Genomic DNA, 60,948 nt, shown 5'->3' with positions numbered 1-60,948 from the left:
CGTTGCTGTCTAGGCCCGACATCCACCTACAAGGCTGTCTCCTCCTTGCCCACTCCCGGGGGGAGGTCTCCGGTCTGACGCCGTCGGTGGAGGTGGGAAGCGCTGGGGCTGAGGGCTTCCCGGCGGAGGATGCACATCCAGGACAAGCCCCTGACCGCAGTGTCCATTGCACGGCCGCATCCTAGGCTGGGGTGACTCCTGACTTCCAGAGTAGTCGGGAAGGGCAGAGTGGTTGTCGTTCTTAGACGAGCCACGGGGAGGCAGCGCAGGACAGAGATTGAGGTCCTGGGCCAGCCAAGCCCCTAAGGCTGCCCCTGCTCCACCATTCGCGCCTGGGCCAAGGCGCCTCTAGGCCCCATTTGTTCTGTCTGGGACGATGGCACCCGTGCAGGTGCTGGTCGATTTTACGGGTCCATGTCTGGGCCGTGGACACAGCCGGTCAGGATGTGGCCGTGAGTGGATCAGAAGAGGGTCCAAGTAAAGCGGGTCACCCTCCCTGGTGCGGGTGGGCTGTGGCGTTGCATTGAACCCGAGAGAAAAACCCCGAGTGTCCTGAATAGGAGGGATTCTGCTTGCAGACAGCCTTTGGGGTGGGAATCTCCATACCCTTCCTGGGTCTCCAGCCTGCCTGTGGGCCTGCTCACCTCAGACTTGCCAGCCTCCTGAATCGGGTGTGACAGTTTCTGAAAATAATCTCTAACACACTTCTGTTTGTCTGGAGAACCCCCATTAATACAGGTAACGAGGTGTGATAGTGTGTGTCCCTCGCAGGGGGACAAGGAGGGTAGAGTAGGTGGCCGTGGCGATGATGGTGGGGTGGGGGTTGGGGGTGACATTGGGGGAGGGGTGATGACCAGGGTAGAACAGTGGGGGTGTGTGACGGCTGGGGAAGTATGTGATGGTAGGGGAGTGATGGCAGGTGTGCGTGTGTGTGGGATGGGAGGTATGTGTGTGTGTGATGGTGGACGGATGTGTGTGACAACTGGGGAGTGTGATGGCGGGTGGTGTGTGTGTGATGGCGGAGGGATGTGTAGGACACTTGGGGGTGTTACCACGGGGGGCGTGAAGGGGGGCTGATGGCAGTGCTATTCCCACAGGTCTGTTGGGTGGGATGCGCTCATCCAAATGGAAACCCTTTGGACAACGCGTGGCACACAATTGGCCCGTGATGATGGTCAGGGTGTCAATTACCACTGTTAATTACGGCTATTTCCTCCAACTGGTTATTTCCATTTTCATCACGGCCTAAATTAATCCTTAGAACCACCTGTGAGCTGAGTGCCATCATCTATTTTGAGTTAAAAAAACAAAACCCTGGAGTGAGCTCGGGACGTGGCATCGCCAGGCCCTCTGGTGACCCGTGGCGGAGGGGGGTTGGCGCCAGGCCCGCTGGTCACCCGTGGCGGGGCCTGACCTCCCTGCCTGCGGGACGCCCCCTTGGGTGCTGGCTGCTGGGGGTTGGGGGCCCAGAGCTGCCTCTGTAAAGCGCTGTTATCAGGGATTCAGATGCGAGCAGTTAAGAGTGAAATCTGAGTCGAGAAACGTCATGTGCGATCTTTAGCTGGAAAACATTTTCTAGCAAATGTTTTTCAAGTCTATTTGGCCACTTCAAAATAGTATCTTTTTTAAAAAAGTGTTTTCTGGGCTTATGACTTTTAGCCTCTGAAGACTCAAGTGGAACTTTTTTCTCTTTCGGTAAAATCATGCACAGGTGTCTGTCACCAGGAGCGAATCTTCTCTGGGCCTGAAAGGAGATACCGAGGAGGGAGCGTAACCGGGAACTCGGCCCGGTGCTCGCATGGAACCGGTCGGCCAGGTCTCGACCTCCCTCACCACGGGGCCACGCAATAGGCCTCCTCGATCGTTTACCGTTAACTTACCTGAAATACAGATTAAAATCTAGTTCTTTGCTCACACTGGCCACGTTTCAAGTGCTCACAGGCCCTCGGGGGCTGGTAGTTCCCACGCCAGGTGGTGCCCACGGAGAATGACTCCTTCACCGAGCCCTTCCCCTGGGTGGCGCTGTCCCACGCAGCTGTCTAAGCCCAAGGCCAAGCCTGACTTTTGTAGAGTCTTGGACACGGCCACCCCCGTTCTGCGGAATGGTCTCTAGCTGCCACCATCTGACTCGTAGCAGAGGCCAGGCGGCCTGCAAAGCCTCCAGGACCTTCTATCTGGCCCTTTACACAGAGTGTTTGCTGAGCTTGCCCTGGGGCTGGCCTGCTTGTGGTGGCCACACGTGGCTCTTGAACCCTGGCCCCTCCGGGGGTGCAGCCGGGTGGACAGGTCTGAGACGGGACATAGCAGGAGGACGGGGGAGTTTCTGGGCACAGCAGCTTAGGTCACAGGGTGTGCCGGGAAGGGGTGTGGGGACACACGGCCTCATCACACGTGCATCGTACGTGTGGTCTGTGTGCGCGTGAACGTGTGTGTTCCCTGTGGGGTGGACGTACAGCCAGTGAGCACTGCTTCCGTGGGCAGAGGCAGGGGGGACCGTGGGGCTGCCTGGGGCTGTTTCCTTCTCCAAGGCGGATGGAGGGCTAGGATCCCACAGGGCAGAAACCCCCTATTCACCAGGGAAAGGCCACCAGGTTACTTGCCAGTGACACTGTGCCCCGGGAATAACAGGCCTCTGCTTTATTGCTCATTGCACCAGGAGGCAGATTCGTCCCTGCAGGGTTGTTTCTAGAAAACGCGGTGGCATAAACTCCAGAGCAGGGGAGGCTCACGCTTGCAATCAAAGCGAGGATGCTGCCCAGGACTGATACAAAGTCCTTAGAACCAGACGCAGGTGCCGACCCGTTGAGCTGGGGTCGTGACCTGTTTGCTTCATCACCTGCGGGCTGGGCTCTGCCATCCAGAGAGGAGAGCTGCTAGGCTGGGGAGAGCTGGGGGACCGGTGCACCCAGCACATCTCCCCGTGGGAGAACCACAGCGCAGGGCACGCAGGGGCTCTTGGGGCACAACAGCAGCAGCTTTTACAACGTGGGTCTAACTGCAGAGCAGACGCTTGTGTGAGCAAATCGGGCTGTGCTGCTGGGGATCCAGCAAAAATGCTGGGAGAGAGACACTGTGTCTGAGCACAACGTCTGGGCGCTCCTTCCTTTCTCAGTGTCCCTCTACTTACCCTGAGTTTGAAGTCTCTCACTTATGCCCCTGCAGGGCAAGAGGACACTGCGGGTTCCTGGGTCTCTGAAGTGTGACTCATGGAAGACGCTGGATTGAAATCGGTTCATCTGAGCACAGCATTGGCCTGTGACGCTGACCTTCTGACTGAGGCACCTTCCCCCATGGAGGAGGGGGGGCGATCTTGGACACAGATACAAGCGTACGACTGTATTTCGTCTCTGTTGATGAGAGACAGCCCGAGGCAGCGGTCCCCTCTGCACAGGTGCTGAATCTCCCGGAGTGACAGAGCAGGCTGAGATCCGAGCGCTTTTGCTTCTGACAGGTTCCCCAGGGGTGGACGCTGCTCACCCAGGAACGTCACTTTGAGGAACCGGAGTCTGAGGCACAGAGCTGGCCTCCTGGCACCTGCAAGGAAGGCAGAGCGCCCAGAGATTCTGCACCTGGGGCGGGGCGTGGATGCAGTGGAGCGGCCCAAAGGGAAATGCGCTTGCAGAGTGTCCTGGTCACCTGTAGCTACGCCCCACCCCCCCTGCACAGCCGCAGGGGTCGCACCGCACGGGGCTGGACTCCACCAAGCACGAGCCAAAATAGCAAGAGCAGGGATCAGCCATATCCCGAACTGCATGTGGTTTAGGGTCGAGTGTTAATTTGTCGCAGACAGAGGGACTGGGCACTCTCTGGGTGCTGCACCCACACAGTCGGCGGTGAGGGCATCTGCTCCCAACAGCAAGTTGGGATGGAACAGCTAAAGGAGCAGGCTCAGGCCCCGGATGAGGCGGGTGTCCCCACGACCTCGGCAAGGCAAGCTCTGTAGAAAGAAACTGCTCGATACATTCGTGGTGAAGGAGTGTGTGCAAGAAAGAACTGCTGGCCGAGTACCCGGCTGGTGAGGAGGGATTATAACTGAGCGCTAGAATCACAAATAATTGTACCTTCACACGATCTGGAACTTCTCGTCCATGCTCACGGCTTAGGTCTCCTGTTAGTAAGCTACACGTTGTTCATTCTGTAGCTTGGGCTTCTCAATCAATTTCTTTTGGTCCTTATTTAGAATCTATTCCCACACTCTTCCGACTAGATACCCAAATAAGAGTAAAATTCCTCGATACTGCATTTTGATCGGATGTACCCGGGAAAGCACTTGTATTTGCACCAGGAGAGAAAGACTCCCCACCTGCTTCCTCGAGTTCCCCCATAGTTTGACGGGGATGCTGCTAGTTAACAACAAATGTCCTATGTGTCAAATTCAAATAGATTCTTGACTCTCCTCTTTGTTCCTCTATTTTCTTTAATTTTCTCCACATCTTTAGGTTGGCACACACAGTAGCAAAGGCAGATGCATCTAACTTGGCATCTGATACATACACAACTTGAAACCCTGGAGTCACGATGCCAAGTCGAGAGGGGGCGGTTCTTGGATGGACTGGTCTATGGGGGAGGGGGACAGTGTATGATTCAGGGGACCCCCTCCCCAACTCTGGGAAACAACTCAAAGTATTTCCTCATTACAGCCAGCGGCACTATTTTCAGGCCAGAAAGACCACAAGTTGCGAGAGAGAGAACTTCTTTGTGTTGTTTTCCTAAATATAAAAATTAACAAGTCTTATAAATCTTTACCTGTAATATTTTTTCTTTCATTTTCTATCCTCACTGCCCAGGACAGTCTCTGTTTCTCAGAGGTCCACTTCTGGAAGTGGTGGTTTGTTGGTAGTGGAGCTATTATCCCACTGGAGACACTGTTTCAAATCTGTGTACATTGGAAAGACACCAAGAACTTGGGGTCAAGACACCAGAGAGGACAATTCACTGATGTGAGCTTTGTATTCTAAACCCATCTTCCCTGTGAAGCATTTGCCAACTCTTACGTAATCATAGTTACAGAGTCTGACAAGCAGAGCAGAAATCAGGCACTAAGAGTCTCCCAGTAATCTCCCAGGGCCAGGGATAAAAAAAAATATGAGTTCAGGGCTTCTGAAGTAGCTAGGACTGGGGTGCCAGAGAGAAGGCATGTGAAGTGTAGTGAGTCTACACATCTGATCTCTTTGTCCCTCAAAGCATTCTTTAAGTTCCCAGCCATGTGTTCAGAAATGAGGTGAGCAGAAAGTCATAGCCAAGAGGCTGAACACCCAAGGAGAGCTTTTATGCAGCCTCATAGCATGAAATAAAAATAAAACTCAAGTTCCTATAAATTCTCTCAGATTTAAATCAAAACTCCTGTAGAAATGAAGAGTAAGAGAAACTGGAAATAGACCAGATATTACAAAGACTGAAACCTGGTGTTACAACAACTCAAGATGATCAGTTCTTATTCTAACTAGATGCCAGAGCTAGACGAAGGCCCTCCAGAGTCTCTGCAGTATTTCACAACACAACGTCCAGCATTCAGTCAGTAAGCACCAGTCATACCAAGAGTCGAGGCGACAGAAATAGACTCCTGGTAATAACTTCGATAGTGGAGTTGTTGAATACAGATAAAAAATCACTATGACTAATCTAATTCAACAAAAAAGATGGCAAGCTTCACAGAGAAGTAGAATCCATAAGATAGACTCATATGGAAATTCTAGGTTTAAAAACACATTGATGGACATTTGGTACAAAGTAGATGAGTAGCCACAGCAGAGAAAAGTAAGTTATCTGGAAATAGGTCAGTAGAAAACATTTGGATAAAAGCAAAACAAAACAAAGCATGGAAAATGAAAAGAATGATAAGAAACCTATGGGACGTAATAAGATCTAATATGTACAACTGGAGAAGGGGGAAGAGAGAAATCATTCAGAATTGATATTTGAAGAGACAGATTAGAATTTTTCAAAACTCACAAAAGAAATGACGCCATAGACTCAAACATCACTATAAGCTGGATCCGGGCACGATAAGTGCAGTGGACAACATCCAGGCACATTGCTGTAAATCTGCCGAGATCAACAGACAAGAGACAGTATTTAAAATGTCAGAGGAGGAAAGGAGCCTTAACCGTCAAAGGAGCAATGAGAACACAGAGGAAGACAGCAGACTTCTCAGTGGAAACTATGGAAGGCAGAAGACAATGGAGACACTGAAAGAAAATAACTTGCTAACTCAGAATTCTATGTATTTAGTAAAAATATTCCTCGAAAATGGAGATATGGATATTTTCAGACAAATACGAGCCTGATAACATACCCAGAAGAGCCACACTAAAATGCTACAAGGAATTCTTCAGTCATAGGAATGTATTGTCGGTTGGAAGCATTAAAAATGCACTACAGAATAAAGGGCAGAAGGAAGGGTACATATATGGGTAAACCTAAATGAATATTAACTGTATAAAACTAACTATAATGTTCTGTGGTGTTTAGGACATTTGTAAAAAATTCATGATGAATATAATATAAAAGATGGTTGTTAATGGGGTTAAATAGCCTCCTGTCCTTGCATTTCTCAGGAAGTAGTAAAAGCACTAATTTATTTTCAATTATAATAAGTCTAGGATGTAGGGGCACCTGGGGGGCTCAGGTGGTTGAGCGTCTGACTCTTGATTTCAGCTCAGGTCACGATCTCATGGTTCATGAGTTCGAGCCCCGAGTCGGGGTCTACATTGACAGTGTGGAGCCTGCTTGAGATTCTCTCTCTCTCTCTCTCTCTCTCTCTGCCCCTCCCCAGCTCACACAACTCTCTCACAAATGAATAAACACTAAAAAAAAGTCTAAGGTGCATATTGTAATTTCTAACAAGGCTGTTAAATATTAAAAGAATACATAATTAACAATATAATAAAGGGGGAAATGGAACAAAAAAATATTTGAGTGACTGAAATAAGGTAATGAGGGAGAAAACATAGGCAAGGGAGACAAAAGAAAACAAATAGTAAGACAGTAAATATAAACCCGGCTATATATATCACTAGATACATTCCATGTACGTGGATTAAGTAATTAAGAAGCAAAAAGAAGGAATTTCAAAAAATACATCCTTATATTTAGTGCCTAAAATATATACATGAAATACAATGCACAGAAAAGGTGAAGGTTGCCAGACGAAAGATGATATACTATGCGAACATTAGCCAAAAGAAAATTAGTGTTGTTATGTCTATTAATATCAAACAGAGTAGATTTTTTTTTTAAGCAAGCTCCATGCACATGCATGGAGCCCAGCACGGGGCTCGAATTCACGACCCTGAGATCAAGACCTGAGCTGAGATTGAGAGTCAGACACTTAACTGAATGAGCCACCCAGGCGCCCCCAGAGTAGATTCAAGGCAAGAAGAAACACACAGTTAAAGAGAAACGTGTCACACAACTAAGGCTTCAGTCCACCAGAAAAATATAATAATTCAGTCTTTATGAACTTGATAACACAGCTTTGAAATATATAAAGAAAAACTGACAGCCCCGTAAGAGGGTGAGTCCCTCACAATCATCGTGGGGGACTCAAATGCACGTCCCGTAGAAACAGACAGTTGATGAGTCTATAGGACCCTGCGCCCAGCACCTGCAGAATACCTATTCCTCCCGACTTCCAGGGGGAGCAGTCACCAGAACCGTCCATGTTTGGCCATGAAGCAGGCCTCGGTCAATTTCCGAAATGGAAATCATAGAGCAATTCAGTATTTTTAAGCTTTTTCCAACCCATAACACATCACAGGGGATCACTCTGTGCCCCAGGTGGCAGTGCCCATGCCCATGTGCTTCCTGCCTCCAGAGGGTCACGTCCACGTCTTCTCTGTGGAGCTCTCACCCAGCTCGACTCCGGACCCAGTGGGAGACTCCCTCCAGCTCAGACTTAGTGGATCACCTGATGTTTGTTAGTAATGCTAATGTTTGTGTTCTTGTCCATAAGTGTAGTTCTCAGATGCTCTCAGCAACCGTCTATCCCCTGCAGCACGCAGGGTCTGGACACGCGGGAGCCACCACCGAGAGGAGACGTTCTGATGTGCGCAGACAATTAACTCATTAAATTTTCAGCTTTGAAAATCACCGTACTCAGGGATCCCCTGAGAGTGAGGGAGGGGGTGGGGGGACCTGGTCGATGATGTTTTTACATTTTATCTTATCGAGGTCAGTCCTGCTCTGTCAAAGCACCCTGGGGATAAACACTGCAAGGTCCTGCTTGGGACCAAGGATGCTATCGGCATGCCTGGCAGGGAGAGCCCGCCGGGATTGGCTCCACCAGGGACCCTGTGATGGTGTGGCGATGAGAAGGCCACCTAATACCTCTGAGTGGAGACAAGTGGAGGTGACAAGACAGAAAAACTAGAACTGCATGCAAAAACAAACCCCAACCCCCTGAGATACCCGTTTACTGATGGAGGGGCCGAAGTAGGAAAGGGGTGTCTGCGTCCTGCTCTGCCACCGACTCACTTGGTGATGAGGGAGTCCCGTGTCCCCTCTCTGCCTGGGGTCCTCAGCTAGGATCACAGGATGGGCTGAAAGCTTCGATCCTCTGGTCCCAATGCCCCGGGCCTCCACACTACCACCGACTTGATGATGTTGGGGAAAGAGAAGAGAGGACTTTTGTTTCACTGGAGAAGTGTGGGCAGCCGGCAACCACCAATAAGAAGGGTGTGTGTTCTAGAACAAACACCAGTCCATTGCCAACACGGCCTCAAGGCAGAAGTTCTCTCTCCAGGGCTGTTTTAGGACCTGATTCATGAATGTCCACCAACTTGCCCATTTAGAAAAAGGAGGCAGCTACACCCTGTCCCGAGTAACATTTCCCAGCCTCACCCCATGGATCAAGCAGAGGCGTAACCTGTCCATAGAGTGGGTCTGGGTAAGAAAACCTGCTCAGAGAAATGTTCTGGTCAGCCCCGAACATGCTGTAGGTGGGTCAGACGCCCCCCGGAGCTCACACCGTCTGCACCACAGGGACCCAACCTGCGTGTTCCCGTGCTCAGTACACATTCCAATGCGGAGAAGTTCCGTGTGTGTTTTGTGTACACGTGTGTGCACCCTGCAGGGCGCTGCCACGGGAGGGGGGCAGCAGGTGACTCTGGTTCTTCATGGACACAACCCTCAGAAGCTAAGCGTCCTCAAGCCTTATCCTGTTAGAAAACAGGAGCCTCTCAAGACTTTCCTTTCTCAGACTCAGTAATTTCTGTTTATTAAAAAAAAACAAAAGGAAACCCACATACCCTCCACCTTAACATTTAAACAAATAAGCTCTACTTGGGACTCATGAATAAAACACACTTCCTCGCACAGCGTGGTCAACAGTATGTGCACATATATGCTCTTTATTCCTGAGGGTGGGGCTGTGGGGTCTCACGAAGTCTGGAGTTTCCTGCTAAGGGGGCTCCCTTGGGGTGGGTGGCCTTGCTGACCGTCCTCTGCGTCTCCTCGGAGCTTCACCCTCCTCTTCCACTTACTGGGAAGAGCTCCCTGTTTGGAGAGAGAGTTTCTTGAGAAATCCTAGGCGCCCTGCTCATCCTGTGGCTCGGACCCTCCTGGGCTGTCCCACTGGTGCAGGACTACAGGCGTGAAGCCAGCCTCCAGTGTCCCCAGTCTGTGGGCAGCAGTCACAGGTGCTGTGGGGCTGGAAGGAACCGCAGGAAGAGAGAGTCCTGGGTGGGGGGAAACGGGCTTGCAAGGGTGCAGAGGACGACAGGGGACAAGCCAAAGCCCCAAGAGGTCAGGGCAAACTCGGAGGCACTGTTTGCAGGAGGGAGAGGGGGAAGGTGTGGGTTTGGGTGAGGGTGGCAGTGGGCCAGGTGGGGAGAGCCCTGGCAGGATCTTGGGGAGCCCAGGCCGGGACGCAGAGAGGGGAGGAGCCACGGGGAGGTGGTCACAGAAGGAGGACCGAGTGGGGGCCAGGCTGCACCCTTTAATGCCTCACTGCCACGGCCTTCTGCCTCCAAACCAAGTGGGGGCCCCTCTGAACACTACTGGGCTGAGCTGGGGGTGCCCCCTCCCCTCGGGGGCACCCCCTGTGGACGCAGTCCTGTGATGTCAGGCTCTGGGAGGTCAAGGACCTTGGTCCCTCCCGTGTATGCACTGCTGGGCCCCCAGCCCTGGCACCAGAGGAGTGCCCGCCACCCATCCCCCAGACAGGCAGGCCCAGGACCAACGTGCAGGACGTGCAACGTGGAAAGGTCCTGCCTCAGACACTGGAGCCATAGGGACATTCCTGTTCTCACGACAGAACTCTCAGGACCTGGGGACTGGGGATTTGGCAAAGTCTCCCTGACATCTGACTAAAGCAGCAGAAAGTGGCTGGATGTCAGTACCGGTCGGTAAGTTTGTGGCAGGCGGGGCAACCACTCACCCCCCTTTCAACCCCCGACTGCACTGGGCTGTCCCACTGGGGGGAAGTGCAGACCGTGGGGGGCCTGCAATTTCAGGGCCCCAGGGCTGGCTCTGGCCCCGCAGAGTGGCTCCTGGCTGCTTGGTGACCAGTCACACAATGCGAGGTCTCTAGTGACCTGTCTGTGGCTCCAACCTGCTGGGCATTTAAACAAAGGACAAGATAGCAGGCTGGCCGAAAGACAATGACGGGGGGGCGGGGGGGGGGGGCGGGGAGGTTTGAAGGAGCGGCTGACCGGAAGACGCCGGACACAGAAGTGTCCCAGCAGGCTAGAGCGGAGGGCGATCTAACCTTCCCCTGGAATGTGGGTGCCTCGAGGGCAGGGGTCCGTGTCCACGGTGCTCAGTCCCCAGAACTGGGAAGGGTGTGGGCCCGTGGTAGGTGCCCAGTGAGCACTGATGGAGGTGAATGAAGGTGGCCAGGTGTAAGTGTTTGGTCCTGCACTTGGCTCTACGAGGACCCAACTAATGGGGCTGCACCGAGGCCTGTTTACAACCCCCCGGAAGTCTTCGCTAACACTAGCTTGAAACGTGGGCGTGATGCACCCCCAAACCCGGCGGTCTCAGGGTGCGTGGACCGGTGTGTGGTAGAAAGAACGCAGGAGGTGCTGATTCGAACCGTCTACGGGACTACAGAGTCTACCTGGGAGAGGCTGGGAGGCCAGGAGGAGGACTGGCCTGGAGAAGAGGCTCAGGAGTGTTCTGGAAAGTTCCAGGAAGAAGCATGGGGCCGGGGCAGAAGCCACCAGGGGAAATTCGTGGACCAACTTCAGCGATTAGGAAGTTGTCTGAAAGGGCAGGGATGGGAGGAGTGGGGAGGGCGGAGGGCGGGGGTGCTCAAAGGTGTGGGACTCCCCGGGTGGGAGGCTTGGGGACCTTGTGGGCCTGGTCCTGTGGTATGTGGTGGTGGGCCCACAGGTCCCAGGGACAGCTGAGAAGGGAGGGGACACCCATACGTGGTCCAGGACTCGTGGAATTTGGACTCAATGGGCCAGGAGTCCCGCACTGACAACACATGAAACCCGATCTGCCCAGGGACTCCCAGAGAGTCACCCGCCCCTCCAGAGAGCTGTCCCTTGGAGCAGACAGTTTACTTCTCTCCACGGCGGGGGTGGCATCCCAGCACAAGGACCCACTTATCTATTATTCCACTTACCTGAAGATTTTCCAGTGTTTTGAAGGATTTTGTCCAGAATTGATGTTTTTTTATATTGATCATTTTTTAAATTCCTTCCTGTGGGGAAAAAATAAGTTACAATGATCAGGATTTGGTCAAGGGTTAAGTCACGATTCCAAACACCTTTTCAGCCTCAGAACGACAGCTCTGGAGACACCAGTTCGCAGGTGAGGGCGGCCTGCCCCCGAGCCAGTGCTGCGGCCTATGCGGCCCCGGGCGGTCATGGACATGGCCCTGGGGCTTCCTCCTCATGCTGCCGCCCCAGCCTGCGTCCTTCAGGTGATGCTCCCGGTCCCTCGGACGCATATTTTATGACATCTCACGCCCCATCCCAGAACCGCCCTTACCCCAGAATCGCGGGGCCCATCTCACCTCTGCGGAGAGGGCAGAGTGTGCATTCACGGCGCGGGTTGGCGGGGAGAGGCCCACAGGCCCACGAGGCTCCCTTCCCCGGGGGTGTGGCCTTTGCCACCGCCCGGGGCGCTCTCCCCCTTCTCCTTCCTGGCTGCCCGGCTCTCCAAGCATAACAAAGACACTGTCATCCTGAAGGTTTCCCGAAACTCCACTTGAGCGCAGCAGGAAGATGCAAAGAAAACGTTCAAGCCAGCACATCTGTCCACCATGCGGGTCCTGCCTGGTGGCCGGCTGCTCTGTGGGGCTTATAAAAACGCAACCCCTCATTCTCCTGGAGCCTCCCAGCCTGTGCTCAGCAGGTATTCACCGAGCAAGAGGACGAATCTTTTGTTATAGCGAAGGCCAGCCTCGAATCACTGATTAGGGCATAAAATTATCCGTGTCCCGTGCGGCACGCAGGCTGGAACAGAGCCCGGAGTCCAGGCACATTCCAGAGGTCAGGAGTGGTGCTTTGGGTCGTGGGGCATTTTTGGACGTTCTGGATAACACACAGGGGGCTGGCTGTTCCAGCAACAAGAGAGAGAGGTTCTCGGCAGATCCTTCAAGGTGCTTCTGGCTTTTTTTTTTAATGTTTATTTTTGAGAGACAGAGAGAGAGTATGAGTGGGGGAAGGGCAGAGAGAGAGGGAGACACAGAATCAGAAGCAGGCTCCAGGCTCCGAGCTGTCAGCACAGAGCCCGACGCGGGGCTTGAACCCACGAACCGTGAGATCACGACCTGAGCTGAAGTAGGACGCTCAACCGACTGAGTCACGCAGGCGCCCCAGTGCTTCTGGCTTTTAAAACATTCCTCAAAGTTATTTTATGGTAACAAATTCGTATTTTTATAAGTATTATAAGCCCATGGTAGAATTTGAAAATCTGAAAAAAGTAAAAAAAAACTGTGGAAAGTAAGGCCATTTCCAATAGTTGGTGCCTCGTTTCCAGCTTCCTCCTGGAGGCCACAATTGCCATCCACCTCTGTTTCCTTCTGGTGACGGAGATTGTTGCCAACATCATGCTCTCGCTCAATATTTAAAACCACATTTATGTTTTTTAGAGGAAATTGCTTAGGAAATTTTGGTGGATAATTCAGACTGATGAATTTTAGGGAAACACATAATTCATTAATAAGTATAAAACATGTGCATCTCAAAATGCTCATTTCTGGACTATGATCTTTAGTTAGGACTCCACGTGCCATGGCGACATTTACACGGACTGTGTAGGTGTGGTTCCACCTGAAAAATCAATGCACTGATGAGGCTTGTGGGAAATGTTTACTTTCCAGTTGTGGATGAGACCCCAGGGACACAAAGCATTGAGGTCACTGGGGTGGCACGTGGTCCAGCTGGGAAAGCACCCGGGAGGCAGGGCCCCTGGCTTCTGCTCCTTCTAGGCCACCCTGAAGCTTTGACCAGAGTTGAAATGCAGGGCTTTTCCTATATGTGAGAGCCCGCTATTTGAACTTTCACACCTGGAAAAGATGGGAGTAACAAGGACCAGATTTGTCCTCCCAATTTAATAAAAAAAAACTAGAAAAATTATATGAAACAATGATTTCCCATTCATCAGACAATGGGCAACAAAGGACAGTGACCCCTGAGGAGGGACTGCCAAGGGGCTCCCATGAGCCTCTGGTTCCTGCCTGGAGTGTTTCTGGTCCTGTGTGATGAGGGAGGACGTAGGCAGAGCCCTGTGGTGTCACCAGGAGGGGACGGGGCTGGGGAGGCCAGAGCAGCAGAGGTGAGGGAACTCGGACACTGCAGAGGGTGGCCCTGTCTCCAGCTGAGTAGGGGTCAGTGAGAAGCCACAGGAAGCCTTAGCGTGGAACAAGAGCCACCCAAAAAGGTGGCAGAACAATCTCCAGAGCTCACACAGGCCAGAAAAAGTTGGCGTCTTCGCTGGTAAACGTAAAGAGCCTCATTATACACAGACATCGGGTAGAGTGCTCTGAGTTTTACTGCCTCGGTATCGGGGAATATTAGCCTTTGGGGTAAGGGCTGCTTGGTCTTAACAAAGCTTAAAAGTGAACCTCAAAGTTATTTAAGTGGGTTCAAGAGCAAGGCTTGCTAATATTTTTTAAAAATAGAATATCCAACATCCAACAATGTGAGATTCATACTTGGCATCCAAACAAGAATGAGCAGGTATGAGAATAACCAATGACATATGACCTATAATGACCAGAGTCAACCAATCAAAACTGGCCCAGAAATGACTCTATAGGTAGAATTAGAGGGCAAGAATATCAAAATTTATCGTAACACCATATCGAAAATGTTCAAGAAGCACAGAGTGTCAATTTACATAAAAACACAAGACCCAGCTATGCACTGTCTACAAAATCCCACCTTAAATATAAAGCACAAGGAGGTAAAAAATGAAATAAAAAGATCAGCCATGCGAACACTGATCAAAAGAAAGCTAGAGTGGCTATTTAAGTATTAGACACAAACAGAGAATATCGCCAGGAATAAAGAGGGTCATTTCTTACTGTTAAAGCAGTAATTCATCCAGAAGATAGAACAATTCCACATTTTTATGCCTACGGATGAAGTGCAATGAAAGAACTTCGAAGGGCGTGAAATGAACACTGGTAGAGCAAAAAGGCACGGTGAGCACATCCACGGTGATCATCTGAGACTTAAATTCTGCTCTCTTAATAGTCGAGTAAATGGGGAGACAGGAACTCAAGGGTGTAGGAGACCTGAACAAGGTAGTTCAGCTACGTGATCTAATTGACATTTATAATTGTTGTGACTCCACAAATCAACAACATGTACACGTTCTTTTCAGACATGGGAGTACTTGCTAAAGAACGCTGTATTCTGGGCCACATTTAAAGTTTTTAAAAATGCGTTAAAAAGATCCAAGTCATACACTGTGTGTTTCTGACCAAAACAGAAATAAATCATAAATCGCTAACACAATGGTGTTGGAAAAGTCTCCAAATATTTGAAAACGAAATGGCACATTTCTAAATGGCCCACGGGTCAAAGAACAGATTTAAAAGGTGAGTTATAAGGCATTTTGAACGGACAAAAATAAAAACACAGCATATTGAAATTTGTAGGGCGGGATTAAAGTAGAATTAAAAGGAATTAAACATTCACAATAAAAAAAGAGTTAGCCTCAAGTCTACGACCTGAGTATTCACATTAACAAGTCATTAAAAAAAGGAGAGAAAAAACCTCAAAATACGCAGTGAAAAAAAGAAAATTAAAAGAAAAAATCACTATGATAAAAAAATAGAAAAACAACATGGAAAAATGAAACCAAAAGCCTGGTTCTCTGGACAGATTAATAAGATTGATAAACTACTGATCAGACCACCAGGGATTTAAAAAAAGGCACAAATTACTGATATCAAGAGCAAGAGAGATGACAGCCCCATGGTTCCTGCAGACATTAAAAAGGGCGTTGAGAGACCGCTATTTAGATGAAATGGGAAAATTCATCTAAAGACACAAACCACCAAAGCTCACCAAAGAACATACAGATACACTAAACAGCCCTTTATCTACAGAAGAAATAAAGTGCGTACTTAAAAACCTTCCCACAAAGAAATTACAGGACCTAATGTCTTCATTGGTAAATCCTTTCGGACATTTTATGTAGAAGTAATATTTATTTCATACAGACAGATCTAGAAAACCGAAGGAAAGGGAGTACTTTCCAATTCATTCTGTGAGGCCATTAGTACCTTGAGACCAAAGCTAGACAAAAGCATCGAGTATAAAAAACTATAGGCCGACATCATTCATGAACATAAATGCGAAAATTCTTAACTAAATTTTGACAAATTGAATCCAAAGGATATAAAAAAGGAAACTGTATCACGGGTTTATCTCAGAAATACAGGCCTGGTTCAACACTCAAAAATCAAGACATGTAATTCGCCATATGAACAGAATAAAGAAAAACCAACTGATCATTTCAGTAGACGAGGGGTTGGTAAACATGGCTTACATGCCAAGTATGGATCAGCACCGGTTTTAGTAAATGAAGTTTTGTTGGAATATAGCCACACCTGTTCTTTTATGTGTGGTCTCTGGCTGCTTCTAGTTAAATAGTTGCAGCAGGGGCCATATTGCTCTTAGACTAAAATATTTGCTATCTGACTTTTTACCAAAAAAGTGCTCTATGCTTGCAATTAGATACACCTAATTTATGAAAGGGCACCCGTTCTGACCACTCGTATTTAACCTCCAACACTGTACTGGAACTAGCGGGGTAAGGCAAGAAAAATGAATAAAAGGTGTATGTATTGGAAAGGAAAAAAAAATCTATTCACAGATGATATGATTCAGTAAGCAGTAAATCCTAAATAATCTACAGGAAAGCTTCTGGAACACAAGAGTGAGCTGAGCAAGGGGGAAGGTTACAGAGTCTTGTACGCAACAATCACATTTCTATACACTGGAATTGACTAACCGGGCGTTGAAATTTAAAAAACAGTATCATTTAAGATCACATCAAGAATTATGAGATACTTATGCACAAATCTAATAAGACATATGCAAAGCCTTTATGCTGAACACTACAAAACTCTGGTGAGAGGAACCAAAGAGGACCTACATACACAGAGTCCTCCACAGAGGGCAAGACTGAATACGGTTAAGTAGTCGGTGCCTGACAAACTGATGTATAGACTCGTAGCAATTCCGGCCAAAGTTCCAACAGAATGGTCTGCGGAAATTAACAAGCCACTTTTAAAATGTATACGGGAAGGCAGAGAAACCAGAACAACCAAGTTGATTCTGAAAATCCGAACAAAGCGGGAGGACACTACCTGATCTCAAATCTTGGTATCAACGTACTGTAGCCAAGGCAATGTGACACCTGAAAAAGAGTAGATCTTAAGTCCGTGGAACAAAGTAAGAGGCCAGAAACAGGCTCACAAATGACTGGTTGATTGTCAACCATGTGCACAGGCAATTCAACAGAGAAAGAGGAGTTTTTGCAAAAAATGGTGTTGGCACCGGACATCAATATGCAAGAAATCAAACCAAAACGAAAGAATCCTTATCTTACACCATATACACAACTTCACTCAAAATGGATCACAGCCCTAAAGTAAAATCTACAATTTTAAAACGTCCGGAAGAGAACGTGGAAAATGTTTGTGACTTTAAATGAGGCAAAGATGTCTTATTTGACACTGAAAATGAAACTTGATAAATTGGATTTGACCAATGTTAAGAACTTCTGATCTCTGAAAGACACTGGTATGCAAATGCAAAGCAAGCCACAGACTGGCAGGCAATCTTTCCGATCACACGCGTGACAGAGGACTTGTATCCAGAATGTGTAAACACATCTCAAAACTCAACAGTAAGAAAACAGACTAAGGAAAATGGGCACTAGACCAAAGGAGATCTTCAGATGGCAAATAAAGACAGGAAAATACGCTCGGGATTACCAGTCACTAGGGAAGTGCAAACCCATGCCACAGTGAGACTCTTGTGCGTCTGCTAGAGCGGCCTGGAGACAGAAAATCTCTCTCAGGTGTTGAGGAGGACCCAGGGCCGCTCCAATTCTGCTAGCAGGGATGCAACTTCTGCTGACAGTTTCTTTCTTTCTTTCTTCTTTAAAATTTTTTAATGTTTTTACTTATATTTGAGAGAGAGAGAGAGAGACAGAGTGCAAGCGGGGGAGGGGCAGACAGAGAGAGAGAGAGACACAGAATCCGAAGCAGACTCCAGGCTCTGAGCTGTCAGCACAGAGCTTGACACGGGGCTCGAACCCACGAACCCTGAGATCATGACCTGAGCCGAAGTCAGACGCTCAACCCACTGAGCCACACAGGTGCCCCCCCCCCCCCCCCGTTGACAGTTTCTTATACAGTAAAACATAGCTGCCATACCTTTAGCTGTTTACCTAAACTAAAGGAACATTTTTATTCACCCAAAACCTTGTATGGGAATATCTCCAGTGGCTTTATTTGTAATTCCCAAGCTCATTCAGCTGGTGAGTGAGTAAGCCAGCAGGGGCTGCAGTGAGGGGAACCGAATAATTACGGGCAAACATGCATGCGTCTCAGATGCGTTGTGCTAGTTGAGGAAGCTACACTCAAAGGTCTACGTGGTCTTTGTAGTGTATGACATTCCGGAAGGGGGAAAATCATAGAAACAGGACACAGGTCAGTATATTAGGGCTCCATGGAAGGAGCGTGGAATTTTCGGGTAACGGACCTCTTCTGTATGTCATTTGTGGTGATGGTTACATGACTCTAGAAAGGATGAATTTCCCTGTATCGCACTGAATCTTACTAAAACACAGAAAGTCCAGTAATAACGCCTAACACTTCTTATGAATCAAGATCTGCCCCGAGTTCTTACCTTTTCAACCAATTTAATTGTCCCAATGACCCCACAGCTTAAGGCACTATGACTCCCAGCTTACAGATGATGAAACAGGTTCGAAGACGGCAGAGCCAGTGAGCGGTGGAGCCGGGGTCTGACAGGCTCTTCCTCTCTGCCCTGCACTCTTTCCCACGTCCCATGTCCCACAGACACTTGTCCGCTTCCAGGCCCGTTCCGCCGAGAAGGATGGCAGGAAGGTTAGCCGGACTTCCACTGGCAGATGACAAACACCACGGGGTTGAGATCAAGCAGAAAATGACCCATGCCCCCAGGGGACGGTCATATCACATGAGCAGTCCCACCTATCGCTTAGCGGGAGAGAAGGGCTCCAGCCCAGGAAGGAGAGCCCGTCAGTTTCCAAGAGGTGCCCTGCTGTGGCGGCCAGAATTTCACATTAGAGATTCATTCCTTGGAGCCTACTTTATTTTTTTTTTTTAATTAAAAAAAATTTTTTTTTTCAACGTTTATTTATTTTTGGGACAGAGAGAGACAGAGCATGAACGGGGAAGGGGCAGAGAGAGAGGGAGAAACAGAATCGGAAACAGGTCCTTGGAGCCTACTTTAAACCCTCTTTGCCGCGCTGTCCCCAGGTGTGGCGTAGGAGGACGACGTTGTGGTGTCTATACTTTTTTGTCTCTGGGGCAGTCGGTGGTGGAGCTCAGCGTAGCCCTGCGCAATGAGTCCTCAACACGTGGGGTTGCTTGACCGCCCCGCTGAGAGCCCTCCCATGTGCCCGCCGGGGCCGGGGGCTGGAGCTCCGGGAAATGCCTCGCCTGTGGCCACAGGCCCAGGATGCACACCTGCTCCCAGAGGGCCTGCATGTTGCGTGGGCTCGGAGAGAAGGGACGCCTGGGGGTGCCCAGCTACGCTGAGCCGCAGGGGCCCCAAAATGTTCCCGGGAGCGGGTATCGGACTGTCTTTGATCTGCACGGTCATTTCTAGTGGCTCAGCCTAAGACCCTAGTCCTCAGGGAGGTGTTCTAATCTACTCATTCCTTCTAATTTGGAAGCTTCCAAAACCTGCTCGCTGTTGACCAGAGACAAAGAAGACTGGTTTCTAAGGGGCCTGTTTGTCTACAAATGACATGAACTGACTTCTAACCCAGTGTAGATGAAATCACGGCACACCTGGGGGTCTAGGACGATAAATGAGCAGAAGTCCCCTTTGTCCTAAAGTCAGTGTGAAGGGAAGAGAGTGTCCGCAAATCTCACTGGCCCAGAACACTGGACTGGAGATGATGTTATCTTGTGGCCATGAGAAAGTTCTAGATAGATGTGCCCACAAAAGCTGGGGAGGGCCCCTCCCCCGAGGCACCCCAGGGAGGCAGGAAGTGCTGGCTGCTGGCTTCTGAGATGGAAATCATTTCCTGCAGGGACACCTGAAAGGTAAAATCACCTCCATTGTTCTCCCTGGCACCCGTCCTGCACACTCACAGTGCAGGTGGGAAAGACAGGAAGGGGGAGGCAGGGGTGCAGAGCCACGGGCAGAGCCAGAAAAACCAAGAACTGGTCACAGAGCTGGTCCTCACTGCTCCAGGCAGCCGCAGGGGAGCCCCGGCCCCGGGTTCTCCAATGCCCTTGGAAGCGGTGTGAATCTCCAGGGCTAGGTCCTCGGCTCCCCGGCCTGAGGTCCCGACACAGGTGCCGTGAGGTCCCTTGGGGTGATTTGAACGTGACGGGGCCAGGCACACCGTGAGCGCTCCGAGAGGGAGAACGTCACTGTTGCTGCAATGGTTGTAACAGTCACAGAGGGACGATTACCTTTCATACTTATGCACCGTTGACGACGACACTTGCACTATTCACCTGCTGACTCACTGATTCGGCAAACGCCAGGCAGCAGCCGCTGTGCCGGGTGCTAGGTCCGGGGCCACGTGAAGGGTGCCTCCTGGTGCCTGTCCAGGAGGGGCGCACAGGCCAGGGCCCATCACAGTTAGCGGAGCTCTGGACTTCGTGTCCCCCTTCCGTGGATGCACACGGAGGAGTACTGGGAGTAAACGCAGAGGGGAGTGGATAGAAGCCTCGACTAGAAAACATTCGCAGACAACCGTGGGATCCTGTGGTTCCTCCCAAGGAAGGACAGAAGTGACGGCTTTTCAAGTCAAAAGATCATTGTAGACACTAAGCTTTCTTTCTCTCAGGTGAGGCCCTTACCTGTCCCTGTACCTGGAGCGTCCATCTGTGCGTCTCCACCGACATCGCCGTCACCCAGATACACGCCTCATGCTCCACACGGTGGGTTTCTTAGTCTTGTCTGCTAGCTCTGAGGACAAGACTATGCTTACGCGGCTTCTGGGAGACGGCAGACCCGGTGGATGCCGGCATCAGCAGCGACCCTCCTGCCCACTCGCTCGGGAAGTCTCTGCCGAGGGCCTGTTGTCTGCAGCTACCCTGGGCCAGTGTGGTGCCCTCCAGAACATGCCTGTGGGGGGCCCTGCCTGTGCTGCTCTGGGCCTCCGGGGGCCGCGGGGTTTCCTAGAAGCAGCCACGCTTGTCGCGGTCGGACCTGGAGTCATGGAGGAGGCATCCCCTGGGCGATGGCTGTTCTCTCACTGGCTGTGGCACAGCCACAAAATCTGCTTTCCTGGATCGGGGGAGGAGTGACGGTGGCTTCCTCCCCTGGTGGTCAGGGGCCGCCACCCCAGTGTGCTCCACGCACAACTCCCTGCTCCTTCGAAGCTTCAGACTGCGCACGCGACAGTATCGGGCCGTCCACAGGTCACCTGTCCCCGTCCTCCTCAGCACCTGCCCCACTATGTGGGAGCCACGACTTTGCAGGGCTGTGTCTCCGACCGCGAGGTACTCAAGGACGGGCTGAAGAAGTATTGCTATTGTCACTGACAACCACGTGCTGGTTGAACTGCCTCAGGGTCTCTCGCCCACAACAACGCGGCTCGGGGCAAAAATGCACGTGCAGCCCACAAATAACACCCACGGCTCTCAGTCTTCAGCACAGCAGCGGCCTGGCAACACTGAACACAGGTCCGTCCTTGCTCACGGGCCAAAGTCTGCAACGTCACTGTCCCACCCAGACCACAGCCTCCTCACGGGAACGTGGGGGCGGGGCTCCAGGCGACCGATCACTCAGAAACAACCTCCCGGCCGGCCAGCTGGGGCCTCCCCACCACCACCGTCCCGCAGGACCCCACGGTCCCCGCCCTTCCCTGGCCAGGGCCGGGCGTCAGGGGCCCTGGGTCACCGGGACCGAGAACAGCCCAGCAAACCAGACAAGGCTCCTCTGACCCTCACACGATCTCTTAGTGAAAATAAGACGGCAGAGCATTTACTTCTTTTTTACTGCAGTCCACATCCGGCAGGACACCCCGGGCTTGTTTCCGGGCACTGACAGAGGGTGTCCACTGCCAGGCGATGTCATGGGGTGCCCTAGGGTTCACGTGGTGGCCTCGTGGAAACGGGGCTGCGGCAACTGTGACCAGTTCAGAGCCGGGCCCACGGGTAGCAGGGCGGCCCCGATCCAGCATGACTGGCGTCATAATTAGAGGAGGACATTCAGCTGCAGAGCAGTGCGTAAGGAGCAGGCATGTGGTAACAAGGCAGGGGTCGGGGAGGCTGCCGCAAGCCAGGGAACCCAGGAGGCCTGGGGAGACCCCTGAGAGCTGGGAGAGCGTGGAAGGGACTCCCTCACGGCCTGGAAGGAGCCGCCTGCCAAAGCCTTCATCTGGGACTTCTGCCCCCAGGACAGAGCAACAACAGGTCTCAACAGCACAGGAAGCCAGCACGCAGGAGGACAGCCTCGGGAGCAGCCTGGGGGGCTGGCAGAGGGTGGGGGGCCGCCTGTGCCCATGGTCTTCACGTGCTCACAGCTCCCCACCGGCAGGACCTGGCCCTTTGGGTCTCAGGCACAGGAGCCTCATCAGCACCGGCCTTACAAGTGTCGCTGCCCCAGGGAAGCTGATTTCCTGGCCCACGCGTGGTGTCCCCGCAGGAGGCCGGTTCCTGGGGAAAGGTGGCTTGGGGAGCCCATGGCGTTGACTCTCACGAGGGAGACGGTTTCTCTCCGGATGCGCTCATGTCCTCGTCCTGTCTTGCTCTGCCACGGCCTGTCTTTGTCCTTCGCTGTTCGAGAGCTTAGAGAAAAGATTTCCTTCTCCGTTTTTCTCCTGGTTCTCCAGTCGGCTCCTCCGCCATCACACGGGCCTCCCTGGGTTCCCCGACGGGTCCCAGAGCACCCGCCACACGCAACACGCAACGATTCTATCGAATTGCCTTTCAGTGGCTTGTGAAGTTGTGAAACATTATGGAATGTTGCCTTTTTGGGTGTTAATGGATCCACGTTTCCTCCACACATTCCCACAGTGGCATCTTGGCCAGTGTTTTGCTCAAATGAACCCCAAGATTTCAGGATCCCCTTGACAGCTGGTTCATCCAGAGCCCACGGACGCCTGCCTGGTACAAAGCGCTGGGCGACAAGGAGGACACAGCAGCCCCTTTGGGAGCACACAGGGGACTTGTGGGGCTGGTGGGGGGCGGGCAGGGAACAAAGCAGGGGCCGTGCTTCCCCAGAGACCAGTGCCCCAGCTCTACTGTGCATCGTTCTCTCAGTTTTTAGGGGCCAGGTTGAAGTGGGAGTTGTCTTAACACTTCTGTTCAGCTTTTTCCAAACGCTCGAAGGTCTGGCTCAGGTTGTGGCGGGAAGAAGAAGTGACTGGGGGCCTGGGGCCTCATCACAGCCAGGCTCTGCTTCCTCGACACCTCCCCCTGGAGGGAGGCTTTGGACTTCATGAGGCGGTTTCCTCTTCACTGAAAGGGCTAACACAAGATCCAAGTACACATTGTGTACTTACAGCGCGACAGCTTATTTACGTAAAGATGAAAAAATGGACAAAGACACAGCAGGTAAATTGAAATAACAAGAAAGCGGGTGGTAGTGACCCTTACATCAGGGAAAGTAAAATCCAAGCCCGAAAGCATTAAACATGACAAAGAAGGGCTCTTTTTAATACCGAAAGCTAGAGTTCGTAACGAAGAGATAATGCTCATGAACATCCTTGCGCCAAATGATACAAGAATCACGCTTGTAAAGCAAAAACTACAGGAAATGCAAGGATGTGTATGGGGGGGATTTACACCCCATTCTAGGGAAAGATTAGGGAGAAAAGAAGAGGCGAGCAGAGAGGGGCCTAAACCACATCAATAAGCAGATACTACAAGTACCCTTCCCACCCCGGCAGAGTGCACACCTTCTCAGTGCTGTCGCAGCATTCACAGAAATTAATGTCAGGTCACAAAGAAAATGTACATCAGCCACACAGTAGCACTACTGAAAACACTTCCCGATCATAGTTTAATCAAACTAGGAATTATTAACAGACACAAAGAGAAAAGGCCCTACTACCTAGAAATCAGAAAACACCTCTCAGACAACTTTTGGGTAAAAAGGAACTATGCACTAAAATTTGTAGAATTTCTGGGAGATAATGACAATGAAAACATGATATATGAGAATCTATGGGACACATTGAAAGAACAGAGCACCAACCACTTATCGGTAGAATGAAGTCAGTGAGCCACTCAGCCCGAAGACTGGGAAACGCAACAAAGCTCACTACAAAAAAAGCATAAAGAAGGAAATAGTAATGACAAAGACACAGATAAATAGGGGTGCAGAATGGAAACTCGGTGTAGTTAGTTAATATGCCAATACCCTAGATCGTGGGAAGAAATTAATACATTAGACAAAATGCTGGTTTACCTAATAAGGAAGATAAAAAAAGAGCATATATTTATAAAATAAGACATGACAAGGGGGAAATAGCAGTAGAAACAAATGGTATTTTTAAAATAATGCGATGAGTTGGAGACTTCCTTGCAAATACGTTTGAGAACACAGAAGAAATGGATGTTTTTCTAAAAAAAAAATGCATTGCTAAAATTGACTGCATCTGATTAAGAAAGATTAAATGAATCACTTTGCCTAGAAGAAATAGAGAGTTACTGAGTAATTACTCTAGGAAAAGCACCAGAATGAGATGGTTTCACAGGGCATTTCTGACAAGTCTGAAAAGACCAGATGGTTTCAATGCTCTTTAAATTTTCTAAGAGATTCAAAAAGAAAGAAAAAAAAATTTTAAATCTTTGTTATGAGGCAGGTATCACACTGACATTTCAATCTGATAAAAAGTACCGAAAAACACTACAGACTAATACCACCTATGAACTGTATTTGGGTGCAAAATTACTAAATAAAACACCAACGAGCAGGATCCAAAACAATGAACATGACCAAGTGAGATCTGTTCTAGGAATGCAAGGTTGGTTCAACACGGGAAAATCCATGCATACATCATTCACCGCATTAATAGATCTAAAGAAAAAACTTTAGCATTGCCGAAGATAATGAAAATGGCCGGGACAAAATGTAAAAAAGTTGGTGGCTACTTTTTTTTTGCACATGAAAATACATAAGTCTTTGTCTAAAAGCCAGAATCTTCCTTATTGGCTAAACTTATTCTGCTAAGACTGTGAATGAGGCACTGAAACCCACTAACCCTGCTACTTCCAACCACTATTCTAGAAACACGAGCTAATGCAATTAGACAAGAGAAACCAATGAGATGCATACACATTGGTAAAGAAGAAGAAAATTCTATTTGTATGTGATAATGCAGTATGTTTGGAAAACCCGAAAACATCAATGTTAAAATGAACTGAAACAATAAAAGGATTTAAGAAGGGAGCAGAATAATACTTAGCCTTCAAAAATCAACAGCATTCAAATACACAAAGAAAACAGTTACAGCACGCAGGGCAAAGATGTCCTCATTTGTAACAGCAGCAAGGCAGACTGACTCTCCGCCCCGTCCTCCCGGCATGCAGGCAGGGGTAGCTACTGAGTCACAGTCGCTGTCATTGGAAACTCTGTCCTTACCACCAGAAGAGAACTGTGATTCGCTGTAACCCTCAGGATTGCCGAGCCGGTAACTCTGGTCAGTACTGGGTTCTTCGATGACGCACATGGAAAAAACAGGTAGACAGGGTTTTGATTACACATTTATGAACGTTTCGGCCATGGTTTATTTTCAAACACTAAGTTGAAATGCAATATCATTTTCAAATTTTATTTAAAAATGTGTTCTGGGGGCGCTTGGGTGGGTCGGTCGGTTAAGCGTCCGACTTTGGCTCCAGTCATGATCTCACGGTTCGTAGGTTGAAGCCCACGTTGGGCTCTGTACTGACAGTGAGGAGCCTGCTTGGGGTTCTTTCTCTCTCCCTCTCTCTCTCTCTCTCTCTGCCCCTCCATGACTTGCACCTTCTCTCTCTCTCAAAATAAATAAATAAGCTTTAAAAAATAACATGTTCTGGAAAGCCATGGCACAAGTATCAAGTCAGGCGTCATCTATCAAGACCTTGTATTCACTTGTTTGCTGGCCCCACCTCCCAATTAGGAGAATTTACATTTCCAACGACATGCAAACACACGCCCAGCAGGCTGTTGCCGTGGCACCCTGAAGAACTGTAGAGACAATGTAAAGTGGAAACAAGTAGAAAGACGGCGGGCACGAGGCGTGGTTCACTGGCACAGGGGCGTGCCCCGCTGGAGAACCAGGCACCAGCTCCCTTAAGGGTGTGCAGTGGCTCCCAGCTTGGTGTGAGGGGACAAAGCAGAGCCTGGTGGGCGCCCTCACCTAACAAGGGAGGTGATCTGAGTGTACGTGAATCTCATTTGAGCCCAAGGGAACACGGGACTCGTGGGGACGGCCCACTAGGCATGCACGTGGTGGGCCACTAGCGGATTCCGGTACGTACCTCTGTCTATCATGATGACCTCCAAAACCATAGTAATGCCCACATATTCAAATACAAACATCTAACATCAACAGCATGAGGAATGAGCCTGACTTTACGGGAAACGAGGGGCACACAGAAAGGGCGGGAGGAAAGACGTGCCCCGGGTGACCCTGCGAACCACACGTGAGACAGAGACAAAGAACTCCTCACCGACACTGCTCTCCTGTCGGCCAATCTGATTTTCCCAAGGGGTGGGGGGAGCAATCCAAAGCCTCTAGACTCAGCAAGTGCTTCAGTTACTGTGGAAATGGGAGCCAGATTTTTAAGAAAGTTCCAAGGAGCGGGATGGAGGCCTGTCAGCTGCAGGTCGTGGTTTTACGTAGAGAAAGAGGGAGACAGTTTAATATGGCTGCGTGTGCACGTGCCTCTGTGTTTGTGCATGTGTACGCCTGTGTTGCACATTTGTGTGTGCGTGACTGGTTGTGTGTGTTTGTATCTGCACACGCATGTGTGTCTGTAGGTCTGCATATACACACACGTCTGCATGTGCCTGTGTGCACACACATGTGTGTCTGTGTGTGCATGTGCTTATCTGTGTACGTGTCTACCTGTGTGTGCATGTCTCTGCATGTGTAGTGCGTGTCTCTGTGTGCACACATCTCTGCATGTGCACAAGCGTGTATCTCTGCATGTGCACATGCGTGTCTGTGTGCATGAGCGTGTGTCTGTGTGTGCACATCTCTGCGTGTGCACGAGTGTGTGTCTCTGCATGTGCACGTGTCTGTGTGCACGAGCGTGTGTCTCTGCATATGCACATGTGTGTCTGTGTGCACGAGCGTGTGTCTCTGTGTGCACACGTCTCTACATGTGCACAAATATGTGTCTCTGTGTGTGCCTGTCTCTGCGTGTGCACGAGTGTGTGTCTCTGTGTGTAAGTGTCTCTGCATGTGCATGTGAATGTGTACGTGTGTGTCTCTGTGTGTGGTCACATACTTCCCAGCCCAGCCTGATGGAGGCGGCAATGACATTCTACTCCAGTCCACCTGACACCCACTTCTTTGTTTCTAAGTTCCATCCTTTGGTGAAAAAGAATCACGACTCCAGGGCTGGGGCTGGGGGGCTAGAGGCCCAGAACACCTCATGGTGCCAGAAAGTGGGGAGGTGTTCAGAAGGAGGGGGCACAGTAACAAGACCAAAGAGCCAAATGGAGGGACCCCCAAAGGCAAATCTGGGGTAAGTGAATGAATAAATAAGGAACAAGCTCTTCCTCAGGGCAAAATCCCAATAAAGAAACCCAGAAGGAGTGATGGAAGCAGAAAGCTGCCATTTCACAAGCTCTCTTCTCTAGAGCCTGCCACAACCCTTCACGGGCCAGGCATCCTGCGAGCTACATGGGCACCTTTCTTTTGCATCATCTTTAGGGTGAGGAAAAGATCTGTCACCCCGTGGGGGCCTAGTTCCTCAGCCTCAGAGCCTGAACATGGAGTTAATTTCAGCAACCGTGGCCGTTGGAGGGACACTTTCCCTCACTCCGGGGGAACCTCCCTGGTGGGGGGGGCGACACTGGCTCTCCCTGCCCAGCCCCTGACCCCCAGGGAGGGGCAGGTACCCAGCTGACGTGTGGGAGGGGCGGGCAGTGTGGCGGCCCTTCCTCCCGGCTAGTGGCCACCTGCCTGCCGGGACCTTCCTGCCAGGCTCTGCTTCTCCAGGGTCAGGACCACGGGCAGGGGTGGTGGGCAGGCGGTTCCTCAATGGAGACGGGAAATCAGCCCCACTGGGGTGAAGCAGCCTTAAGCTCTCCCCAGCCACGCTTTCATCCTCCGTGACGGGGACGTCCCCGTGTACATCTGCCTGGCTCCTCTGTCCTCCCCACCACCTTCTCCTAAGGCAAGGGCATTACCGTGTTGCATTTACCATTATTGAAAATTGTGTCCTCACTGCCAGTAGAGAATTGTGAATTATCAGAGAGTCCCTGATAATTCTGAGTGCCACCAACTTCAAAATCCTCATTCATGCTGTCATCTTTGATGAAGACCATGGAAAAAATAAGGAAACAAATTTTTGATTACACACACACACGAACATTTGGGTCCACACTGTATCTTACGGAACGCTAACAGTTGTCAAGGTCTACTGAGAACGTGCCTTGGAAAGTTGAGATGTACCGGAGTCAGGTGTCATCTGACCACCTTGAACCCGGAAGTTTGGGCCCCAGCAGATGCTGGGTGGTGTTCGTCCCAGGAACCAGAATTCACATCTGGGCGCACAATTGCAAGAAAGTGCTGAACTTCCCGGCTGCTGAATGCAGTTCACGCACTGCTTGTGGGTTTCTGCTCCCGGCGTCCCCTTAGCAACTGTCAGCCAAGTACTGGGTCTTGGTTCTCAGCGAGCTGTTTCACTGATCGACACGCACCCCGGACACCACGGAACCGCCCTTTGGAAAAGCGCCTTCTCTCCCCACGTTCACTACTCGCGATGTGGCCTCGGGCAGGTTCTTCAGACCTTTGTTCTGTCCCGCGTGCAATGGGGTCAGTGTCACTGCCCGCGCTCTCAACGCTTAGGTACGAGTCAGTGAGCGGGTGGTCGCAAGTCCCTGTTTCCATGTGTCCCCCCCGTTCCCGCAGTGGCTAAGCCGCCTTTGCATCCTGAGCACAAGAACCTGCTTGCGTGTGCACCCCCGAGACCACCCCAAAATAAGAGGAACTCGTTTCCGCCAGCCTCGGCTTGGCCGCCTCAATCTCGGGAAGGTTACAGAGAAGGTTCCGGACACCTGTTTCTTGCACACCGCCATTTGCTTTTGCCCCAGAAGTAAGCTGGCCTTAAAGAATGTAAACTGGTAGGATTGTGTCTTCACAACCACAGACCTCTAGGAGTACACGCAATCACAGGTGTAAAAAATGTATACTTGCTTTTATCGTTGAACAACTTTGTTGACAATGTTGATGCTGTCATGTGCTTTCCAGCCACTGATGACTTATTTGGATTCAACATCTCTTGGACTAGAATTTCATCTTGGGAAAAGCACATAAGGACATGTTAGAACCAACGGAGCAGGAATGGTACCCTCTTGTTCTACCTGGACCGAAGGCAGTCTGTGAAGCGGGACTAGAAACCGGAACTCCCAGGGGCACCGTGGAGACGGACAGGGGTTGCGATCTCTAAAGTGCCCTGTCTGGGGTGGGAGACCACTGCCCCCCTCAACAACTCCTGAAAACCTGAGGGCATCCAGATGCCCTGGACAATAAACTTTGTTCCCCAAAGACACGAGGCTAGAAAGCCTGGCCCAGGTGCCGTCCCACCTCTGCTCTCTGCCCCTCTGTCCTTCTGTCCCCTCTGAGACTTTCCCCAAGCCATCCCCTTGGAGGCACACGGTCTTTCCCGATTTCTGCAGAACGCAGCATTGTTTTCTCTCTCCCTCTACATCTCCCTGACAGCTCCCAGGAAGCTTCTAAAGTAAGCGCACTGGGCTTTGCGTCAGATAGACGGGACCCACGTCCTGGTTTCGCTGTCACTGGGTCACGACCCAGGCAGCTTCTACTTGGACCCTCAGTTTTCTCCTCTGTAAAATGGGTCTGTTTTTATCTCATCAGGCGTGTTATGAGTGTCACATAAAGCCGTGTATGTGGAAAGCCCTTAGCACAGTCGAGGACCGTGGTGGAGACTAATGTAATTTAAAAGACAGCAGCTGGGAGTCGCCCAACCTCTGCCACCTACGAGGAACCCTGAGCAGTCGGTCCAGGTGCTGAGGCTGGAGCCCACCTAGCAGGTGATGACTAGTTTGCCCAGACTTTCCTGGTCCACATCCTGGGAGCCCTGAGATCCTGGGCAAAGCACACGGCTGCCCACCCGGGTTCCAAGTCATGTGACTTACAGGAGTCCAGGGGAACAGACGTGAAGCATCACTGGAAACAAAGGTTTCACTGCCATGTACGGGAAGACGCTCTTGCACCGCTCTGTGTGGCGTCCTCCAACCTCCCCCACAGAAGCTGAACTTGGCTGGGACCGTGGGGCAGCTGGGGGCTCAGGACATGCAAAGGTCAGCGAGCCCACTGGCTTTGACAGGAACTTTGCTTCTCCCGGTAGAGAGAAGTGGGTGGCTTCACCCCCCACACCCTTACTTCTCCCTGCCCTGGAAGTGGACACAGTTCTGGGGCTGTGGACGCCATCCATGACCACAGGCAGAAGCTCAAGGGTGGCCTCAGGGCCATGACTTGATGTCGCCGAGCTGCTGGTGACACGGGAGCACAGCCCCTTACTGCTGCCATTCTGGCCCTGCTCATGTGGCCAGTGGTTTTTGCCACACCTGTTTCCACCTTGAGAAGATTTTGGCCACTCTTCTGGGCCAGTTATTGTGCAGAAGAGCCCATTTTAAGTCCCCGAGATCAAGGTGTCTAGTTAGATTTTGGGTCAGACAGAAGAGCGGATATTCATGGGAATAACTTGTATTGAGCACTTACTGTGTACCAGAAACTGTCCAGGTGCCTGGGGGTCAAGGGCGGCCCAGCCCTGGTCCCTGGTCTCTGTCTGGAGCAATACGCAGCCGTGTGCAAGGGGCAGGACTCTACATGTGTGACTGTGCACAGCACTTCACAGAGCACCCACCAGGGGCCGGGACAGGAGCCTGACTGACCAGCTCAAAGCAGTGGGAGCTCCTGGAACCAGTCTACTTTATGAAGGAAGGGGGTGGCCTCCTGGGGATACTAGAGACCATCAGCTGCACACATCCTGAGAGGTCCTCAAAGTGGGCGGGGACAGTCCTCAGGGCCAAGAGGAGGCCGAAGCCAGCCGACCTCACACCACCTTCAGAGGGGGGGCTGGGGGACACCTCAGAGGTGAGCAAACCCAAACCACAAATTCCAACAGGCCTCCAGAGGCACTGTGCATGTAATCGTAGCAGAAACCTTCAGGGAGTGACAGAGCATCAGGTTGCTGTAAGATTGAAACAACGCTGCCTTCGAATTCTGTCTAGTTTCTTATGGGTAAATTGTTGTTTCTGATAAATGAGATACTGAATATACAAACGGACAAGCACCAGACCTACGTCAAAATAAAACCAGCCCATGGTGACCGCTGTAGCCCAGACGGCCGGCGGGTGGGGGTGGGGGGGGGCCTTCCAGAAGGCACTCCTGCAGTCCCACCTCCACCCCGGGCAATCTGCCCCTGAGGGCAGGACGGCTTCCCCAACTGTTGTCCTGTTTCCAACCTGGGACCAACCAGAGAAAGCCCCGTGTGCTTCCCTAACCCATCCCTGGACCTGCTTCTGGTTAGCTGCCCCAGTGTCCTGGCCAGCACCCACATCTGGGCCCCCTCCCTCAAGCTGTCCTGGGCCAGCACCTCCCCCAAGCAACCCCCCCCCCCCAGCTGTCCTGGGCCAGCACCTCTCCCAGGCCCTCCCCCAGCCGCCCCCCCCCCCCCATGCTGTTCTGGGCCAGCACCTCCCCTAAGCACTCCCCAGCTGTCCTGCGCCAGCACCTCCCCCAGGCCCCTCCCCCCAGCTGTCCTGGGCCAGCACCTCCCCCCAGGCCCCCCCCAGATGTCTTGGGCCAGCATCTTCCCCAGGCACCCCCCAGCTGTCCTGGGCCAGCACCTTCCCCAGGCCCCTCTCCCAGCTGTCCTGGGCCAGCACCTCCCCCAGCCCTCCCCCCCATCTGTCCTGGGCCAGCATCTCCCCCAGGGTCCCTGCCCCCAGCCACCTCTTTTCCACCCTGAGCTCTCCCCGCCCCACCCACCTGAGTCTCTGCCACATGCACGTGGCGGTGGCCTGGCGGATGCCCTGCTACAGGGAGCTCTGAATGGGCAGCCCCTGCTGTTCTCACTCGGTGGCCTCACTTATTTCCAGAGACGCGGATGTCTTACTCTCCCGCCCCCATCCGGGGGAAGTATGGGGTGGGTGGAGAGGGAGCCTCAGCTCCCCTTCTGGGCTTAGTTGATCAGAAATCCCAGTGACTCATCCTTTCCGATTTTCTCCACAGTGGCTGGGACTTTGGGGGGTCGGCCCACGGGATGGAGGGGGTGCTGGTGTCAGGACTATGGTCCTGTGGGGCCCGGGACGGTCAGAGCCCCCAGGAAACTTGGGAGCGTTTGTCTCCACCGCTCGTGGACCTGCTGGTGCCCCGTTCTTGCTGGAAAGTTCACCTGATGAGGCCTCGCCCTTCCAGGTCTGGCACCCTCAGACTTACCTGACCTGCACGTAACATTTTTAAGGGCATCTAAGTCACACCTTTAAGCTCACACCTGCATGGGGCAGGGGCCTCCATGCACCTGAGTTCTCCCCAAGGCCTGAACCACACACAGAGCTGATGTCCTGTCATTTTATGGCCAGGACCTGCTTCAGGGGGACTGAGGCACCTGTGGGCATCGGAACAACTGCCTCTGAGTCTGAGACGGGAAGCGCGGAGATGAGCAGACGGCGGTAGCCCCAGACCAAACTGGAACATTCATTCATTCGCTCATTCATGTAATCTGCCAATCCACCTGTCTGTCTGTCTGCCATCCCTCTGGCGGTCAGAGAGGATTTCCCAGGGCCTCTGCTGCATCAGACTTGGAAATGCAGCAAAGTCCAAAGTCGTGGCAGAGACGCTGCTGGAAAGAGCCCACATAACCAGACAGGCACTCCACTGTTTGAGTTTCTAGGGCTCCTGCTCAGACCCAGGGAAGTCCGAGTCCCCAGCCGGAGCCTAGGGGGAGAGCCGTCCCAGCGGGAGGGAGACTGCCGGGAGCCCTCTCTCTGCTTCTACAAATGTGAAGTGAGGGCTGGACCAGAACTGGGGGCCCCGTAGCTCTGGCCATGTGGGACCCACGCGTGTCCGACTGACATATCCTCTAAGCGTGAACTACACTGAACTGTGAATACTCCGTGTGACAAAAGGCTGAAAATACCTCATTAGTACTTTTATGTTGGTTACACGTTGAAATGATAACATCAAACAAAATGTGATTAAGTTTCACCCGCTTCTTTTAAAAAAAAAATATGGCTACTGGATGGGGCGCCTGGGGGCTCAGTCAGTTAAGCATCTGACACTTGATTTCTGCTCAGGTCGCCATCTCACGGTTTTTAAGTTCAGGGCCCGTGTCAGGATCTGTGCTGGCAGCACGGAGCCCGCTTGGGATTCTCTCCGTCCCTCTCAAAAATAAAATAAACACTTAAAAAATATATGGCTACTAGACAATTTAAAACCGTATGTGTGGCCTGCGTTGTACTTCTTTTGAGCAGCCCTAAAGTCAGCGATTCCCAGGACAGCAGGGCTTCTGGGGAGGGCTGGATACTGGGCATTTCTTACGTGCTCCTGGCTGGCATGGCTTGCTGGTCTGGGGACCTGCATTCAGAAGCGATGCTCCACGGCCCTTCTTGCGTCTAATGGCCTAAAATTCTACTTCTTTCCTGAATTCTTGGGAGTTTGACTCAGGTGAAAGCACTGAAGCCGTGGCCATGGCTGTGGCCATGGCGTGTGGTTCTAACCTCAAACCAAATCACACCCTCACCTGTGCCACCAGGTTTTCTGGGGAGCACCCATTCACAGGCACCCACCCCTCCAGATACAGGCCAAATACCGATATGAGGTGGTTCCTTACCAAATATTCCAGGTATATCCTCCGGATCTTTTGAGCTGGGTGGCATTTCAGTGGTTGGACCTAAGGAGGAAATAAATACCCTAATAGTTTAACAATTCATTGAATTTGCACTGATCTCTCTGCGGCGCCCACCAGCCCGCTGCAGGGGGGAGAGGCCTGCAAGGGGTTCCCAGGACTGGGTTCTCATCCGGAAAGTGGCAGGCAAGGCGGCCGTGTGGTAGAGGGACGTGCCCTGTGCTCTGACTCCTGCCGCGTGGGGCAGTGTTCGCTGGCACCGTCCCTCGGAAGGGAACACGCGTCCTGGCACAGGGATGACTGCCCTTGCACGTGCTCCGCGGACAGCCAACCAAGAGGGACGCGCACGTCCTTTCTGAAGGGCTCCAGAGGCCGGTGCCTCTGGGAGCTTAGGGACGTGATTTGGGGAACGGTGGGGGTTCTCTGGTTGGGAGGGGTTCCCAGAGAGACTCCCCTTCAGAAGCAGAGTGATTCCAGGTGGTCTGTTTACAGGGAAGGCACGGGGTCTCAGGGGTGAGCCGACCGGGCCAGATGGCAGACTTCCGTGGGATCCCTGGACGCCCGACCCCCAGCCTCCCCGGCCTCGCTGGGGGCCCGGCAGTGCTTGGAGTGAGGCTTTCCGCAAGGCGGCACCAGCCGGGGGCTCCCTACTACTCCTTTTGCTCAGAGCTGGGTGTCCTCGTCCATTTCCTCGACTCAGGGTCAAGGTCAGCCTCCCCTCCCGCCCCCGGGGAGGGGAGAGGGCACGCCCGGGACCCGCTGGGCAGCGCCACCTTGCCCGGCTGCACAGAGCTCGCAGGCGTCTGCAGACTCTCGTTCCAACAGTAAACCAGTGACAACGCTGATTTTCAAATGGTTTTAATGACGGACAATCTGCATACCAATGGCCTCATCTGCACGCGGGGCTTAGAACAATGCCGAAATCTCTGCAAGGAGGTCTGCACGGAGATGACAATCGCTTCCCAGTGTGCTGACCTCCCGGCAACGAGGCAAACAAAAGTACAGTTCGCCGAGGATGAGGCATTAATGAGTCATTAAGAATGGGCACAGCTGCGTCGAGCGAGCACTTTGTCAAAAATACTCTTTTCATTCTGTGTCTGTCCCGTGATTATAATGGGAGTATTGTGCCAGTCAGGCAGCAAGCGTGTGCAGAAAAATATTTATGCTCTAGAATACCCGCACGGTTTTCAAAGTGCATTGTCAACGGTGGCGGCTGTGGCGTGTTTCGCCTGTTGTCACCTCCGACTGACAGTCTCTCGGCTTCAAACCGCCGGGCGCCGGAGTTACCAGGATCCCTGACTACTCCTCCATATTTGCACAGTGCGCATCCCGGACACCGGGAAGGGCTCGCTGCTGACCTCTGCGGCTGTGCTCTGGTTAATTTGGGGAAAACAAGGCAAACCAGGCCCATGGCTGCCGTTCCCGTCTCTCCTCGTGGTCAGGGCGACTCACGTTGGCCAACGGCACCAGTGCCCTCGGAGGCGGTAAGCCCCCAGAGGCGGGGGACTTCAACCATCCCCGTTTTGACTGCAAACTTTCTAATAGATGAAGTTCTCATTTCCAGCTTCTCCCTTAACTCAAGCAAGACTCGGAGGGCAAAGCCTCCTCCGATGGGAATGGAAACTGCCTGAGCCGGCCGGAGCCCACACGTGATGGACCCCATGACAATGATGCACATGACCCTTCCTGTCCATCCGCCTGTGCCCTGGCCTCTGTCCCACATCTCTGCAGATAAACCTGGAAGGGTCTTTGCATTTGGAGACAGTCTTGGGGACGCCAGTCCGCGCTGTCTTCTGGCTGTCGGCCTCACCGAAATAAACTCCTTTCTCGTGTCACCACCACTGTCTCCACCTTTGGATTTTGTCAGCGGCCGGAGCTGGTCTGTTTGGGACCCCCGGAGACGGGTACTCCCGCGCCCCTGCGCCCCAGCGGCAAGCCCATAAGGAAACCCACTGTTTCCTTTCAGAAAATGATTTAGGGATTGCCCTTAACTGGCCTTTCAAGCCGGGAAGACCATGACGGTCACCTAAGGGTGTCCCTGTCTGGACAGGAGACCAGGTGGGGGAGGGGCGGGCTGGCTTAGGGCTGGAGGAGTGCTCTGTCCCTGGGGGCTGGGAGCACCTCCCGAGGGCACTGGCCCGTGACAGTCTGAGCAGGAAGGAGCAGCCTGGAGGGACGCGCCGTCCCATGGGGGACACATGGCCCCACCTGTTACAGCCCTGTCCGCACCCACGGCGTCGCAAAGGACACTGTCCTTGGGAAGCGCCTCAGAGCTCAGTTTGCTGAAGAAAAGGAAGTTGGGGATGTTCAGTCCTTTCAGGACCACCTGACTTCTGGCCCGACTGCAGCCAGCTGGCCCGTCCCCCCCTGGGACGTGTGGGCGTGGCAAGGGCGGGAGGGGACACAGAACCGGCTCGGGCAGCACCCATGGTCCTGCTCTCAGAGAAGCCCCCCAAACCCTGTGAGTGAGCCTTCAGGGTCCACTCGGTCATCCTTGGGAGCTGGGGCTGGGGGACCATCTCGGCCCTGTTCCTTCCATCTGTGGTGACCTGTGTGGCAGGTGTAAGAGTGGCCGGGTGGCCTGAGAATAGAGCTTCCTGGCAGGAAGTCAGGTGGGGGGGTCACGGAGCACCTCCTCCCTGCCATCCTTTGCTGGGGAGTCACAGAGTCCCATCCTGTCCCGGCCGGCCTGTCCCCGCTCAGATCCTCCATGCGGAAGGGGCCAGCATGGGAGGGCGGGGGCCAGAGGCACACGCGGGGGCTGTCCTGGGTGTGATCGGCACCCTCCCTGACAAGGACATTTGGGGACCACGGCGGATCGGGCGCAGCCAGGATGAGCTGCTGTGCAGGCTTCCGTTAATTTTGTCCGGGTCTTCACGACACCGGCGTGTAAGGGACAACCGCCTCACGTTACCAAGAAAAGGTTTACGTGAAGCAGTAAGACCCCTTGGACAGGACTACAAGGTCCCGGGGACAGCAGCAGTGTGTGTGCAGGAAGTGCAGGGTGGCGGACGGGGTGGGGGCGGCAGGGTCTCTGTGCTGCCCCTCGACTTTCGGGAGGTTAGAAATTGTCTTTGTTTCCTTAGTTTAGGGGGAGAGGGAGAGAGAGAGAGAGAGCAAGCATGTGCATGAGCAGGGGACAGAGGCAGAGAGGGGAGAGAGAGAAAACCCCCAGCAGGCTCCACACTCAGCATGGAGCCCAATGCGGGGCTGGATCCCATGACCCTGGGGTCAAGACCTGGGCCCAAATCAAGAGTCGGCCGCTCAACCGACTGAACCACCAGGCGCCCTAGAAATCATCTGTGATAAAAAGTGAAAATACATCGCATACGCTCCTTCCCCATGGGGTTCTGGAGTTTGAAAAGGACTTTCAAGGTAGAAAAGTGTTCAACTCGCTTCACTCTCTCCCAGAAATGGATGGGAAACTGGGGAGGTGGGGAGGGGCCTGACTCAGCCCCAGGGAGACGTGCGTTTCCCACCAGCCCAATAGCCACCCACCTGTGACTGTACCTGAAGTCATGTTGATGGGCTGGGGCTCCGTGTGGCACCAGCAGGACAGCAGCAGGACAAACAGGATCACTCCTCTGTCTCCTGCCATGTTCCCTCCAGCTGAAGGAAGAAGACCATGCCCTGAAGACCTTGGTCTCCAGGATACCCTGGAATGTCCAGGGTCCTGTGACATCACAGCAGGAAGTGAGCGGGGTCCCACCCTGTGTTCTGGGGAGGGTAGTGTCCAGCGTCCTGTGACCTCACAGCAGGAAGTAAGCAGGGTCCTGCACCCTCGTGCTGGGAGGGCCATGTCTGGGGAGCTGTGACGTCATGGCGGGAAGGGCACAGGGTCCTACCCCGTGTTCCGGGGAGGTTAGTGTCCAGCATCCTGTGACGTCATGGCAGGAAGTGCACAGGGTCCCGCCCCTTATGCAGGGAGCGTGGTGTCCAGGGTCCTGTGACGTCACGCAGGAAGTGAGTGGCGTCCTGCTCCCTGTGCGGGGAGGGCAGTGTCGGGGCTGTGTGACTATGAAGAAGCAGGGAGGCTGACTGGGGCAGTAGGGTAACAGAGATCCCCTTAGCATGCTCACTTCCTGTTCTGGAGCCTTCTTTTGTCCTGCAGTCCCTGAAGCCCAAGGGGTGGGATAGTAATCAAGACTCTAAGGGCACGTGGCAGAGCCAACCAAAATCAGCGTAAGTGACAAGAGGTACCTTGGAAGGAGGATGGTGAGCGCTGGGACCAGCATTTCCAGGGGTCTGAGAAGAATAGGGCTGATGCCCCAGGTCTGCCACTGTCCCCCTTTCCCTCCTTCTCAGCAGCCTTGACTTCTCTCCGGTGGTGGACACTCATCCCAAGACAGGAGCATGGCTACATATGTCCCACAGCTCATTGTCTCAGACATTCTAGGCTTTTCTCCATCGGCATCTGTGAGAAAACCCCAAAGGAAGGACTCTGGTTGGCTCGCCTGGGTCATACCCGATCAAGACCGATACCTGTCCCCAGGCTCACAGTGGGGTGGGTGGTCTGCCCAGGCCACTGCTCCTGTGTAAACAGGTGTGGGGTCCCAGGGGAGTGGACCAGGGTAAAAGAGAGCAACCATGCCTCCTAAAACCTGATAATGGCTCTGAAGATGGCTGGCCTGCCAGGGGTCTCTTAGAGTTCTGATTTTTTTATTGCTGAAATGGGGAACTTTTGCAGATTTTTGCTTAGGTATTCTTCCTGGTGGATGTAATGGAACCCTTCTACCTCCGGGAGTGATCATGAAGGACACTGCAAATATCTGCAGTGTCCGTCAGGCATGTTAATGTGGCTTAGGTTTGCGGGTGATGTGGTGGGTTTCATGTCCCACTTGAGCTAATTAATGGACTGATGACATATAGACCAGTGGTGTGGACTTCTGCTGTTCAGGTCCTTGAGCCAGCAGCCCCAGCATGAGACAGTGGAAACAAAACACAAATGGACAGCGGCACCTCGAGTGACAGAATTGTGACCCACCGTCCAGGGCCACCGTCTGAGTGGTTAAGCAGCAGTTCCTACAACAATCAGCCCCAAATGACCTGCATCTGATCAGTAATTGACAATTTTCTTAATTTTTGTCCCACTTCCTACCTATGCCACCGGGAGAAGGCAGCTCTGGGCATTTCCCTGTGAGGGGCTGGGGAGCAAACCTGGGGAGAACCACCTGGGGCAGGCGTGTCCTCAGCACTCACTTAAAACAACATAAATTTAGGGGCACCTGGGTGGCTCAGTCGGTTGAGCATCCGACCTCGGTTCAGGTCACGATCTCATGGTTCGTGAGTTCGAGGCCCATGTCGGGCTCTATGCTGACGGTTCAGAGCCTGGAGCCTGTTTCAGATATGTGTCTCCCTCTCTCTCTGCCCCTCCCCTGCTTGTGCTCTCTCTCTCTCTCAAAAATAAAAACATTAAGAAAGAAACATAAATTTATCATCTTAATAGTCCCAGAGGCCAGAGTCCACACTGGGTGGACGGCAGCGATGTGTGACTTCCAAGGGCTCTCTAGACTTCCTTCCTCTGCCTCTTCCAGTGCCCAGAAGGCACTGCATTCCTTGGCTGTGGTTGGTCTTCTCCATCTTCATCTGTCCTCTCTCTGGTTCTCCCTGTGCTGGTTATATAGACATTTGAGATTTCATGGGGCTCTCTGTGAGCATTAATTTTAGGTGCCAACCTGGCTGACCACGTGGCCTAGACATGTGGCCAAATATTCTGGATGTTTCCATGAGGGGCTTCTTGATGAGATTTACGTTCAGACTGTTGGACTTTGGGTAAAGCCGACTGTTCTCCATAATGGGGGTGAGCCTCATTCCATCAGTTGAAGGCCTGATTAGAGCAAAAACACTGATCCCTCCCGCGCAGGAGGGACTTCTCCCAGCAGATGGCCTTCAGACCTGGACTGCGGTGTCCGCTCTTCCGTGGGCTCCAGCCTGCCCTTCAGTTTGAGACTCGTCGGCTTCCACAATCACGTGAGCCAATTCCTGAAAATAAATCTTTTCTCTCTGCATCCACACCGCCTCCTGGCTCTGTTTCCCTGGAGAGTCCTCATTCGGGCCCCCATGGACAATCCAGGATCAACCCTCCCTCTAAATTCAGGTGGCTGGCAATCTGAATTCCACCTACAACCGCAGTTACCGCGACCATATTAAGTCAGAAAAGTCGCAGGCTCTGGAGATTGCAGGCCCGGGTGTGCAGACACATCTCTGGCAGACCACCGTCCCACAGACGAGAATGTCTTTTGCCCACTTCTGACTTAGTGTGGAATTTTGAGAGTTCATTATATATTTATTCTTACTAAGTACGAGTACTTATTAGAGCTTCCATTTGCAAACAGTCTCTCGCGGTCAGCAGCCTACCTTTCATCTTCTTTGCAAGGTGTTCTGCGGAACAACGGTTGTTTTTGGTTTTGCTGAATGCAACGTGTAGAGGCCGCTTTCAGGCAACGAACTTGGGCAGTGGAAGTCTGAGTTAGGGGCCTAGAGTGACTGCCAGGCTGAATGCAAGAGGCCCAGTAAGCGACCCACCCTGAAGTGCCATCGGCCCCAGCGGACCAATGGACTGCCTACAACCAGGCCCGGCTCCTAAGATTACCAAAACGGAAAATTCCTCCGTCCCCATGCTTCCTCACTGCATCCTGTAACCACAGCGCCTCACCACTGCCTCCTGGCGGACAGTCTCTCTGCTGTCCTGCCGCCCCCCACCCCACCCCCAATATATTCAACAAACCTCTGTCTCTTTGTTCTGTCCTGGGGGGTGAATTCTTTCACCGCCTGAGGCCCGGACCCACCCAATCAGAATGTGCCACGCAGTGTAGTCATGTTTTCCATAATTGTCCTGTCTCTTCCCTAAGCCCTTGGTCTGGAAGATTTCTCTTATCTTCTAAAAGTTTTATACTTTATAGCTTATAATTATCATGTACAACCCACATAGATTTATGATAATATTGTCTATACTTGCGGAAAAATTTTGCTGGGATTTCAATGAGAATTTTGTTAAACCTTTAGATCGGTTTGGAAGGAATTGTCAAAAATGTTTTCCTGCGTGAATTGATACGATCATAGATTCCTTCTTCGTTTGTCCGCCAATATGGTCAGTGACAGCGGGGAATTTCTACTGTTTCACCTTTTTCTCCTCCGCTGATCCTTTTCTGTCTTCTCCTGCTATTGAACCCATCTTGTGAGATTTTTAACTCTTCAGACATTTAGCGGATATTTAGTTCTAAAATATCCGCTTGGTTCTTTACATTCTCTGTGCATTTGCTGAAAGCTTTTGTATCTTTGTGGAGACCTTCTATTTTTCACTTGTGCCGAGCATGTTTGTAAAGTCTCGGGGAGGCATTTGTATGATCAGTGCATTGAAATCCTCAGCAGTTACTTCAGACACCTGTCCCGTCCCGGTGCGATGAGTGGGCTTTGACTGACATCCGGCCGGTGCGTGCATCGCCGTATAAGACTCTGGGGTCATTTAGACCTTGTTCTCCATAGGCAGGCGTCTGACACTGCCCTGGAGCCATCGTTACTGTCGATGGGGTGGGGTCCGGCTGCCGTGCTCAGCCTGCTGCACCGGTGTCCCCAACAGTGAGTTGGGCCCTTTTAACAGCTCAGTGAGGGTGCAAGGCTAGGTTCCTCACGCAACTTTGGCTGGTGGGCTGGAGACAGGGAACATTTTTTTCTGTGGTGTCTGGCTGGGGTAGAGGCGTTGTACTGTGGAAATGTCGTCTGTATCGTGAGGCTGACCCCATGTCCCTGTCATTTGGCTGGAGGGAGCAGTCTGGGTCTGTGGGTGTTTCTGTGTTGCCAGCATCTCCAGCTGGACCCCACTGGGATTCATGAGGCAATCTGAGAACCCAGGGGACCCATTGCCATGCTGTCCCTCAGGTCCTGAGGCCCCTTGTCCTCGGCCGTCTCTGCGTCTCCTGGAGAATTCTCACGTTTGTTTTACAAGTAACATCAACAGACTTGGTTGTGCTTAGTGACAAGACCAGGGGATGGGTTTTCCTGGTAGAGGTCCACGCGTGCTTTCCTAGAAATCACCAGGGGGTTCTTGTGCAGTGTGGCCAAGCTTTGAGAGGTGGTGCACACTGGGAACTAGGCTGACTCAGCTCCCAGCTCGGCCGCTTACTAGCTGGGGACCTCAGAGAAGTCACACCGAGCCTCGGCTTCCGAGCCATCCCACGAGGACAGGTGTTCCCATGGGTCATTTATTTCCCCCTCTTGCCACGTAGCCCCTACTCACTGGGCCGTGTCGGGGCCCCCGGGGTCATCTCTGCCTCACCTGCCTGTGCCCTTGCCGGTCCCTCCTTCAGTGGCTCTCCTCCTCACCGACGTCTTGTCTTGGGGGTTCTGCTGTTGGCCTGTCTCGTGACTACACGGCTTCTGACATGGTTCCGTCGTCCCAGGAGAGACTCCACGCTGGCCAGCTCTAGGCGGGGTGGGGGGCTGGCAGAATTTTGGGGTTCAGGTACCGAAGAGGCACCTTTGGCCACAGAATAAACCACTGGCCTCACCAGCTCATGGTCCTGCCCAGCATGACAGCTTGAAGGGCTGGGGTCCGTGGGGCAGAGAGCCAAGGGGTCAGGGACAGAGCTGTGACCAGCACTGCTGTTCTGGTTTCCAGGTCCACGGAGCAAATCTCTGCTCCTGGAAAACCAGAGAGGGGAAAAATGGGATGTTTCCATTGACTGGAAGGCCCTAGGGGTAGTGGGCGCAGGTGATAGTCTGTCTGCACGTCGCCAGACGCCCCAGTTAAAGATCCTTTCGAAGATCGTTCAGAGTTGTTTTCACTTATGAAAATATCCCGTAGACCCATAATTTGGCAGTATACATATAATCAATTGTTTCAAAACCAGAAGTGATGCTGGCTATTATAATGTAAACTGTTTTCTAAATGAAGAATTACAGGAATCTAATTGGAGAAGTATACAAACAGTGGTTAATATGCTGCTTCTCGCAAAGACATATTACAACTTATAATCTTCCTTTATGGGTGTATGTTGTCAGCGCCTAATCAGGCGTGCGGGTGTATTCAGGTGTTACAACGTTCTATTAGCGGGGACGCCGCACTGTTATTTGCTGAGCTGTTTGTGTTACATTGTTGCTGGCTCTCTGAGCTCCCTTTCCCTGCTCCTCTCTCTCTGGTCTCTGCAATCTGTATAATTGTCTTCTTACTTTTGTCTTCAGAGCGCTTAAAATAGAGTCCTGGGAACAATTAACTGTGTCAGAACCACAGAGTTCTGGTGCCCTGCAGATGAATGGTAGGGACCTGTGCTCATGAAGTGCAGCCGTGTGGTATGCCAGTGACCCTTCCTGCCCGGGCTGCCAACCCGCCCGAGGCCGCATCAGGGTGGGCTCAGTCCCTGGGGGTGCCCACTTGACCTCAATGGGCCCCGATGACAGCTCTGTGTCCTGAGGTCCCTCTACAGGGAATCCCAAGGTGGGGGGTGCTGCAAAAGTGAAATGCCAGGGGTGACACCGCCTCTTCTGTGGGAGCAGGGGGGAAAGGTTTGCCCACGTGAGGAAGCCCCTCCCTTAATTCATTTGTTCGTTGGTTCGGCTTCCTCGTCTCCCCCCAGAGCGTGTCTTCTGTCGGCCTCAAAGAGAGGCCGAGACCAGCTCCATGAGAGCAAAGACCGGCTTAGGAAACCTGAGCCGATGTGTCTGCTGAGACCAGCTTCCATGGTTTCAGTCTCTGTTGGGTTCAGTCAGTCTCCTGAATTCAGGTAAGGAACCTGATGTTGCGTTGGGGTAGAGTTTTGTCAAAATGGAATATGATAGACAAGATGCGGTGTTGTGTGAGGGTAGCAGAGCTTCATAATTACAGTTGTGCTGGAAACGTCTGCCCAGACCTGTGCCCTCGTATTGCTGAGGAGGGGACCTCTGCTAGCCGAGCTTCAGTGCGGGTCTTTGGTTTCTGTTCACAAGGGCATCAGCCGGAGGGACGAACAGGGAGACAGGGCGGAGAAACGGAGAGGACGTGCCCCAGCCGCGCGCAGGGGGAGCATGGGCTTCCTCGGTCACGGCCAAGGGCGGGGGGCCACCGCTGCCCCTCCCCGTGGGGCTGAGGGCGACCAGGAATTGAAACAGGAAACCCTGAATGTCTGGATTACCTGACCATCTTTAAGATTCCAGAACTATGACTTCAACTCAGACCACTCTGCCCACACCCCTGGCCCTCTCAGCCGTGAATATTGGCGCGTGTGGAAAGAATCCTGTTCTGATCCTTGATCGTTTCAGTTCCTCGTCGCTGTGGCCAACAGACCCAAGTAACGGCTTCTTCCTGGCGAGCTGCTGAAATGGGGGGCGACGGAGAGAAAGCTGGGAGAACCTCACGCGGGCAGCGCTGATCGGGGCGCGCTCTGGGCAGCATACCCCCCGGGGGCCTGCCCCGTGAAAGGGGACCGAGTCGGCTCCTGACAAAGAAGAGAAAATTGGTGTTACACCCCGTAGTTAATGTGACAACATACAGCTAATGAGCACTTAATGACCCCCAGTCTGCTCATTTCTGTCACTCGTTTGAGAATGTTACTTGTTTTATACTTAGCCCTCTGCTGGAGGATTAGCTCCGCGCTCAAGTGAATTAGTCAAGGTTCTTTAAAAATCAGAACAAAAGTGCTAGCAAATGTGTACAGATATGAGGGGCCTGCCTGTGTGTATGCTTGTCGGACGACATGTAATTAACGTAAAGAAATTTCTGGCTGACTGTGTGAACTGGCAGTGACATTTTACCCACATTTGTTAAGAATGTCACCTTCACCTGGGATGTTATCTTTTCTCCTGAAATCCCTCCGGGGAGGACATCAGAGGCTGTGCTCTCTGCACACGGACAGAAGGTCGTGTGTAGAGCAGGTCTGGGCATCTGTGGATGCACGCGGTCCCAGCACGGATTCGTTGGTTACACACACACACACACTCACACCCAGTTTTTCCTTCTTCCATTTGATCTGGTTCCACTCTCTCCTCTTCTCTCATGTTCTCTTAGGGACGTGCACCGAGAACTGTGGGCATCCAGAAAAGTGGTAGAATCTGTCAGTTTAAAAAAGTGCAAAGGTCTCTTTTTATTGTTCTCATGCTCTACAGGTCAGATCAACTTAGCAGAAAAGCTCACTCTCACTGCTGTTACATTTTGCAAATGACTGAAAAATATTATTCTCATTTGCTGACTTTTTGTTTGATTTATTTAAAAAATTTTAATGTTCATTTATTTTTGAGAGATAGGGAGAGACATAGTGCAAGCAGGGGAGGGGCAGAGAGAGAGGGAGATGCAGAATCCAAAGCAAGCTCCAGGCTCCGAGCTGTCAGCACAGAGCCCGACGTGGGGCTCAAACCCAGGAACTGCGAGATCATGACCTGAGCCGAAGTCGGAGGCTTACCTGACTGAGCCCCCCAGGTGCCCCTCATTTGCTGACTTTTTAAAGATGACACCAGAGCCTTGAGACGGGTGCTGGGTCTGTCTGCTTTCCCACTGGAATTACATATCTCCAGCACCCACTCAGCCAAGTTTATGCTTCTTTGTAAGAACTCATGTCTCTTTTAACAATGCAGAATAAGTAACAGCCAACGTGCTTTGGAGCCGGGAAAGCAGGTGGAGGCACAATGGTTCTCTTTTGACTTTCAAGTGTTCAGAATAGAATCCCAGTTCCGCTGCGTTGCCTGGGCTCTGGGGGACCACGGCAGAAATTCAGCCGGGAATCTGCAGTTCACAGAACCAACCATAGATGTCGACACAGTACGCGGCTCCTTAAAACCATAAAGGCACAGATTGTTTTCTTCTTGGCTCAGGTGGCTGAATTTTTACCATTAGAGAGTTCTTCCTTTGCTTAAAATATTATGTAATTGGGGCTTACCATTTAAAAATTCAATACTTTTGGAAGGGATAACATGTTAATAATTTACCAGCCGCTGATACCCAAGAGCTAATTAGTTTAGGAAACGGCTTCACTAGCTGCAGTAAATCGTAGTAAGTGACGGCACAGGACCACAGTGGACTAGTCCCTACGGGCTGTGCTGTGCTGAGGAGGCCCCAGAGCGCTAGGAGTGGGTGTCCGGAGGGAGGAGGGGCTGGCTCCCTGAAGGTACCCTCCACTCGATTCTAAACGTGTCTGTGGGGCCTTCTTGTAGCCCCCCGTTTCGAGAAGGCGGTACCCTGAAAACCCGCGTGCACGTGGAATTCTTTGGGAAGCTGAGGGGGGAAGCGAGAAGAGGCAGCGGGACTGTTTGCAAAGGCCGCTTGTCTGTCGATTTGAAATTGAACACTTAGAATTCTGAACTTTCTAATATTGTTATCTAGTAGCTCTGGGAGGTGGATGGGCCAGCCTTGTGAGACCATTTTAATAGATCCTGTCATCAGCATCTGCTCATGAAAGTTCTTCGTTACATTAGTGTCCCTGAAACTGGAAGGAGGCTCCTTCTGCAGTCTCCAGGTGGCCCAGAGTTCAATGCAAAGTTGTTTTGCACAAAGACATCTGCAAAAATAATTGGCCTCTCCGTTTTGATTTCCTTTCTATTGATTTATGTTAGGGACATTTAATTCCAAACCTTGGAGATGGCCGACATGGTCATTCGATTGCGGCTTTGTAGTGAAGAAACCATTAAGAAAGTGGAGAGGGAGAGTCATACAATTTCCGCTGGGATGAGGGATCGGGGCTAATTTTATTCTGAGATCAAGCTCGTGCCAGCCCTGAGCAGGTCACAGGCCGACACGTAGAGCCCCTGGTGGTGGGCCCCGCGCAGGAGGATGCCGCACGACCCAGGAAGTAGAGCTGCGTGCTCTGTGGGAGGGGGATTTGGGCGCTGTCCCGAGACGTGGTCCTTCTCTGTTGGAGGGGACAGCTCCAAATACTTCCAGGCACACGTCTCCTCAGACTGTCGTTTGAAATAACTGAGTCCAGTTTTCCAAATGAATTTTGATCTTAAAAAAAAGATGCTGGTTCCTGAGCCCTGGCGTCCAGGTGGCCTGGCAATCGGATGACGGATGCTCTGCTTCCCACGAAGCCATTACTGTGTCATTTGGAGGAAGAACACTGATGGGAATAGGAGGCCAGGCCACTTACAAGTTCTCTCTTTGCAAACGGCCAACTGATGCGCTCAGTGGATAGCCCCCACCACCGCCCCCCACCCCGGCAAAGGAAAGAAAAACTTGGCTGAGCATAACCATGCAAATATCTACATTAATAAAAACCTAATCTTACAATTTTGTTTTGAACTTGAAGGTTTCGAATTTCATTTCATTTTGAAGGGAGTGAAGCCTCATCAGAGTTTGGTCTTGTAATGGTGTTAGATGCATTTCTCCGCCGTGCAAATTTCATGTCAGGACCCCGGGTCGAGGGTGGCAGTTGCTAAGGGGTGCGTGCCACTGGGGGACTGATGGGGCCACCTACTGTGGATGCCACTCCTTCTGGAGAAGCTCCAGGTCACCGTGCCAGCTTTGGGGAACGGCTCCTCATGCCTCTGGGACCTGAGGTCATCCCACCCTCAGAGAGCCTGCCCCATCCCCGGTGCTCCCCGTTTTGGGGTCCGCTCCCCTCTGGGCACATGCAGAAGACTGAGACAGGAAGAGGGGGCGGGCCAGGAGCCAGGAGGCAGAGGAGGGGGGAGGGGCCGGGCCAGGAGAGATGGCCACGTGAGGCCTTAGTCACAGCAGTGGCATGGCGGGCTGGCCAAGCCCCAGTGGTAACACCCCACCCAGATTTTCCTTCCCACCTTTTCTCCAGCTGCACCTGCACCCCACTTGCACACATCTCCCATCACGTTGACCCCGTAGCACACCTAAGTACATGCTGCCAAGTAAAACGAGTCAGCTTCTGGAATATCTCCAATGTGACCCCACAGCCCAGCCAAAGGCCTGCACCCCTGCACCCACCCTCACTTTCCTGCAGACCCTGCCCCCCTCCTCTGAACCCCATCCCCCAGCACCCTGCACCCCTGCACCCTGCAACCCTGCACCCTCCCTCACCTTCCTGCAGACCCTGCCCCCACTCTGTACCCCACCCCCAGCAACCTGCACCCCTGCACCCTCCCTCACCTTCCTGCAGACCCTGCCCCCACTCTGTACCCCACCCCCAGCAACCTGCACCCCTGCACCCTGCACCCCTGCACCCTCCCTCACCTTCCTGCAGACCCTGTTCCCCCTCTGTACCCCACCCCTTAGCACCCTGCACCTCTTTTCAAATACTGGCTGTGTCTGTGGGTGTGGAAGAGGTGGGAGCACCATGTTTAGGAGCCGGACCGCCGAGCTCAGGTCGTCCGTGACCTCAGGCAGGAGCTGGGACTCCCGGTGCCTCGGTTTCCCCATCTGTACAGTGGGGCTGCTGATGCTCATACCCCCGGTGGGAATGAGGATTAAAGGAGTGATAAGTGTCCTATGGGTGATGGTGTCTTCACGTTGGCATAGACATCTCAGCCCTGGAGAGCATTTCCGTGACTTTCTGGTATTTTCTAGCCATTCCATCCCACTCAAATCTAAGTGACAACATCTCTTCTCCTCTTCCCCAGCCACCCTGTTCTTTCCCTCCCGATTTTATTCTGTCTTGCTGCCCACTGATTTGACTTCTGAAAGTGTTTTGAGATTTTCTCTTCTTCTGTCAACAGGGTTTGGGAGCTGCCTCATTGTACCGTTAAGTTCTGATCGCCAGGCAGCATCTACCGGCTCCTCGTGGGCGTCTGAGAGGAGAAGTCAGTGGAAGTTTCCGAGGTGAAGCGTCCTCAAGAAGGGAAGCTATTAAGAATTTCTGAAACAGCTTTGCTCTCCTTTGACTGAAATCAGTGCATGTTTTGAGGGTTAAGCAACAAGATTGATGCCTCCTTTCAAAGGGCCAGGTGTCCTTACTGAGCTGTCCTCTGGAGCACCTGACGGATGCAAGCCTCTGGGGTTGGGTCCGTTCTGGAGCCTCTGAGAGCTGCTCGTTCTAAAGCTGCTGCAGCTCACAGTACAAGGCAGGTTCTCGCTGTTTACTGTCTTTGTACGGTCAGGTCGGAGTCCAAACTTTGATGGCTTTAGTAGCCAGCAGCTTTCCAGGGTGGGCATGAAGAGACTGTAGACAGCCTTCGGGCTTTATCTGAGAGCTATTTACTTACTTGTCGCAGGAAACGTGTGTGTTTTCTGCAGAGAGAGCAGAGAGCTGCCTGCGTGGATGCATCATCTATCAGCCAGCAACTGGAATGTGCTACAGAGCAAGGCCCCCAGGGCTGCCGATTCCACCTCCCTGTTTCACGACAGATAGCACTAACCTCTCTTTACCTGGAACGACTAACCCACATGTGGAGAACAGTATGATGGCTGACTCAATAGAGGAAATGGAAACAGACTGTCAGAAGAGGAAACTGACGTGTTTCCAAGTGTGAATCCCTGGGCACAGGGAAGGGGACAGGCATTTGCCTCCTTGAAAGGAGTCGTTTGAGTTTAAGAGAAGGGGAGCATGTCCAGCTGGGTGTTGTTGACATCTGATGGCTGATGTTTGAAGCGACGGCTGGTAAGTCTGTTTATACTCACGTTATAGCCGTAGAGACGGGCCCCTAGGAGCACACGCTGATCTGCAGACGTGTCCTGTCTGTGCGTCGCACACACCAGCCACGGTGCTGTCAGGTGCCTGGGGCACGACCGTCCAGACTGGTGAGCAGCTCTTCACAAAGATCTGATCAAATAAATGGACAAAGCGAAGGGCCCGCCCTGCCCTGGGAGGCTTTGCACCCCCGCGCGAGAGCCCCAAGTCGTTGCTGATACGGCGGGAGCTTCCCCGACACTGCTGCATATTCCTGAGGTATTTTGCAGTGGCTGTGGGTTTTTGAGCTATTATAACTAATTTTTGAGGAATAGTATGTGAGACTTGGGTAACTCAACACGTTTTCTGGATGTGAAGGGACAGGCTGAGGACACAGCAAGGCAACAAGTGCCCGGCAGTCCCACCACCCATGCTTGGGTCCAGACCAGCCACGCGGGTGCCTTCCAACACCGCCAGCATTATTTCCCAGCTGACGCCAAGTGGGGGTCCCGAGGGAGAGCTCCTAGCCAAGCCTATCAGCCCAGCACCATGGAGGTGATCGTACGCTGTTGTTTTCAGCCACGAAGTTTGGGCTTTGCTGGGCTGCACTGATGTCTGGGTGTAAGATCCGTGGCATAAACATTATGGTCCATGTGAGGAAGGTGGTGTTTGCAGGGTCTCATTCGCCAGAGTAGAGCTGAACCCTGCTCACACCAGAAAGGCTGCTAGAAACATTCACAACTGCATGCCAGCATTGCAGCCATACAGAACTATGCACAACCATGTGCATCCACAATCACGTGACCATCTGACCACCCACAGCCATGCACGACCACGTACAGCCATCCAGAGCCTTGCACCAGCACTGCAGCCATACACAACTGGCGGGGACTGAACACGGATCTGGATTGCACACTGCCTGGGAGCCAAGTGAAAGCACGCCATCACACGCGGAAAAGGGGAGGCAGCTGCAGACAGTGATGTCTGTAACTGCGGAAGGTGGGTGCTGGCTGGGGCGTTCTGGAGCTCCTTCTTGACAAAGGAAAACACTGAGACTGCTTCGGCCCTTGCGGCCCCTTGCCTCCTGGGCTGTTGGCAGCAGAATGGGGGCCCGGGTGTCACTCCTCCCCTGGACGGTGAGTATCACGGGGTGACCAGGCTGAGCGGGCCAGTCCTGTGGGCCAGAGCCGTATGCAGAGGTGTGGGGTCCACACGTGGGGCACTGGCCATGCCAGGACAGCAGCCCATCGCGAGAGCCTGTGCCCTGCTCTCAGGGGCTCTGGGAAGCCGGCAACACCCATTGTGCCCAAGACAAGATGGGCCCAGGTGCCCTCCGTGGCCAGTGATGGGGACTCAGGTGTGGCTCCTTGGGTCCTGCAGGGTGTGGGGCAGAGTGAGTCAGTTCAGGGGAAAGGTTGTCAGGCTCCCGAGCCCACAGGAGGGGCCTCTGGACCAAGCGAAGTCACAAAAAATCCAGACTTTCCTCCAGTTTGTCCCCATGAGGGGCCAGAGGAGAGCACTGTCCGGTGTCCCAAACGCAGTGACATTTGGAGGACAGAACCAGAAGTAGGACCCTCGTTAGAAGATACCCAAATCTGGCTTGCCTTGCAGAGGCCGCTCAGGCATGCACTGTTTTGTGAGGAATTTCTTGTTCTCTGCAGACAGAAGTGATGACTCAATTCCTAGTTCATTCAAAACCAAGGCCAGAGGGGCGCCGGGGGGCTCAGTCAGTTAGGCCTCCGATTTCGGCCCGGGTCATGATCGAGGGGGATCGAGCCCCACGTTGAGCTCTGTGCTGACAGCTTGGAGCCTAGAGCCTGCTAGGATTCTGTGTCTCCGTCTCTCTGCTGCTCCCCTGCTCTCTCTCTCTCTCTCTCAGATATAAATAAACACTAGAAAAAACAAAACCAGAGCCATGATGTGTGCATCACGGTGCACATGTCAGTGAGACAGATGCACGGGTGTGCCCCGCCCCGACCACCATCACAGCCCCTCCTCCCTGCCCACTTGGCGCCTGGATGGCCGTGGCCGGGGAGCCGCACCATCGGGCAGCTCTCAGGCTGGCGAGGACCTTGGCTGCCGGGCATCTCTTTGTCGTTCTCGGGCAGTGCACAGAGATGTGCAGATGCTGCTACTGGAGTCCGCTCATGAGGCGGCGCTCTGGACTCACACCCGGCACAATCGCCGGGGGCCCGGCCTCACACACCCCTGCGTTCCATCGGGCGGGAGGGGTGCTGCTCTCAGGGTCCTCAGGAGCCCGTGTCCGTGGGACCCAACCCTCCAGCGTGGCGGCCATTTGAAAACCAGGATGATGTGTTTGGGCCATGATTTCCTTGATCCCCTGACCGCCCCAGAATTGCTCCTGGGCGTGGCTCGCTCTCCCATCAGCCGTGTGTGGGGTTAGTGTGTTAGCTTAAAAGTCAGGCCCAGAGTTGCCAGTGCCCGCCTCCTCCCTCCCGCCGCCATCTGCGCACAGCCGAGCGTCATCAGCCCTGACCCAGCTCCCCAAGGCCCGATGGCGGTGCCTCAAACCTTTGTGCGCAGGTGGCCTGTGGATCCCCATAGATGCAGGACGTGCAGGGCCCAGCAGGCGCCCGCGATGGCAGTTCTCACAAGCTCCCGGCAGAGGTGATGCCCGGGTCCCGGGCCTCACGCTGAAGAAAAAGGTGCTAACAGTCGCGGTGTTCACATGAGACTCAGCAAGACGCACAAAGAGGGGAATTGCTGTCGCGGGGCTGGCATGGTGTCCCCTATGCTAGGTGTTTGGGGACAGGTCTGTGGGGACAGGGCAGGGAAGGCTGGCCAGCGAGGTGGCTGGGCCGTGGTGCCGATTCCAGACCCAGGGCCCAGGGGAGGGAGCTGAGGCTGCGTCTTCTGAGAGAGGCTCCAAGGGGGGTTTCAGGTGGAATCTGTGACTTTAAGTCTTCTGCAGCCAGAGGGAATAAGCCATCAGGGCCTGCAGCCACCCTTGTGGGCTGAGAAATTCGTGAAACGCGGTGTCGACGGTGACTTGGTGCTGGCAGAGCCCGGAGTCCGCTGGAGGCCCTCACGGCCACAGGTGGTGCCAGCACGTGGAGGGCGGAGGCCCAGCAGCACCCACTTCTTTCCACTGCGAGCGCACCGTCTCGGCCACGGCCCCTTGCAGAGAGCCCGCAGGTGCGCAGAGCGGGACCCATGACCTCAGAAAACGTCTGCAAGGCTCTTCTGTCAGGAGGTTGGAATGACGCCTATTTATGGAGCTTAGACCTTTAGGGTCCAATTTAACAAAAGAAGGAATCCAGACTCCCAGAAGGAAATTCGGGATTTCAGAGTTTATTTCTTGTCTTCTGTCTTTGCAGCAAGTGACACACAGATTGTTTTCCTGGACTTCACTTTTTAGGTAAAGAATTCAGATTCTTCAGTGATCGTGTTTCAGAAGTTACTGAAACAGACAATATTCTGACATTTTTCTTCAAGGTGCTGGAAGATCCCTAGGGCTAGGGGTGCAGTTGTAACACCCAAGACACATGGGTAATTGTCACTCGTCCTTCCCACCAGCGTAAAGGCCGTGGTCCAGCTCAACACAAGCGCCCCATGGACACTCCTGCCGGAGCCGGAGAGCATATTGCACATCTACTTCTGTACAACCCGGGGGGCGCTGAGGTCTGGCTGGAGTTTTGTGCCGCGTGTGTGTGTGTGTGTGTGTGTGTGTGTGTGTGTGTGATGAGACCAGCCACCCCGTGACGCAGGACATACCATGCTTAACACATCCAGCAAGAGATAATTGTGTTCTGTAAAGAGAAAACACACCCATAGAGGGGTCATTTATTTTAAAAATTCCTAGTTTTGTAACATTAGGAGCCGAGTGGTACCTGTTATGCAGTAATTACGTCCACTGGCGCTGTTTTGCATCCTTCCATTTGAGTAAAAGCTAAAGAATGCTTTTTACTGTGCCAACACACTCTAAATAATGACATATTACCTTTAATTTTCCCATTTGAATTTAAAGTTTTCTTTGGATCAACACTGATTTGTCAGTTATTTCTACATGCAACTTCCACTAAAATATACAGCAGATTCTGAAACAGCTTCACATCACGACTCAGCTGTCACGGGTGTCTTGCCTCTGTCAGTGACGACCGGAAAGTGCACAGGCTCTGCCTTGCACCTGATTCTTATTTATAAATTCCGCTTCATTATTGCAACAAGACACCGCAGGTAGTGCATTTATGTGGGATTCCTGCCCCCCTTTCGGGTTAAAGTCTCTATGCCTTCAGCCGCAGAGCTCCTGGTACCCCCCGATGGGTTCAATAATCACCCAGAAATGCACTGCACGCTGGGGCTTATGGCTTCCATATATTTAGTGCGATCGTTTTAGGGGGAAAAAAAGGACTATAATGAAGATTATGTGTGGGGGGAGAAAAAGCTCAGGAAAGAATTAACTATGAAATAATGTAATTACTCAGAGGCTCTTGGACATTTGTTTTTAATATCCAGGAAAATTTTAGAAGTTCTTACAGCCCGCTGTATATGCTCTCTCGGGAGATCTAAGCACCAACTTTGAAAATGCACTTTGGCTGGTTGCGTGGTGGAGACCTGGGGCTAATTTCTTAAAAGGGTTAAGCTGGCATGTTCCGCATTAAATTACCGCCGTCATTCAATTCATTAGAAGAGTTTATGGAGTTACAATATGTCTGTAATTTATAGCCTGCTTACTGACAAAGCTTAACGCTAACATACGCCTAATTTGCCAGGGTTATCTCAAGTTCCATTCATCTCCCCCGGTGACAATGCGCATGATTCCATGCTTCACGGACAAGGTACATGCGGTTTCGTATTTAGTGCTATCAATCACAGGGGATTGCCTCTCTCTCCTGCCTCAGCGTTCAAGGTGATTTCTCTGAGGCCTCTGATGAGTGATGACAGGGTGGCCCGGCCACTGGAGGGCGGCGTCCCTCAGTGTCCCCAGAGGGACCTGGGGAGGCCTCGTGTCAGCCGGGTGACACAGTCGTGGCAAAGCCTGGATGTCCTAGCACCACCAGGGCATTTCAACCTGGTGGGGACGGCATCTCATTTACAGGCCGTCCGCACAGAAGTGGGCGGGGAACGCGTTCTCCTGGGTCAAGATTCCCAGGTTCCTGTGTGTGGGGCTTCATCCCTGCCGGCCTGCTGGGGACAGCCGACCCGAGCTCAGGGCCACAGCACCCCCTGACAACAGCGCTCTCCTGGCCGCCGCCGGTTCTCGTGGAACAGCGGCCTTAGAACACATCTTGCAAAGCTTGTGGGCTGTATGAGAGCCACATAGTGAATGAGGTTGTTTAGCTCCTGTGTGTGCTAAGAGCACAGTGTCGACACCCAGGTAGAGACAGGTCTGTGCTGTAGGGTTCGGGACGTGCCGGCACCTTCTGTGTCTCCGGACCGGTCTCGGCTATGTGTGTGCTCACGCTGAGTGCACGGCCGCGGCAACAGGATCCGGGCAGGGTGTTGGGCCTGTGACCCTGTGTTATCCAAATGGCAAATGTTTAAAATAGCACCTCAAGCCTGTAAGTGAACAGAGGTAACCCAGCACACAAAAGCAAATAGTTCTGGCAAGTTCCAGAATTACTGGTAGACGGCAACTCGACTTAATGGAAGGCTTGATTGTATGTGTATTTTCACCTTTTGTGCAGGAGACCAGCCACAACCGTCTGAAGGATGAGCCTTCCGGAAAAGGTCTCGGGTCCAGGGAAGCAGCTCTCACTGGTGATGCACTCTGCCTGGGTCTGTGTGGGCTCACGCCCAGACCCCAGGATGGCGGGGATCTTCCCTCCTGGACGGTGCTTACCTGCTTTCTTTCCATGTTCTCTTATTAGACCCTCCTTGATAATTTCAGAAGCCGACGCCTGGCACGGCTGCCTGGGGCTGGAGGGGATAGGGGTTGTGGTTCAAGGGCTGTAGGCGGGGGTCTCTGCTCCCCAGGATGGAAACGTTCTGCAGATCCCACCCATGACAGCATGCCACATGCTCAGAAATGCCGAGATGGTGGTCTTTATGGTGCGTGGAAGGCCCTGACCCTGGGGTCTTCAACTCACACGACTACGATCATGATGTCATCACGGTGACTCCAGAAAACCGCGGAACCCACGGGTCCCAGGGGGTGGCCACAGGAGGTTCCCTGTTGGAAACTGAGCGGTTGTCCGCCGTGCTCCTGAGCAGCAAGTGTGGAGTTTCCGCACAGGACGGAAAAGCCTGCGTCGGGGGCCTGTTGGAAAGCATAAGTCTGGAGACGCGAGGGCTGTGCATCCTGGGCAGCAGGGCTGATTCCACACGTGTCTTTTCGTCCAGAAGTGGGAGGCATGTTAGACTTTTTCCTGTGACCACTCCTGCTGCTCAGAGCGTCTGTGACACGGGTGTGGGGGAGGGCACGGCACCCAGGTCCAGTTTGTGGGGAGAAGCTCCCAGTCATTATGTGGCTAATTAGGCAAGGCCACTGAGCTCCTGGGAGAGCTGTCATGTGAGGCGTCAGTGGTACTTGTACAGATCGGTTTATTACCTTTTGGGAGATTGTAAAGCGAGGCTGCCCCACCTGCAGCAGCTTGCAGTGGCCCGGAAGCTTCTCCTTCGGGTCACAGGGGTATCAGCGCGGTCCCATCCTTCACATTTGCTGCTCATCCCTGCAGAATTGAATTAGCATCAGAATCCCGGGCACATGCAGACGGTGTCCTCCGAGGCTTTCCTAATGTGATCCTGACAAATGGACTTCCACGTACGTGCACACTCCTTTGCAAAGGATGACGCTCCTTTGCTGGGGACAGCAGAGGGACAGGCGTCCGGAGGAATGGTCGGGTCCTTCATGAGACCCGGTTCAGGGGTCTTGTCCCTACAGGCCAAATGAAGAGAAGGGTCTCATCCTGGCTTGCAGTTTGGAGACCTGAGGAGCTAAAAAAGAAAAGATAAAAGGAAAGGGAAGGGAAGAGAAGGGAAGGGAAAAAAGAGAGAGAAAAAAAGAAAGGAATGTTTTGTGGCAGTTTCATGGCAGTAGAGGGCCTGCTCTTTCAGGAACTTAAACTAGAGAAATTTTAGTAAGATGTGTGAAATAGAAATGCACATTTAGCAAGAGAGGAAGCTATGGCAAGTCATGTGGGAGAAAGGAATCTTCTAGATTTGCTTCTCTTAACCACGAGCTCAGGTGAGCTGCTCTCCCAGAAGGAGGACAAGTGGACAGACAGAGATGGACAGGGAGAGCATTGTTAGGGGACCGGGCTCCTGTGGTCGTGGAGGCCCAGCCCACCACCTGCTGTCTGCAAGCTGCAGGCGCAGGGCAGCCGGGGTGCAGAGGGGGCGTCCCTGTCCAGACCCGACGGCCAGAGAACTAGAGGTGCCAGGAGGACGGGTGCCCCGGCAGAGGCAGAGCGAAGATGCCCTCCCTCTGCCCGTTTGCTCTTTTCGGGTCTTCCACAGATTGGATGGGTCTGCCTGTGTGGGTGAAGGTGTGTCCACTCAGCCCAGCACTGCCGACACTGGGCTCTTCTGGAAGCGCCCTCACAGACTCAGCAGAAATAATATTTTATCAGCTATCCTGGCACCTCGGAGCCCAGCCAAGTTGACACAGAAAATCAATTACCACAGGTGTAGATATTGTTACTTGTTCATTTGTATCTGCTCCCCTCCCCCATGTGTGTACACACAAACACGCACACACGTGCACATGTGGGCACACATACAAGCATGCATGCATACATGAATGCACACACATGTACAGGCACACACGCACACATGCATGCACATGCACACACATGGTTGATAACATGCACACATGCATATGTGCACACATGCACAAATATACACACACGCAGTGCACACACGGGTTGGTAACACACACACATGCATGCACACGGGTTGGTAACACACATGGGCACACGTGCACACATGGGTTGGTAACATGCACACGCACACGTGCACTCACGGGTTGGTAACACACACATGCACACGTGCACACACGGGTTGGTAACACACATGCACACGTGCACACATGCATGCACACACGGGTTGGTAACACGCGGGCACACACATGCACACATGCACACACAGGTTGGTGACACGCACACACGTGCACACACACGGGTTGGTAACACGTGCATGCACACACACACGTGCACACACAGGTTGGTAACATACGCTGGCACACACACGCACATGTGCACACACAGGTTGGTGACACGCACACAGTGCACACACAGGTTGGTAACACGCACATGCACATATGCACACACAGGGTGACACACACGCACACACACACACAGGTTGGTAACATGCACATGCACACGTGCACACGGGTTGGTAACACACGTGTGTGCACACACACGTGCATGCATAGGTTGGTGACACACACACAGGTTGGTAACATGCACACATGCACACACAGGTTGGTAACATGCACACACACACATGCACACACGGGTTGGTAACACGTGTGCGCACACACACACGTGCACATACAGGTTGGTGACATGCACACACGTGCACACACGGGTTGGTAACACGTGCACACGCACGCACACATGCACACACGGGTTGGTAGCAGCAGAGGGCTCACCGGACTGGGAGCGGTTGGGTGCACTGACATAACACAGGCTCCCACCGCTCACTGATCACATTTGGAGAGCAGGGTGCGGTGTTGGTGCCCCACTTACTGTGTCCAGTTTCCACCGCAGTCCCACTGAAGGATCTCACAGGTGAAGCGACTTGCCTGAGGTTGATGGCGCTGCCGTGGTGGAGAAGGCCCGCTGTTGGCAGGGCTGTCCTGCTGTGGGTCGCACAGCCCCGGGGCTCCTCTGGTGGCTCTGGCACGTGCAGCCGTTGTTGGCACCGCCCCACAGCTGGCCCCCTCCCTCCGGAGCTGACAGTGGCAGCGAGGGGTGGCCCTCTTCAAGGCAAGCCCATTTGAGGCTGTGGGCATCTTGGGGTGCGTGGCTGAGGACCTGGGGTCCCACCTCTCCAGCCTCCTGGAGGGGAACCTTCAGTGACTAGAAACTGGGGTAGAGATAGTGTCACTGAGCCTGAAGTTCCCAGACCCCGAGGCACTGGGGATTTGGCTGCTTGGCAGGGGAGTCAGCGGTCAGGGAGGCCCCGTCAGCCCCCCACACCCTGCCGTGGGTGGACAGACCCTGAGTCTCGGGTCGTAGCATGGAGCATGGATGGCAGGGAGGCCGGTGGTGGAGGCCAGCCTAAATCCAGAGAGAGGCCATGGGGGAGAAGCCGTAGGATTGCTGAGAAATGGTTTAAAAAGTGGAAAAGAAATCTACCCTCAGAAACTGACTTGGTCGGAGACTGAGAGGGGGGAGGGTAGGTATGGCTCTGTGGCTCCCAGACCAGAAATCAGGCCAGAGGAGGGCAGATGTCCTCGGAGGGCGAGTGGTCTGGACACCCTGTGTAAGCTGTCCTCTGGGGGAGCCATGTCCTGGGGGGGGGGGGCTGGAAGCTTGGCTGGATATTTCTTGTCCTAGACTGCAGACCGTGTGCAGCTCAGGGAGGGGGCTCCACACAGGGTCTCGCTGGAGGTCCTGAGGACAGCCTGGGGGGCCTGAGGCAGAGCCAGGCAGGTGCAGGCAGGGCCTCTGCTGCTGGCCAGAGCAAAGTGGAGAGCCCCGCCCCCCCGCCCCCTGGCTCCCAGGCCAATTTCAGATCACGTGGGAAGCTCTTTCCACGGCCCAGTGGGGACACACACGGATGACAGCCAGCCTGCTTCCGAGGCCAGAACTGTGGATGTGAGCACAGCAGCCACGGACCACGGTGCTCCACGAGTCTGATGGGGAGGGGCTTTGGGGGCGAGCTGCCCCGAGACAGGGGACTCGACGCCAGTAACGCAAAATGTCTCATTTGCAATTGTGTATTGATTGTATTTCGACTTGGTAACAGTTTGGACATATTGGATTAAATAACCTATTACTCTAAAAAGAAAGCACTGTGGTTCTCATAAAGAAGGAAATGCTTTTTGGTTACGCTTGTTTCCCAGGACTCTGGGCTCAGAGCTGGGATTTCACGTCTCTGGGCCGCCTTTCTGAGAACCAGGGTGGTTTCTTCCAGGAATGACCCTCGCTCGTGTCTCAGCAAGAACTCATTATAGAGCTTCGGAATATAGTATCAAGTTCGTCAGTTCCTGTGGATCAATTAGCTAGGAGAGCACTCATTCTTTTAAAAATAAAACAGCATATTTTTCTATTGCCAAAGTAACACCGGATTTTAAAGTGATAGATGTTCATTTGGGAAATGCCATTAGTGTTAAGAGAACAGAAAATAAGTTCTTGCATTTCTGTCGTCGGAGCCCAACACGGAACCCCTGGTTGGAGACAGGAAGGGCATCTCAACAGCTTTTTCAGGTGAATGTGGATATTCGTTGAGGCCGCACTAAACCGCGACGTGTGGTGGCTTCCTCCAGGGTGTTTATGCGGTGGGGTCTAAAACCCTCGTGGTGAGCTGTTCCCACGCTGTCACGTTAGAGCCCGTTGCTCTGTCTTGGGCTCTGAGCACATCTTTTGCCCGTTTGGCACAAGGGTGACGTAGATTTTCCAGGTGTTGACACACATCGTCATGCGATATCAGAAAAGATCACCTTCCTTGGCAGCCCCACTGACCTCGCCAGAAAAGATGAGACACCGTTAGGAGGCAAGTGTGTCAAGCTCAGGGGCACAGATCCTTTTTCTTTGGTTTTTGCTTGAAAGGCCACATGGTAACTGCCAGCTTCTCTCCTTAAAGATCCAGGCACGCACTGCCCTTTTCCCCGGGACAATGTCTCTGCCCAACAGCCGGGTCTGAACCTTGAGCTGCCGGTGGGTCTTTTACGGAAGAGGGATGTTCCACGAGGGAGCGGCCAGTTCACTTGCAGCTCAGACGGCGGCACGGTGTCCTTTTCCTCGCGGTAGCACGGCTCTCTCGTGCCGTGTGCACACGTGTGCCTTGTGCACGGCACTGCCGATGTCCTAGGAAGGGCCTTCGTGGAAAACCCGGACTCTGGACTGGGTGCAAAAGGACAGTGTGGGGCTCTGGTTTAAGGACAAATGAAGAGTTTTGAGATGGGGACTGCACAGCATCAGCCGCGCGCTGGCCCTTCCGCGCACCGAGGCCACGGGGGTGCTTGGGTGTCTCACCTGGGAGGCCAGCCCCGCGTTCTTGTGCGGCCAGACTTCATAAAATGACTTCATCAAGCACATTGTTAAGTGCAACTGGCATTTTCTGGGCCTGCTCTGAGGGTGATGGTGGCCAGCACAGTGACGACACCAGACACTTGGGTGCCGCTGCCCTGGTTCACCCTGAGGTCCCCGAAGTTGACCCGCTGTTGCTTTGGGGCGTCGGTGCAGATGTCCACACAGTGAAAAGGCCGGGAGCATCTCAGCGTTGTCGGGAAAACAACTCTGACCTTGCTGACCCCCAGAAGGTGCTGGACACCCCGGGGTCCCATGGCCACACTCTGGGGAGAGCCTAGGGCAGACCCCTGGGTTCCAGGGAGAGGGAAAGACAGGCTGAGAGAGGGCTAAGTGGGGAGCCAAACATGGGAAGGCATTTCATTTTATGTGTTTTCTTTTTATATTTTCCTTAGAAGGCATACTTTAGAATCCGTGGTACTTAATTCTACTTTATGTTTTTATAAAGGGCCAAAGGGGGTGTTGCACTGACTTTCCCGTCACCGTCCTCAGCCGGCATGAAAGTCCCCCGGGAGTGTCCCCTGCTGTCTGCCGGTGGCTGAGTCTGGGTCACGTAGGTCCCCGTGTTGTGCTGATGACCTCGTATGTCCAAGCCCGGCCATCTCCTCCTCAGACGGCCAGGGGG

General features: G+C 52.8%; 1 protein-coding gene across 2 annotated transcripts; it reads right to left on the bottom strand.

Annotated features, from left to right (window-relative positions):
• Positions 1–9,323: 9,323 nt before the first annotated feature.
• Positions 9,324–37,357, bottom strand: SPACA7 (sperm acrosome associated 7). Of its 2 annotated transcripts, none has more exons than XM_047864533.1 (7): positions 37,187–37,357; positions 33,674–33,733; positions 29,011–29,112; positions 28,016–28,123; positions 25,242–25,313; positions 11,573–11,650; positions 9,324–9,495 (listed from the first exon to the last, which is right to left on the bottom strand). In XM_047864533.1, exons 1-7 carry the CDS (start codon positions 37,284–37,286, stop codon positions 9,479–9,481), a joined length of 537 nt encoding a protein of 178 aa, XP_047720489.1. In that variant the 5' UTR covers positions 37,287–37,357; the 3' UTR covers positions 9,324–9,478. The 2 variants fall into 2 exon arrangements, with proteins under 2 accessions (XP_047720489.1, XP_047720495.1); XM_047864539.1 differs by having other exon boundaries at positions 37,199–37,357.
• Positions 37,358–60,948: the final 23,591 nt, after the last annotated feature.

Source organism: Prionailurus viverrinus, chromosome A1 (assembly GCF_022837055.1).
Source record: "Prionailurus viverrinus isolate Anna chromosome A1, UM_Priviv_1.0, whole genome shotgun sequence".
Classification (NCBI taxonomy): Eukaryota; Metazoa; Chordata; class Mammalia; order Carnivora; family Felidae; genus Prionailurus; species Prionailurus viverrinus.
Note: the sequence above shows the minus strand (reverse complement) of the source record. Positions and strands in the feature narration are given on the sequence as shown.

What these genes read in the sequence shown, in the direction of transcription:
- SPACA7 (XM_047864533.1), bottom strand. Translation starts at nt 37,286, where the DNA reads ATGGCAGGAGACAGAGGAGTGATCCTGTTTGTCCTGCTGCTGTCCTGC. An exon ending in GGATATACCTGGAATATTTG is followed by an intron (nt 29,113 to 33,673) that starts GTAAGGAACCAC and finishes GCTTTTCCCAAG; the next exon opens with ATGAAATTCTAGTCCAAGAG. An exon ending in AAAGTTGTTCAACGATAAAA is followed by an intron (nt 28,124 to 29,010) that starts GCAAGTATACAT and finishes TCTTCATCAAAG; the next exon opens with ATGACAGCATGAATGAGGAT.